The sequence below is a fragment of the Homo sapiens genome, chromosome 21 (assembly GCF_000001405.40).
Source record: "Homo sapiens chromosome 21, GRCh38.p14 Primary Assembly".
In the NCBI taxonomy this organism is placed as follows: domain Eukaryota; kingdom Metazoa; phylum Chordata; class Mammalia; order Primates; family Hominidae; genus Homo; species Homo sapiens.
Genome location: NC_000021.9, coordinates 13,791,874 through 13,863,563, shown reverse-complemented (window position 1 = coordinate 13,863,563; position 71,690 = coordinate 13,791,874). Strand labels below are relative to the sequence as shown.

The 71,690-nt window shown below is 43.7% G+C and overlaps 6 pseudogenes across 1 annotated transcript, besides 1 other annotated feature; 3 read left to right on the top strand and 3 right to left on the bottom strand.

The window, feature by feature from the left end:
• Positions 8,669-8,869: a silencer, noted in NCBI's record as "peak4343 fragment used in MPRA reporter construct". NCBI's record gives its function as "represses an SCP1 promoter by STARR-seq MPRAs in K562 erythroleukemia cells {active_cell/tissue: K562}" and the evidence as "EXISTENCE:reporter gene assay evidence [ECO:0000049][PMID:32103011]".
• On the top strand, positions 15,200-20,431 carry CYP4F29P (cytochrome P450 family 4 subfamily F member 29, pseudogene; annotated as a pseudogene). The gene is made up of 6 exons (NR_026755.1): positions 15,200-15,474; positions 16,615-16,805; positions 17,423-17,551; positions 18,290-18,559; positions 19,429-19,542; positions 20,132-20,431. The product of NR_026755.1 is annotated as a cytochrome P450 family 4 subfamily F member 29, pseudogene (transcript).
• On the bottom strand, positions 23,769-24,834 carry ZNF114P1 (zinc finger protein 114 pseudogene 1; annotated as a pseudogene).
• CNN2P7 (calponin 2 pseudogene 7) lies at positions 35,740-36,913 on the bottom strand (annotated as a pseudogene).
• On the top strand, positions 37,864-40,093 carry GXYLT1P2 (GXYLT1 pseudogene 2; annotated as a pseudogene).
• LOC654338 (brain cytoplasmic RNA 1 (non-protein coding) pseudogene) lies at positions 53,805-54,007 on the top strand (annotated as a pseudogene).
• FAM207CP (family with sequence similarity 207 member C, pseudogene) lies at positions 70,236-70,931 on the bottom strand (annotated as a pseudogene).

The following is a 71,690-nucleotide window of genomic DNA, read 5'->3' as shown; positions in this document are numbered from 1 at the left end:
ATCAGTGGGAAAGTTCAAGAAGGCTTCAGAAATGTTTATAAAATGGAGTTCAGTGCTAATAGCCAATACAATGTTAAAAAGGCCTTGAAGGCATTTCAGAGACTTTTTCAGCAGCCCTTGCTATCACAGGCCCTGAGGCCTGGGAGAAAAGAATGGTTTCCTTCTCCAGCCCCATGACCCCGCTGCTATGTCCATCCTCAGGACACTGCTGGCTGGATTCCTGAAGCTCCAGCTCCAGCCATGGTTGAAAGATGCACAGGTACAGCCTGGGTCACTGCTTCCGAGGGTGCAAACTGCAAGCCTTGGTGGCTTCCACATAGTGTTAAGCCAGCAGGTGCTCAGAGCACAAAACTGGAGGCTGGGGATCCTTTGTCTGGACTCCAGAGTATGTATGGAAAAAGTTGGGTGTCCAGGTCGAAATTTTTCCAAGAGGCAGAGCCTCCTTTACTAGGGCAGTACAGAAGGAAAATATAGGGTTGGAACCCCAATACAGGGAGGCACCATTCTGCAAACACCAGATTCATAGACTTACTAGCAGCTTGCACCCTCATTGTGGAAAACCTATAGGTATTCAACATCAGCCCAGCCCATGAGGACAACTGTGGAGGTTAGACCCTGCAACTTCACAGGTGCAGAGCTGCCCAAGGCCTTGGGAGCCCAGGCCTCATACCCTTGTGCTCTGAATGTGGGATCTGGATTCAAAAAAATGGTTTGGAACTGTAGGATTCAATGACTGGCTGTTGGATTTTTGACTCCTATGGGGTTTGTAAGTCCCATCTGTGTTTTGTTCTTCTTTCTGGCTAATTTCTTCCTTTTGGCTGGGAATACTTACCCAATGTGTGTACAATCACTGTACTTTGGTAGTAGTTAACTTACTTTGTATTTCAGAGGCTCAGGGGCAGAAGAGACCCCAGCCTTGTCTCAGAAGAGACTTTGGGCTTTGGACATTTCAGTAAATGCTGGAATGAGTTAAGAGATTGGGAAACTGTAGAGAAGGCATCATGGTATTTTGCAGTGTGAGAAGAACATGAGATACGGGGGCCAGGGTCAGAATAATATGATTTGGCTCTGCATCCCTACCAAAATCATGTGGAATTATAATGGGGAATGTTAAAAATGGGGCCTGGTGGGAGGCGATTTAATCATGGAGAAGCATGGGGGTTGGAGGTAAGGGAGTGGGGAGAATAGAAGAGATTTTTTTGTGGGTGGGAGTGAAAGATGAGGGTGGGGGGCGGATGTTTCACAAATGGATAAACACGCTCTCCTTAATGCTGTTCACATGATAGTGAGTTCTCTTGATGATTTTGGAGCTGAGAGACTGAGTGAATACTGTCCCGCTGGGTTTTGGACTTGCATTGGGCCTGTAGGCCCATTTGTATTATTTTTCTGGGAAATTTCTTCCCTTTGGACTGAGAAAGCTTACACAATGTCTCTACCATCATTGTACCTTGAAAGAAAAGAACTCCGTTTTAAATTCAGGGACTCATAGACAGAAGGGACTGTGGCCTTGTCTCAGATGAGACTGAATTTTTTACATTTGGAATGAGTTAAGACTTTTGCAAACTTTTGAGAGGTCATGATGGTATTTTGCTCTGTGATAAGGACATGAGATTCTGGAATATCAGGGTCAGAATTATATGGTTTTCCTGTGTGTCCCTATGAAACTCATGTGGAATTGTAATCCCTAATGTTGAAGCAAGTGACTTAATTATGGACAGGAAGTTGGTGGCGGTGGAAGGTAAAAGGGATGGGTAGGATTGGGAGGAGTGGGTTGGCAGTAGGGTGGTGGGAGGGTGGGGGGTAGTAGGAAGGGGGAGTAGCCTGCTGCAGAGGCAAAGCCTCGTGGAAAACCTCTACTAGGGCAGTGCACCTGTGGCTTTGCAGGTTTTAGCCCCTCAGCTGTTCTCGTGGGGTGGGCTGGTATTGAGGGCCTGTAGCTTTACCACACTAAGTGCGTGAGTTGCTAGTGGGTCTATGAATCCGGGATCTGGAGTTTGGTGGCCACCTGTGTGGGGACTCCAAACCCATATTTTCTTTCTGCACTTCCATAATAGAGGTTTTCCAAGAGGCTCTGCATCTGTAGGAGGCTTCTGCCTAGAAACAGTGAGAGTTGGGTGTGTGGGGCGGATCCTTCACCAATGTTTAAGCACCATCTTCTTGATGCTGACCTTGTGATAGTGAGTTCTCATGAGATCTGCTTGTATAATGGGACATGACACCTGTTTCCTTTCTCTGTCATGCTCCTACTCTTCCCATATGAGACATCTCCTTGCCCCTTGACATTCTGGTATGATTGGGAAGCTTCCTGAGTCCTGTCAGGTGCAGAAGCCACTATGCTTCCTTACAGCCTGCAGAATCATTAACCTATTAAACCTCTTTTCTTTATGATTATGGAGAAAATTATTACTGCAAAGTGGATCTATTAAATGTCTTCAAGGCCTTCTCCCTAATGTCTTGGCAATCAGCACTCAGCTTCTTTTCATTCAAGTATCTGAAGCCCCTTGAATTTTTCCCAAGAAAATGGGCTTGTCTTCCTTTACCACACTGCCAGACTGTGACAAAGATAGCTGAAAATGTAGAAGCAGGTTCAGAAGGGGGTAGCAGATGGAGTTCTGGAGAGTTTGGAGGACTTCAAAGACAGGGAGATGAGGGAAAGTTTGGATCTTTGTAAAAAGTTGTTAAATACTTGTGATCAGAAGACTCATAGGAAAATAGACAGTAAGGATCAGATTGAGAAGCTCTCAGATGAAAATGAGGAACTTACTGCAAACAGGAGCCAAGGTGCCTTTTGTTTTGCTGTAGCAAAGAACGTGGATGCACAGTGACACTGCCCTGGAGATCTGTGAAACTTTGAACTTGTGGGTGATGACTTACTGCGTATCTGTTGGAATGAACTTCTGGACAGCAAAGCTCAAGGGGTGTCCTGTCTGTATCAAACAGCCTGTGCCCTTATGTGTGACCGAGAAAATGACATCTGGATGGATCTTACATTAAATGAGTCCCAACTCTTATATTAAATGAGAAACAGAACTCAAAAATTTGCAGCCTGGCCAAATGGTCAAAAAGAAAAGCTGATTTTCAGGGGAAAACTGAGGAAGGCTTTAGAAATTTGCATGAAAAGGAGCCCAGTGCTAATAGCCAAGACAATAGGGAAAAGGCCTTGAAGCCATTTCAGAAACCTTTGCAGCAGCCCTTGCTATCATAGGCCCTGGGGCCTCGGAGAGAAGAATGGTTTCCTAGGCCAGTTCCATGACCCCCCTCTATGTGCAGTCTCAAGACACTGCTGCCTGCATCCCTGCAGCTCTAGTTCCAGCCATGGCTGAAAGATGCACAGGTACAGCTTGCATCACGCTTCAGGGGTGTAAGCTTCAAGCCTTGGTGGCTTCCACATAGTGTTAAGCCAGCAGGTGCACAGAGAACAAAACTAGAGGCTTGGGAGCCTTTGTCTAGACTCCAGAGTATCTACGGAAAAACCTGGGTTTTCAGGTAGAAGCTTTTCCAAGAGGCAGAGCCTCATGGGAAACCTTTACTAGGGCAGTACAGAAGGATAATATAGGGCTGGGGTCCCTAAATATGGAGGCACCATTCTCCAGACCCCAGATTCATAGACCCACCAACAGCTGGCTTTTCCAACCTTAGTTTGGAAAAGCTACAGGCACTCAACACCAGCCCAGCCCATGAGGGCAGCTGTGGGGGATAGACCGTGCACAGCCACAGGTGCAGAGCTGCCCAAGGCCTTGGGAGCCCAGCCATGACACTCCTGTGATCGGATGAGAGATGTCCATTCAGAAAAGATGATTTGGAGCTGTAGGATTCAATGACTGGCCTGCTGGGTTTTGGACTTGCATGGGGTCTGTAAGTCCTTGTACATTTTAGTAAATGCTGGAATGAGTTAAGTCTTTGGGGGACAGTAAAGAAGTCATCAATGTATTTTGCAGTGTGACAAGGATACAAGATTTGGGGAGCAAGAGCCAGAATGATATGATTTGAATTTGTGTCTCTACCAATATTCATGTGGAATTTTAGGGGGGAATGTTAAAGGTGGGAACTGGTGGGAGGTGATTTAATCATGGAGAAGAGTGGGTGTTGGAGGTAGGGGTGTGGGGAGAACGGGAGAGATTATTTTGTGGATGGGAGTGAAAGATGAGGGCGGGGGAACAGATTCTTCACAAATGGGTAAACACTGTCTCCTTAATGCTTTCCGCATGACGATGAGTTCTCTTAATGATTTTTGAGCTGTGAGATTGAGTGAATACTGTCCTGCTGGGTTTTGGACTTGCACTGGGCCTGTGGGCCCATTTGTGTTATTTTTCTGGGAAATTTCTTCCCTTTGGATTGAGAAAGCTTACACAATACCTCTACCATCATTGTACCTTGAAAGAAAAGAAATCTCTTTTAAATTCAGGGACTCATAGGCAGAAGGGGCAGTAGCCTTGTCTCAGATGAGACTTTGAACTTTTTACACTTGGAATTAGTTAAGGCTATTGGAACTTTTGAAAAGGCATGATTGTATTTTGCTCTGTGATAAGGACATGAGATTCTGGGATATCAGGGTAAGAATAATATGGTTTGGCTGTGAGTCCCTAAAAAAATTCAGGTGGAATTGTAATTCCGAATGTTGAAAGTGGGGCCTGGGGGCGATGATTTAATCATGGATTGGAGGTGGGTTGGGGGGTGGAAGGAAAAGGGTTGTAACCGAGTGAGTTGTAGAGAAACGCCAAACCATGAGACGACTTCAGGAGTCCTTTATTGCCAGCGACTGAGAGAGCGCTAGTGCTCAAAATTCTCTCGGCCCGGAAGAAGGGGCTAGATTTTCTTTTATACTTTGGTTTAGAAAGGGGAGGGGAGGCCTCGTTGAAGCAATCTTACAGAAGCAAAACAGGCAAAAAAGTTAAAAAGGTAAATGGCTACAGGAAAACAAACAGTTCCAGGTGCAGGGACTTTAAATCCATCAAAAGGTGATAGATGTGGGGGCTTTGGGTGCTATCAACTGGACAGAAATGCGGGGGTTTTAGGTACCATCAACGGGGTGAATTCCTGGGAACTGTGGATATAGCTTGCCACAGTATCTTGTCAGTAATTGCATTCGTTGATGTGCTGGGAGTCAGCTTGCACAAGTTATGTCCTTGAGGAAGGGATGTGTGTAAGGGGCTGCAAGTGAAACAGCCAAGATGGAGTCTGCCTGGCTCCCTCAGCTAAGGGAGAGTCGATCAGGTTAAAACAAGGTAGGGTATCACAAAATGGTTGGTTGGGGTGGGGAGGAGTAGGCTGGCAGTAGAATGGTGGGAGGGTTGGGGGTAGTAGGAAGGGGGAGTAGCCTGCTGCTGAGGCAAAGCCTCATGGAAAACCTCTACTAGGGCAATCCACCTGTGGCTTTGCAGGGTTGAGCCCCTGCAGATGCTTTCATGGGCTGGGTTGGTGTTGAGGTTTGGAAAAACCTGTAGCTTTTCCACAGAGGGTGTGAGCTGCTGATGGGTCTGTGAATCTGGGGTCTGGAGGGTGGTGGCCATCTCTGTGGGGGCTCCAAGCTCATATTTTCCTTCCACACTGCCCTAGTACAGGTTTTCCAAGAGGCTCTGCCTGTGCAGCAGGCTTCTGTTTGGAAACAGTGGGAGTTGGGTGTGGGTGGTTGTTCCTTCATCAATGTTTAAGCACCATCTTCATGATGCTGACCTTGTAATAGTGAGTTCACATAAGATTTGGTTGTATAATAGGGTGTGGCCCTCTTTCCTCTCTGTCTTGTGCCTACTCCTGCCACATGAATCATCTCATTGCCCCTGGACATTCTGGTATGATTGGGAGGCATCCTGAGTCCTCCCAGATTCAGAAGCCACTGTGTTTCCTTACAGCCTGCAGAATCATGAGCCAATTAAACCTCTTTTCTTTATGATCATAGAGAAAATTAGTAGTGCAAAGTGGAACTATTAAATGTCATTGTCGTGGCAATCAGCACTCAGCTTCTTTTCATTCAAGTATGTGAAGGCTTCATGAATTTTCCCCCTGAAAATGGACTTGTTTTCCTTTACCACATTGTCAGGCTGTGGCAAAGATAGTGATAATGTAGAAGCAGGTTCAGAAGGGAGTAGCAGACAGAGGTCGGAAGAGTTTGGAGGGCTTCGAAGACAAGAAGATGAATGAAAGTTTGGATCTTTGTAAAGAATTGTTAAACATTTGTGATCAGAAGGCTCACAGGAAAATGGTCAGTGAAAGCCCGACTTAGAAGGTCTGAGATGAAAATGAAGCACTTACTGGGAACAGAAGTCAAAGTTACTTTTGTTTCCTTAGCAAAGAACGTGGCTGCACGGTGACCTCGCCCTGGAGATCTGTGAAACTTTGAACTTGAGGGTGATGATTTACTGAGTATCTGGTGGAATGAACTGAGCAGCAAAGCTCAAGAGTTGTCCTGTTTCCATTGAACAGCCTGTGCTCTTATGTGGGATGGAGGAAATGACCTCTGGATGAGACTTACATTAAATGAGTCCCAACTCTTACATTACATGAGAAACAGAACTCAAAAGTTTGGAAAATTTGCGGCCTGGTCATGTGGTCCAAAAGAAAAGCTGATTTTCAGGGGGAAAATTGAGGAAGGCTTCGGAAACTTGCATGAAAAGGAGCCCAGTGCTAATAGACAAGACAATAGGGAAAAGGCCTTGAAGGCATTTCAGAGACCTTTGCAGCAGCCCTTGTTGTTACAGGCCCTGGGGCCTAGGAGAGAAGAACAGTTTCCTGGGCCAGTTCCATGACCCCCTCTGTGTGGAGCCTCAGGACACTGCTGCCTGCATCCCTGCAGCTCCATCTCCAGCTCCATCTCCAGCTCCAGCTCCAGCTCCAGCCATGATTGAAAGATGCACAGCTACAGCTTGGGTCACTGCTACAGAGGGTGCTGGCTAGAAGCCTTGGTAAATTCCTCATAGTGTTAAGCCACTGGCGGACGGAGCATGAGACTAGAGGCTTCGGAACCTCTCTATAGATTTTGGAAGATGTATGGAAATGCCTGGGTGTCCAGGCAAAAGCACCCCAAAAAGGCAGAGCCTTATATGAAACTTCTACTAGGGCAGTGCAGAAGGAAAACATGGGGTTGGAGCCCCCACACTGGAGGCCACCATCATGCAGACCCCAGATTCATAGACCCCCCAACAACTTGTATTCTCAGTGAGGAAAAGTCACAGGCACTCAACACCAGCCGAGCCCATGAGGCCAGCTGTGGGGCATAAACCCTGCAAAGCCACAGGTGCCAAGCTGCCCAAGGCCTTGGAAGCCCAGCCCTCACACCCCTGTGCCCTGGATGTGGGACAAGGTTTCAAAAAGGGTGATTTTGGAACTGTAGGATGGAATGACTGGCCTTCTGGGTTTGTAGTTTCATGGGGCCGGTAAGTCCTATCTGTGTTTTGTTTTTTTCCGGCAACGTTCTTCCTTTTGGCTGGGAATGCTTACCCAATGCCTGTACAAGCATTGTACCTTGGAAGTAGTTAACTTGCGTTATATTTCAGAGGCTCATGGGCCTAAGAAACTGTAGCCTTGTGTCTGATGAGACTTTAAGCTTTCAACATTTGTATAAATGCTGTAATGATATAAGATTTTGGGGGACTGTAGGGAAGGCATCATTGTATTTTGCAATGTGAGAAGGACATGAGATTTGGGGAGCCAGGGACAGAATAATAAAATTCAGCTCTGTGTCTCTACCAAAACTCATGTGGAATTGTCATCGGAATGTTAAAGGTGGGGCCTGGAGGAAGGTGATTTAATCACGGTGGAGGGTGGGGGTTGGAAGATGGGGCTTAGGGAGACTGGGGGATTTATGGTGCGGGTGAGCAGTGAAAATTGGGGGTGGGGGACGGATGCTTCACAAATGATTAAACACTCTCCTTATTGCTGTCCTTGTGATAGTGAGTTCTCTTCATGATTTTGGAGCTGTAAGATTGAATGGATACTGGCCTTCTGGGTTTTGGACTTGTATTGGGCCTGTGGTCCCATTTGTGTTTTCTTCCTGGGAAATTTCTTCCCTTTGGATTGAAAAATCTTACCCAAAGCCTGTACCATTATTGTACCTTGAAAGAAAAGAACATCCTTTTAAATTCAGGGACTCATAGGCAAAAGGTACTGTAGACTTGTCTCAGATGAGATGTTGATTTTTTTACATTTGAGTTAATGTTGGAATGAGTTAAGACTTCTGGAAACTTTTGAAAAGGCATGAATATATTTTTCTCTGTGAGAAGGACATGAGACTGTGGGGATCAGGGTCAGAATAATATGATTTGGCTGTGTTTCTTTACCAAAACTCATGTGAATTGTAATCCTTAATATTGGAGGTGGGGCCTGGCTGGAGGTGATTTAATCATGGATGTTCGGGGGCCGGGGGTGGAAGGAAAAGGGGTTGGTAGGGTGAGGAGTACGTTGTTAGTAGGGTGGTGATAGGGTGGTGGGTAGTAGGAGGGGGAAGTAGCCTGCTGCAGAGGCAGAGGCTCATGGAAAGTCTCTACTAGGGCAGTGCACCTGTGGCTTTGCAGGGTGTAGCCCCCATGGCTGCTCTCATGGGCTGGGCTGGTGTTGAGTGCCTGTAGCTTTTCCACGCAGAGAGTGCAAGCTGTTGGTGGGTTTATCAATCTCCTGTCTGGAGGATGGTGGCCTCCTGTGTGGGGGCTACAAGCTCATATTTTCCTTCTGCACTGCGCTGGTAGAGGTTCTCCAAGAGGTTCTGCCTCTGCAGGAGGCTTCCGCCTGGAAACAGCGAGGGGTGGTGCGGGCGGATCCTTCACCATTGGTTAATCTTCCTGAGGCTGATCTTCTGATAGTGAGTTCTCATGAGATCTGGTTGTATAACCGGGTGTGGCACCTCTTTCTTCTCTGTATCTTCTTCTTACTCCTGCCATATGGAACATCTCATTGTCACTTGGCCTTTTGGTATGATTGGGAGGCTTCCTGAGTCCTCCCAGAAGCAGAAGCCACTTGCTGCCTTTACAGCCTGCAGAAACATGAGCCAGTTAAACCTCTTTTAAAAATAATACTACAGAAAATTTGTACTGTAGAGTGGAGCTATGAAATGCCCTCAAGGTTTCTTCATCTTTTTTTTTTTTACTATTAGCATTTGGCTTCTTCTATATGCAAATATCTGAAGGCTTCTTGAATTTTCCCCCTGAAAATGGACTTTTCTTCTTTTACCACATTGCCAGGCTGCCACAACGGTAGCTGAAAATGTAGAAGCAGGTTCAGACGTGGGTAACGACCAGATGCTGCACAGTTTGGGGGGCTTGGAAGAAGACAGAAAGATGAGGGAAAATTTGGACTATTGTAGAGATGTGTTAAATTAAAACGGTGACCATAGAGACTTGTTACATAGCTATAATTAAAAGAGTGACTGAAGGATGGACAGTGAAGGCCAGACTTAGAAGGTCTCAGATGAAAATGAGCAACTTACTGGGAACAGGAGTTAAGGTTACTTTTGTTTTGCCTTAGCAAAGAACTTGGCTGGATGGTGTTCCTGCCCTGGAGACCTCTGAAACTTTGAACTTGAGAGTGATAATTTAGGGTATATCTGGTGAAATGAAGTAGGCAGCAAAGCGCAAGAGGTGTCTTGTCTGTTTTGAACAGCCTGTGGTCTTCTCTGTGACTGAATAAATGACCTCAAGTTGAAAGTTATATTTAAATGAGAAGCAGGACTTAAAAGTTTGGAAAATTTGCAGCCTGGCCAAGTGGTCAAAAAGCAAAGCTGATTTTCAGTGGGAAAATTCAAGAAGGCTTCAGAAATTTGCATAAAATGGAGCCCAGTGCTAATAGCTAAGACAAGGTTAAAAGGTCTTGAAGCCATTTCAGAGACCTTTGCAGCAGAGCTTGCTGTCACAGGCCCCGAGTTCTAGGACCCAAGAATGCTTTCCTGGGTGAGTCCCATGGTCGCGTTGCTGTGTTCATCCTCAGGACACTGCTGCCTGCATCCCTGCAGCTCCAGCTCCAGCTCCAGCTCCAGTCACGGCTGAAAGATGCACAGGTACAGCTTGCATCACTGCTTCAGGGGTGCAAGCTTCAAACCTTGGTGGCTTCCACATAGTACTAAGCCAGCAGGTGCACAGAGCACAAAACTAGAGGCTTGGGAGCCTTTGTCTAGACTCCAGAGTATGTATGGGAAAACCTGGGTGTTGAGGCAGCAGCTTTTCCAAGAGGCAGAGCCTCATGGGAAACATTTACTAGGGCAGTACAGAAGGAACATATAGGGTTGTAGCGCCCACACAGGAATGCACCATTTTCCAGACCCCAGATTCATAGACCCGCCAACTGCTGGCACCCTCAGTGTGGAAAAGCCACAGGCACTCAACACCAGCCCAGCCCATGAGGTCACCTGTGGGGGATAGACCCTGCACAGTCACAGATGCTGAGCTGCCCAAGGCCTTGGGAGCCCAGCTATCCACCCCTGTGCTCCAGATGTGGGATACAGATTCAGAAAATATGATTTGGGAGCTGTAGGATTCAATGACTGGCCTGCTGGGTTTTTGACTTGCATGGGGTCTGTAAGCCCCATCTGTTTTTTGTGCTTCTTTCTGGCAATTTTTTTCCTTTTGGCTGGGAATGCTTACCCAACGCCTGTACAATCATTGCACCTTGGAAGTAGTAAACTTGCTTTATATGTAATTCAGTGGCTCATGAGCAGAAGGGACTGTAGACTTGCCTCAGATGAGACTCTGGGCTTTGGGCATTTCAGTAAATGCTGGAATGAGTTAAGAATTTGGGGGACTGTACAGAAGGCATCATTGTATTTTGTAGTGTGACAAGGATATGAGATTGGGGGGGACCCATGTCAGAATAATATGATTTGACTTTTTGTCCCTACCAATACTCTCATGGAATTGTGATGGTGAAAGTTAAAGGTGGGGCCTGGTGGGAGGTGATTTAATCATGGCGAAGAGTGGGTGTTGGAGGTAGGGGTGTGGGGAGAATGGTGGAGATTATTTTGTGGATGGGTGTGAAAGATGAGGGTGGGGATTGGATTCTTCATAAATTGTTTAACACTGTCTCCTTAATGCTGTCTGCATGATAGTGAGTTCTCTTGATGATTACAGAGCTGTGAGATACTGTATTGAATGAATACTGTCCTGCTGGGGTTTGGACTTGCATTTGTGTTATTTTTCTGGGGAATTTCTTCCCTTTGGATTGAGAAAACTTACCCAATGCCTATTGTACCTTGAAGGAAAAGAAATCCCTTTTAAATTCAGGGACTCATTGGCAGAAGGGATTGTAACCTTGTCTCAGATGAGACTTTGAAATTTTTACATTTGGAATGAGTTAAGACTTTTGGAAACTTTTGAAAAGGCATGATTGTGTTTTGCTCTGTGAGAAGGACATGAGGTTCTGGGGTATCAGGGTCAGAATAATATGGGTTGGCTGTGTGTCCCTGTAAAACTCACGTGTCATCCTTAATGTCGGAGGTGTGCCAGGTGGGAGGTGATTTAATCTTGGATGGGAGGGGGTTGGGGTGGAAGGAAAAGGAGGAGTAGTGTGGGGAGGAGTAGGTCGTCAGTAGGGTGGTGGGAGGGTGGGAGTAACTTGCTGCAGAGGCAGAGGCTCATGGGAAACCTCTACTAGGACAGTGCATCTCTGGCTTTGCAGGGTGTTGCCCCCATGGCTGCTCTCATGGGCTGGGTTGGTGTCGAGTGCCTGTAGCTTTTCCATACTGAGGGTGTGAGCTGTTGGTGGGCTTATGAACCTGGAGTCTGGAGGAAGGTGGCCTCCTGTGTGGGGGCTCAAAGCCTATATTTTCCTTCTGCACTGCCATAGTGGATGTTTCCTAAGAGGTTCTGCTTCTGCAGGAGGCTTCTGCCTGGAAACAGTGGGCGGTGGTGTGGGTGGAGAATCCTTCACCATTGGTTAGTTTTCTTGATGCCGATGTCCTGATGGTGAGTTCTTATGTGATCTGGTTGTCTAACAGGATGTCACACCTCTTTCCTCTCTCTGTCTTGCTCCTACTCCTGCCATATGAAACATCTCATTGCCGCTTGGCCTTCTGATATGGTTAGGAGGGGCCTGATCAGTGTAGGCCTGCTCAGTGGACCTAGTCAGTTGGGACTTTGTCAGTGAGGCCTATTTAGTGGGGGGTGGTCAGCAGGTGTCTGCCTAGAGAGGGTCTCATTAGAGGGATCTAGTAGTGCAGCTCTTGGTGAGTGGGTTCCTAGTGGCAGACAAATGTTTGGTGTCTGGTCAATGCCAACCTGGGCTGTGGGACTTGGTCAGTGGAGACCTTGTCAGCTGGGGCTTAGTTGTGGCCTTGTCTGATTGGGCTGGGTTACTGGTGACCAGGTCAAGGGGTGCTATTCAGTGGAGGCCTGGTCACATGGGACCTAGTCAGCAGAGGCGCTTGTCAGTGGGGCCCTGGTCAGGGCAGGCTGGTCAATGGAACCTAATCAGTGGGGGCCTGGTCAGAAAGGACTTGATCAGTGGTGGCTTTTGTAGCACTGGTCTACGGGGTGACCAGGTCAGCGGGGATCTGAGCAGTGCGTGCCTGTTCAGTGGGGCATACTCATTAGAGTCCCAGTCAGGGGCATCTGGTCACCTCAGGCGTGGTTAGTAGGAGCCTGGTCACTGGCAGCCTATTCCCTGGAGGCCTGCTCAGTGGGGCTTCATCTGTGGGACCAGGCAATGGGGTCATTATCGGTGGAACCTGATCAGCGAGGCCTTGTCAGTAAGGACCTGGTCAGTGAGGCCTTACAAGTGAGGACTTATCAGTAAGGTCCTCATCAGTGGAGTCCTGGTCATTGTGGGCCTGTCAGCGGGAATCTAGTTAGTGAGGCCTGGTGATGGGGGTCTAGTCAGTGAGGGTGTGGTCAGGGAGGATCTGATATGCTGGATCTGGTCAGCAGGGACCTGTTCAGTGGGGGCTGCTGAGCACTGCAGGGAGATGTCAGGAGAAATGCATGTTATCGAGGACCCTGTGGACAGCTGGGATGGCCCAGTGGTGTTCAATGGCCCAGTCAAAAGTGGACAAAGCAGGTGTTTGGATGGACCTGGGAGATCTTGCTCAGGGATTCTGACAGGACAAAAGTAAAGGAAGTACCAGAGTGGCCAGAGAGATGGTCACAGTCTATGGGCTGCACAGGATGGAGGAGGCCAGGGAACAGGCAGGGTGGGCAGCTGAGTTTCAGGGAGAGACATGTGCATGCTGGGAGGTCAGACCCAGTGAGGGCTGTTGGGGCATCAGGTGGACTGGGCTCCAGGTGCACCGTCAGTGCACTGGGCAGGTCTTGGCCCAGGCTCCCTGGACCCTGGCTGGGTGATGTGGTCATTTGCTGGGGGACTATTGTCAGGCTCTGGCTACCCAACCTGGGTAGCACTGTCCCATCTCAGGACTGCACTTCCTCAGATCCTGCAGAGGGCACAGCCTCCAGCCCAGGAGGGGCAGCCCCATGGTGCAGACTGAGCTCTCCATGGGCCTGGAGAATCCCCTGCCAGCCCTGCACTCCCTCTTCTCCCAGGTCCCGCTTTTCCAGGGTCAGCCAGTGGGGAGGCCCCATCCTCCCTTCCCTATGTGTCTCCTGGGCTGAAACTTGCAGTGCACTGGGACAGGGATGAGGCTTCCCTAAGGCCTATTTAGGGAGGGGACTGGCTTCCAGCCTGGCACAGGTCCTCAGCTCTGCCTTGGTTGCCTTAGAGTGAGATGGATCAGTCAGTGCCCTGAAGGTAAAGGTAGGAGACTGTCCCTGCTGTTGGGAGGCTGGTCTAGGGATGGAGGACTTAAGAGGTCTTCCCAGTCTGTCAGGCCTGGGCAGTGTTTTCCTGTCTGAGGACTCAGAAAATCCAGTCCTGGGATGGGACAGTGCTGCCCAGGGTGCGTGGCCAGGGTCTGACAGTAGTCCCCCAGGGAGTGACCACATCACCCAGCCGGGGTCCAGGAAGCCTGGCCTGAGACCTGCCCATTGCACTGAGGGTGTACCTGAAGCCCACTCCACCTGATGCCCCCACAGCCCTCACAGGGCCTGACCTCCCAGCATGCACCTGCCTCTCCCTGCACCCTAGCTGTCCACGCTGCCTGTTCCCTCACTTCCTCCATCCTGTCCAGCAGGATGGGATGGGCAGGAGGACAGCCTTTGTGCACATTTCATGGCAAGTAGGAGTGACACACCATCCCTGGGAGGTGCCTTGGTTCCTCCCAAACCCGGCCCCAGAACTCTGTCCCTGGGGTGGTTTTACCATACCCCAAACCCAGAACTGTGGTTGTGGCTCAGGGGTCAGCACCCACTAGTGCCGGGACACTACTGGGAGGCTGGGATCTGACCAAAGCCCGTGGTGCCTGTGGCCTGAGGACAGGGTGTCTTGGGGCCATAAGGACAGGCCACAAGTTCCCATTGGGTCATAGGGGCTCAGCCCCAGTGTTTGTTCTTCCCTGGCTCCCTCCCATCAGTGCCCTGGAGCCCAAGACCAAGCATCCAAGGTTCCCTCCAGGAATCCTGGTGGCTCAGCTTACTTTGTCGTGTTTCATCTGAGAGCAAAAATGTCAGATCGGATGCACAGAAAAATGGCTCAACATGCTTAATGACTAGAAGAAGTCTAGAAGCAGCAAGAAGGTAATGTGGAGAGGGGAGGACCTCCATGGGACTTCCATGACCGGTATCTGCAGAGCCAGGGGTACAGGCACCCAGTGCTGTGGACTGGCACCACCTCTCAGAGGGTGGGTAGCACACTGTCCTTACCTGGGGGACAGCAGGCCTGGTCACCAGCTTTTGTACCTGTCTCTGCAAGCATTGCATTGCTGGAAGAGAATCTCATGCCAGAGCTTGACCATGCCTTGCTCAGGGGTTAGGGGTTGTCTCTTGGTGACCTAAATGAAAAAAATATCTCCAGATCATAGTTCCCACAGAGCCCAAGGCTGGAAACCTCCAGAATCCTCTGGCCCCAGATCCTCCCCAGGGACCCCTGTGGCTTATCTCACCAGAGCATTCTTCCATCTGTAGATTTCTTGGCTGCTCCACAAGGGAGTCCCACTTCAGGTGTGGTGCTGGGCATGGTCACTCCTGCTGGATGTTTAGAAGGTGGAAACCAAGGACCTAGGGAAATACCAGGTACAGCCTTTCCACCCTCATCCAGAGAAGGACAAAGAGGCCAGGCGGTGTCAGGAGCCCAGGTCTCCAGCTGGAGGTAACGTCAACCCCGCAGTGAGAGCAGGGGCCCATTGCACATCCTAGGCAGAGATGGTAACGTAGGCACCACAGGTATGCAGGGATTGGTACCCCTCCCTGGCGTCAGAAAGAAGCCAAACAAGGAGCTTTCTGCAGAATGAAACCTTTCCTTTCAGAAGCACTGCTGACAGTTTGGTGGTTGCCATTGGGGCAGTGAGCCTTTTGTCCATTCTGAGGTTGGGCTGGTTTCTCCTCTTGGCCGTGCCCTACAGACCATAAAGGAAATCAGCTAGAAGTCCCCAGAAACATCCACAGATGGCCCTGGACATCAGCCACATTCTGAGAAACATGTCATGTTCTGGGAGGTCTAAGGCATCAAGTAAGTCTTATGGGGCTGGAGGATCCCAGGGCAGGTGGGGCAATCCAGAGCCATGGGGGCTTCCCATGGGAATTGGGAGGTCCCAAGGCAGATGCAGGGGTTCCACAGGAGGAGTCCCAGAGCCACCAAGCGCTCTCCTGTCCCAGGGAGCAGTCAACACCATGGACTGAACAGTTACTGGGCTTCAAGCTCTGGGCCAGGCTGGGGCATGTGGGGCCATGAGGGAGCTCAGAGTGGGAGACAGAGAGACAATTGTGCTCAGAGGGCACCCATTTCTGGGTGTAATGTGGTCCTGAGATTTTGGCTGAGAAGGGTTTCCAGGGTTTCATATGTGTTATGGAGCTGCTTCCTCTCCCCAGCCTCACCTTGCAGGAATCCCAGTGAATATATTGCCACCCTATTTGAGCTCAGTGCCCTCATAGTGTAATGGCACCAGCAGATCTGCCTGTGCATGGACTTCCTGTACTACCCATTCCTGAGGGGTGATGCTTCTGCAGGGCCTGTGACCTTGTGCACAACTTTAGACACCATCATCCTGGAGCAGCCCTGCACCCTCACTAGCCAGGGTGTTCATGACTTCCTCAAGACCAAGGCCACGTTCAAGACTTGGGACTTCAGTGATGCACTTGTGCTGGGCAAGGTGGCTTCTCCAGTATCTTAATTTGGGAGGTAGAATGCAGCTTGAGATCAAATGTCTGATCAAAGAACTTGAACTTGAGCTGGAGGGCTCTGGGGAGCCATAGAAGGTGCTGGATAAAGGAGGGACAGTCAGATATATTTTAGAGATGACTGTAGAAGGCTGCCTGGAAGGAGTGAACAAGAGCCAGGAGACCCGGGAGGGAGCTTGTGGGGCAGGTCTGGAGATGGCAAGGGAGGGATCCTGCTTGGATGAAAAGTCTTCAGGGACTGTCTCAGGTTACACTCAGGTGCCCTCAGAGCTAATGTGTTCAGAGGTCTTGTCTCCAGGATGAAAATGGGAAGGAGTTGTCAGATGAGGACATATAAATGGAGGCTGGCATCTTCATGAGTACCAGCGGTGGTCCCGGTGTGGGTCTCTCCATCCAGGGACATGGTGGATGGACACTACATCACTCCATTCTGCCCTTCCTTTCCCTCCTCCCATTCTCCCGAGGGCCTCAGTGCATGGGCGCTGTCCAACCTCTGGTGCTGAAGCAGCCAAGAGACGCAAGCCTGCGTGGCTGCCTCTTAGGATATGACAGCACAGCCACTGGCCTCTACTGAATCCTATGCAACCTCAGAAGACACCCAGGAGTGATGCCATCATGTGGTGCAAGAGTTCTGAGGGACCACAATCCTGAAGACATTGAATGGTGGGTGCAGGGCCTCATGGCCTGTTCCCCAGCTCCTCTCATTGGCTCTGCTCCAGGTGGTGAAGGGGGATAACATTTCTGTCAATTCTGCCACGATTGCCTAGCAGGAAAAGGAGCAGAGCCCAGAAGCAGGGCCTGGTATGCAGCCTGCCTAACAAGGAAGAATTTATAGGCTCTGTGGACAGAAAGATCTGGGAGTCCATATCTATCACCCACTAGCTTGCTGAGACATTAGTAAAGTCAGTTTTCTGGACTACATTTCTGTCATCTGTAAATTAAGAGGAATTTCTTCTACCCCACAAGGCTTCTTGGATAATTAGTGACAGTGTGTGTAGAGTAGGTGCCACCCAGCCAGCATTTGGTGTCCAGAACACTCCTCTTCCCCCTTGATTTTCTGCCTAAATTTGCATTTTCTTCTTAAGATTTTCACTCCCCTTAATTCTGCTCTTCCCTCTGATTTCTGCCTTACTGTATATCCCATGGAGTCACCAGGATCAAAGTGGGTAACAGTCATGTATGCATGTATGTGTGTGTACATATACACATTGTTGGGGCTGGAGTGTGGTGTGTGGGTAAGTGTATGAGTTGGAATCACTGACTGAAACTCTCCACACCAGGCTGTGTTCCTGCTCATTGCTGGAGGTACTGTCAGGGTCCCTGTCCTCAACCCCTGGTCTGACACTTGCAGATCAGGCAGGACATTCTGGAGGAATCATGCCCTTGGAAGGATCCCTGAGGAGTGACTGGTGGGTATTGGTGGATAAATACCCCAGCTCCCTTGCTTTGGGTGGGTGACTCTGAGGCACATGTTCTGTGCTGTCTCTGCAGATGTACCTGGCAGGGCTGAGTCCTGGCTGCCACAGGGGAAACTTTCTTGATGAAGGTCCCTTTAACTGCTGCATTCCTTTCCTGTCTCAGTTCCCCACTCCTCTACTGGTGTTTCCTGGGATACGCACCCTAAGGAAGAACTGGCAGTCGAATTACTATCCTAGAGTTATCTCCAAATAGAATTTTTGTATTTGAATATTTGCCTCAGGATCTACTTCCAGGAAAATTATACTAAGGCACACATTTTTCTGTCAGCTCCTTCAATCCCCATAGGCCTGCCATTGTGCTGTTTTTATCAAAAGGGAATATGAGGATCAGAGAGGGGAAGTCACTTGCCCAAAGTCACCCAGCTGAACAGTGGTGGAGTTCAACTTTGACCATGGGAAGTCTGGCCCCAAGGTGGATGCTTGTTTGTATCCCATGAGACTCCTCCCTTACCAGGGTCAAATGAATGAATGGAGGATGTTAAAAGTAGAGTCTCTGATGCCTCTCCAGAGAAACCCAGGCTCATGGCTGGCACCTGTGTTCTCACTCTTACCTCTTTAAGAGTATAATGAAAAACATGCTCAGTGCTGACTGTGTGCCTGGGGGTGTTGTAGGCACTCTGCTTACTTTAATTCATTTAATTTTTACAATAACCTTGTTTTTACTTCTAGTTGTTAGATTAAAAAACAGTGGCAAAGAGCAATACAGAGAGTTGCCAAAATTCACACCGCTGGTCCAGGTTTGAAGCAAGCAGTCTGTACCTGCAGTCCTTGTCTGTAACCATGGCACCCTGGCTTCTCACACATCTCATCGTGGAGTTCCACCATGTGTCAGGCATGGCACTGAGCACCTTCTTTTAAGAATATAATTTGTAATTATGTAGATTATTAATTCTACTTCAAAATGCCACACAGCCTTCATGTGATAAAATGAAACAATTGGTGAGTCTAAGCATTGAGAAAAAACGTTCTTTTTTCCACTCCCGACTCCATTCCAACAGTTGGGACAGTGTTTTCTCTGTGCCTGTAGAAACCTCAGCTCCTGGGCTGAGGAGCCTGTTCCCTTTGGGGAATGTGGCAGTCAGGTACTGGCAGGGACCTCGAAGCGGCTGAAGGGTCATTAAGAAAAAGCTGTTTACATAGGTGTGGGCAGGGCCAAGGGGAACCAGGGGTGATGGCGCAGGGCCCTGGGGTTAGCGTCATCTGGGAGCTGTCACCACCCTCCAGGCTGGTGGGGCCATGGAGAAGCTGTTCCAGTAACTCGGAGAATCTGCAGCTGAAAGAGGAGGCCAGAGGAGACATCACTCACTGTGCCCTTTGACTGCATCTGGATGCCCCCACTGACCACACTACCATCCCCTTATTAGACTGGAGAGGCTGCAGGGAGGGGTTCTAAGCCTCCTATAGTGGCTCACCTCCAACAGTGAGTCAGCACCAGCCCCCCTAGTCCCACAGCACAGGGTCCACTTAGACACTGTATCCTGCGTGGTCCCCTTTCCTGCTGGGAAGCAGATATCCAAATGAGCAGCAGAATCCTGTCTCTCCCTTCAGGCCCCTCTGCTCCTTATGAGTGGTGTTTTCCCTTGGTTTTGGATGAGAAACACCCTTTCCCCTTCCAGAGGGATTGTTTCTGTGGACCCCACCCTGAGTTTTCCCCTGGTTAGGCAACGGGCAGGTGGGGGTGGTGGAACCAACTCTTTAGAACCAGCAATGACAAACAGATCCCACTTGGGGGAAGTTGATGTTAAGTGTCATGGGTCCTCTGGAATTTTCTGAAGCTTTCCTGTTTTTTTTTTTCTCCCCCTAACCAGCTCAACTGATCTCCTGGGATCTCTACTAAGATGTTGGCAGCCCGGCCAGCTGGTCTGGCCCTGGACGTGCCTTCATGGTCTGGTTATGCTTCATGACCTGCACTGTGGTCAGTGGTAAGCAGCACCTGCTTCTAGCTTTACTGTTGGGTCAGATTTTATCCCCACTCCAGCTCTGCAGTGCGGCTGCTTCTTGTTTCATCCATGGACCCTGCACGAAATTGCCCCATGTTTCTGTTTGTGCATCACTGAGAAAGGAAGCATGAAGGACGCACAGGTCAGGCCATTCCATTGCCCTCCTGGTGCCGGGTTTGCCCTCCCAATCCTGGGGTTGCTTCAGGGGCTTGTCATTCTCCATAGTCCCCTCCACATTTCTCAGGTTTCTGCTCAAAAGTCACCTTTTGGAGGGGTCTCCACCTGTCACTGTGTTTGTAAGAGCTCCTTCAGTTTCTTTCTAGCTCATCTCACTCTGGTAATGTCTTTGATTACCACCACCATCTGACCTGGTCTTATGACCTGTTAGCTTTCTTCATCAGACGTGAGCACCAGGATGGCAGGGGCCTCATCTGTCCTGTTCCTCCTGTGGCCTGGGTCCTAGCACCATGTCTGGTACAGTGTAGATGCTCAAGGGAAGTTTACTTTGTAGAACCACTTACCTGGGAGATGTTACTGTTAGTCTAACCTGTACCATTTTGTAAACCTCCAGCCATTTTGCAGACTCTGATCACAGTGAAACGTTCCATGGGAACTTGGGCCATGAGAAACATCCTTCCTAACCACGTGACTGCAGAAACATCCTTATCGCGTCCTCCTGGGCAAAGGCCCAACAGCCTGACTGCAGGGACATCCTTGCCATATCCTGCTGGGCAGCAAGCTCTACCACCCAGATCCCTCCCTCCCAGTCCCATGATTACCCCAGCCTGTGAGTGGCAGTTGGTGCTGGCACTAAGCTGGTTTCCTCCTCCCCAGGGTTTTGCTGGCAATAAAGATGTTGCTGTTGAAGCCACCAACTGTCTCTCTGTCTTTCTTTAACCCTCGCCTTGCCTTCCAAACCTAACAATAACTCTACCTCTCCATTTTACCAATGAGGATATGGGACTCAAGGAGAGCAAGAGATTTACCCAGTGAGTCACAGAGCCTGAACTTAAACTCAGTTCAGCTGAATCCAGAACTTGTTTCTCCCGAGAGTCCAGGGAAGGAAAAGTGGAACTGCAGCCAGTAGGTGCCCACATGCTTGTTCTAGAAGACCCCAGGCGGGCTCCTGGGAATTGCATCTTCATGCACACAAAAGAAGAACTGCTCACTGTCGCATCAGCTAAGGGTCCCCATTGTCCTAAATTGTTACTTCCTTTCAAAGTTTTGTTTTAATAATTACAGTTGTCACAGCTCAGTGTTGAATACAAAGCACAGAGGCATGTAGAAAGTCGTGTGTGGGTTTTTCTCAATTTTTTTCCCCAGTGACTATATCAATAAGTTTACAAAAGAACACAAATATGCTCATACTTTTTATATAGAGATGAGGCCCTCCCTCCCATATTTCTCTGCCACTATTCTTCCATTTTTTTTTCATGTGAGGACCACTCTTTCAATACTAGTCCATGTGATTGGGGTGAGGCTGGCCACCCTGGGCAATCAGCAGGGTAATTAATTCAGGGACAGGCATGTGAACCAAGCTGGGCTGATGGAAGTCATCCCTGCACTTTTGATGAAACTGCTGGGAATGAGGTGCTTTCTTTTTATTGGCACAGTTACTTGCAAGGAAGTAAATTATATGGAATTTATGGGGCCATTTTTGCTGTTCTCTCAAAATAGCTTGCATGAAAAGCAGAGCTGACACAGGAAATGAAGGGACAGAATGAGTCTTGGTTGATATTATTTGACCCCTGATCTCACTGAGCCAGAAGCCCATCTACTTAAGGATATTTTTAGTAATTAGAGTCAAGTAATTCAATGTTCTCCTGGATCGAGTAGGTTTCAGTCACTTGCAGTTAAGAGAGTCCTGCGTAATAGCAATTTCTCTTATGGTTAGGTCCCACCTGCCAGAGCTTTAGAGCTGTAGAAGGTATAAAGTAAACCCAGGCAGTGCTGAGCTAGCCAGGCTCCTGGATAAGTGTGCAAAGGAACCCTGGAATCACTACCACCTTGGTCTGACAAGTAGCCTTGCCTGCTGCTTACCATACAGCCATAGGGGTACTGTTTCCCTGAGCCCTTAGACATTATACCACTTTTTAAAAATGATTTTTATCTAAGAAAATGTTTTGTAGAGATGGTGTCTTGCTATGTTGCCCAGGCTTGTCTTGAACTCCTGGCCTAAAGTGCTGAGATTACAGGCATGAGCCACTGTGCTTAGCCAGCACTATACTTCTATTAGTTGTCAATGTTTTCTTCTGTAGTTTCTAGTGTGTGCTTGAGCATGTGTGTGTATGTGTGAGTGTGTGTGTGTGAGTGTGTATGAGTTTTTAGTTTGATCTTGCAGGGTTATTTCAAGCATCAAGTGGGATCCTTTAGGCACAGCACTCAGCCCAGTGACTGGCACATATGGTAAGCTCTCTCTGTTCTCCTCTTTTCTCCTCCTGATTCAGAGAATGACTTAAGGATCTGTGATGTGTGCCAATTTTCAATGCCCTGGATAAATAATGGGGAGATGAAGTACTGTTGCCAGAAATTTGCACTAGTTTTAATTCATTTTATCTGTTTAGCAATGAGATATCTCAAAGTAACTGAATGAATTTATGTCATATATATATACATACACATAAGTATGTTTCTTGAGAGCTGACAGGCTTAGTTTTTGTTCCCTGATGCTGTGGTAGAGGCCACTGTGTTCTGATTTCTTGAGTGATGGCTGCCAGCTCTCCAAGTGTCACAGTTGGTGAGGCATCCATGGGGGTGAGCACCAAGGATGTGTGGCCAGTCAGCATCTGCAAGCCCATTTTGTCTATTCTCCTTATTTTTATAATATGTTTTATTCATTTTTAGGTTTATCATTTAATTTATTATAAGTATCTCTCCTAAAATTGTTTCTTAGTTCTACTAGGGGTTAGTTTTATGAAACAAGTCCAGAAATAGTCCAGGGCAGCCATGGATACCCAACATGCCATTGGGGAGTGAGAAATCTTGTATATTGAAGATTGTGTTGTTGGGAGCATCATTCCAATGGTCTTCAAGGTGCTAAACTGGACTCAGGGCATTTCATCCTATTTCCAGAGAGCAGCAAGCAGAGAGAGCAAAGGGAATATGATTAAGGGAAAAAAGGAACAATAACTCTTCCCTTTCCAAACAGATTTTCAGAAATCCAAACCAGTGAATTCTGCATTTCACATTGGCCAAGACTATAAGCTCTGCTCACTGCAGTTATGAGAAAAACTGGGAAACTCATTTAAAGACATTAATCAGGGCCAGGCATGGTGGCTCATGCCTGTAATTCTGGCAATTTTGGAGGCCAAGGTGGGAGAATCACCTGAGCACAGGAACTTGAAACCAGTCCAGGCAGCATAATGAAACCCAGTCTCTACAAAAACAAAACAAAACAAAATCTGACTGTGGTGGTGCACACCTGTTATGCCTGAAGTGCTACCTACTCAGGAGTCTGAGCTGGGAGGTCACAGGAACCCAGGAGGCTGCAGTGAGCTATGTTCATGCCACTGCACTCCAGCCTGGGAGACAGACCATTTTTCAAAAACAAATTATAAATTAAATAATAAAATAAGGATAAATAAATAAAGACATATAAACTGTGCTCCTTGTAAAAGATAAATCTATGCTCCCTTAGTGAAGAAGATGAGAATAATGGATATAGCAGGGAAATGGACAGAAATGGCCATATTAGACCATAATGAAAGTCATAATAGGCACCCCAAATCAGTACCATTAAAGCCACATAATGTGACCATAATGCAGGCAAATTGTGACCAATTAAAACAAACTGACAAAAAAAAAGGGTATCCTGGAGCATACAAATTCTAAATCTAAATTGAATGGAACTCAAAGAGGGCTTCACATTGAAAATAAAACCATGGGTATGTAAGTGAATTGTAACAAAGCTACTACATAGCAACATTAAGGTGGCAGAGCAGAAAGGGGGCTAAGACAGCTATCTGTCATTTTATACCATTTTTTTAAGAAAAGAAAAACTATAAAATTATGAATTTGGGTTCTAATTGAGATATAAGACAATGATAATTGCAGTAACTGTTAACATTTACAGTGCTTCAGTCCTGCTATTGCTCATTCATGCCTAATAAGTGAAGAGCTGGAACTGAAAGCTTTCTTATATTTATTCCCATTGCAGTCTCCCTCCAGAGTGTGGATTCATGTGTAACAGGAGGGATAAGTGTTTAAAGAGGTCTTTTCTACATTTTTTACTTCCATAAGCAGTCTCTGCAGTGTGAGTTCTTGTATGAACTATGAGTCTGAGGCAACACTGAGGCTTTTTTCATGTTCCTTACTTTCATAGCTTCTCTCCAGTGTGAGAACAAATAGCTACTCAAGATGAATGAAGATGAATGAAAGGCTTTCCATAGAGTTTACCTTCACAGGGTTTCTTTTCACACTTCTGTAAGATATGAGAGTTCAGGAAAGATGTTCTCATGCATGTTAACTCATTGAGCTCCCTTCCAGTATGTCCTCCTCACATGTTCAGTATGGTGAAAAATTAATGATGATTTTCCACCTTTCACTCACAGGGCTTCTCACTATTGTATCTCTTAAGGTGGCTTTTAATTCTGATGACTTTGCAAAGTCTTTTCCACATTTGTCACATTTATAGGGTTTCTTTCCAGCATGACTCCTTATATGTGCATGTTTTGAGGCTTGCTGAAGGTTTTCCCACATTCCTTGCATTCATAGGGCTTGTCCAGAATGTTCTTTCTTAAATGTTTATTAAGGTGTAGGGAATATCTAAAGCCTTTGCCACTTTTGTCATATTCATAAGATTTCTTTCTAGTGTGAATTTTCATATGTCTCACAAGAAATGACAGATAAATAAAGGCTTTCCCACATTTGGGACATGTATGGCTTTTCTCTCCAGTAGTACTACTGCCGTGTGAACCAGAATTTGGAGCAGGGGCAGAGGTTATTCCACTTTGATGATTCTTATTCTTTGTCTCTACAGTACAGGACTGCATCTGCACAGCATGGACTGAGTTATTTCTGAAGACATTTTCATATTGAATAAAGTTATACATTTTCTCCCAAACATGAGTTATGTGGGCCCTAAGGCATACATCTTCACTGCAGGCTATTCCAAATGGACTCCACTCATGCATGTTTGCAGTTGTATTAATTTTACTATGTATATGATGGACATTGTTCTGACTGTCTATCCATGTGTTTGATTTTAGCTGTTTTTCTCCCATATGAAACCCAGTGAATGTTGTACCTCAAGACTATCATATTCATTGTTTTCATACATATCACTTTATTTCAATAGTTTTTGGGAAACAAGTGGTTTCTGGTTACATGGAAAAGTTATTTGGTGGTGATTTTCTGAGATTTTGGTGTATGCACTACTCGAGTCGTGTACACTGTACCCAATGTGTAGTCTTTCATCCCTCAACCCCCCAACCTTCCCTCCGAGTGCCCAGAGTCCCTTATATCATTCTTCTGTCTTTACACCCTCATAGCTTAGCTCCCACTTATAAGTGAGAACATACAATATTTGTTTTTTTATTCCTGAGTTACTTCACTTAGAATAATCATCTCTAACTCCATCCAGATTGCTGCAAATGGCATTATTTCATTCCTTTTTAGGGCTGAGCAGTTCCATGGTGTATCTATAACACATTTTCTTTGTCCACTCATTGGCTGATAGACATTTAACCTGGTTCCACATTTTAGCAACTGCAAATTGTGCTGCTATAAATGTGTGTACAAATGTCTTTTCATATGACTTATTTTCCTCTAGGTAGATACCCAGGAGTGGGCTAATACAAATTTAAATAGAAATAATTATAAAATAAAGTAATCACCAAGTGAAAATTACTATTTCTAGTAGTAAAACAAAATACATTTATTGAGTAAAATTTGAACATATTTCTGCTCACATAAAGGATATGTAACTTCTGTATTTTGTATAAATGATATGCTTTATCTCACTAGACTCATCCTGTGGTTAATTTGTGGGGAAGGGCAGGAGAAAATAACATATCTTTAAATTTAGCTTCTTGATTCACATTTTTCTTCAAGTTTCAATAGCTCTATTTTAGGAAAATGCCTCCAAGAAGATATTCAGATGCTTTGGGCTTTCTGTGGCCTCAAGGCAAAGTGAAAGTGAGTCTCAAGTCTCCTATTGTCTTCATGCTGTTCTCTGGATCTCTGCTTTCTCTGTGGCAGAGGGTCTCTCTGGTCTGATCGCTGAGGCCATTGCATTGCTTTTCTCTGAGATGAAGCTTGTACTCTTGAATCAGAGTACAGTGGAATTCCCTGCCTCCTGTTGGCTTGGATAAGATCTTCAGATCTCTCTGAGTTTCAGCATCCTTCTTCTTCCACAGTGTGGCTGGCATTGTCACATGTGGCCTTTTTGGCCAGCTCATTTTGCCCCTTGGTGCAGTGGCCCCATGTTGTGTATGTTAGTTTTCAACTCAGTTAAGTTGCTTCCTATTTACCTCTATGACACTTCCACATTGCATAGATTCATAGGTCTAGCAAGAGGTTTTTTTATATAAACCAAGCTGCCAGAAACAGAAGAATGCTCACACAGTAAGTCAGATAAACCAAATTTATCACTCACAGAGGAGCAGGAAGAATCAGCAAAAGCCTAAGTTCTATGGCAAGCCTGACCCTTGAGGTCAGAAAAGTTGCCCAGGGTTGATGGAGTCTCCTCTGCACATGCTCCACTGTGTACTGCAGCTGAGGAACCCCTGAGTGCTCTGCCCTAGGTTTCACTCCCCATGTGCTACTTGGCTCTCTGAGTTTAAGAGTTGCAGGAATATCCTGTTCTAGGAACAACAAGGGCAGAGCCCAGACTGTCCCAGACAGTTTCTCCTTATCTCAGGATATTGTCTTCTCGGAACATTCTAAAATTATTCTGAGAACCAGGAGGTACAGAAAGCTGAGTTGGCCAAGGCCATTCAGGTCTTGTCCTCCTGACCACATAAACAAAGTAGGCTATAAAACAACAAGCATTAGCAGAAATAATCATATTGCATTATCATAGCCCTTCTTTATTATGATAAAAAGAATTTATCCACCAAAAAGTTTTCTGAACTCTAAATCTGAATGAACCCAACAAAACAGAGATTTGGGCCTGTTGTTACAATTTAATAAAGGATTTACTAAACCAAAAAATTTACTTAAATACATAAACTCTGGAAGGAGTATAAAAATCATAAAGATTCATTTCAATAAAGGCTGGCATGCAAGGTTATCAGACATGTGACAGAGTAGTAGAAAATGTTGACAGTGCTTAGGGCACAGTGAATATGATTGATTTTCAAATGAACAAAGAAGATAGTCAACTCAATAGAAAGATGGGCCGAAAAATTCCAATACATTATTAACAATATGACAGATGCAAATGTGCACAATAAAATGAGATCTGTATTTTCACCACTCGCTTAGAAAATATAAGAATCCTACGTAACATTGTGTGATGAGGATATGAGGAAAACAACCTTTATGGGCAATGGATGGGAAATTCAATGGTTTTAAACATTTCAGAAAATAACATGACAGGACCCATCTGAAAGTATGCATACTCTACAACCTGTCTCAATGACGGGCACATATACCTGATATAGTTTGTATGTGTGTCCCCTCCAAATCTCATGCTGAAATGTGATCCCCCATGTTGGAGGTGGGGCCCAGTGAGAGGTATTGGATCATGGGGTGGATCCCTTATGAATAGTTTAGCACAGGAATGTCCAACTTTTGGCTTCCCTGGACCACAACGGAAGAATAATTTTCTTGGGCCACACATAAAATACACTAAAAATAGCTGCTGAGCTAAACACACACACACACACACACACACACACACACACACACACACGCACACACACACAAAATCTCTTATGTTTTAACAAAGTTGACAAATTTGTTTTGGGCCACATTCAAAGCTGTTTGACCTGCATTCAGCCTGCAAACTGCAGGTTAGACAAGCTTGGTTTAGCACTATCCCCTTGTGAGTGAGTTCTTATCAGTGAGGTCATGAGAGATCTGATTGTTAAAAACAGCCTGGGACTGCCCCCTTCTCTCTCTTACTCCCTCTCTGACCATGTGACACACTGGCTTCCCTTCACCTTCTGCCATGATTGTAAGCTTCTTGAGGCCTCACCCAGAGCAGACGCCATTGCTTCCTGTGCAGCCTGCAGAACCCTGAACCAAGATAAACCTCTTTTTTTAAAAAATAAATGAATAAATTACCCAGCATCGCGTGTGTCTTCATAGCAATAGTAACAGACTAACGTAGACCCTGCCAAATTGTGACACATGACCAAAAAGTGTTTTCATAAGAATACCACAAGGAAGTGAATATTTCAGTAGCAGGATATCAGTGTGAATTCTACTGCAAGACTGGATAGGGAAAATGCGGTTGATTCATTTTGTCCAAAACTATGCAGCAGCTGCAGGGGAATAAACAACCAAAAATAACCTACAGCAGTGTGGGAATATATGAAGGATGTGATGCTCTGTGACAAAAATAGAAATAAAATCAGATTTATGGCACGATACTCTTTAAGAAAAATGTATACACTTTTGTATATACACATACACACACTCAGAAAACAACCTTCTTATCTTGTAAGAATTCTTTAAGAGTAAAGAACTTATATCAAACACATTAGCATGCCTGTCTGTGACAAGGGATAAAGAATAAAAAAATTGAATAAGTAAAACCAGAAAGAAACTTTTAGGAAACAATAATAATAATGTCTCATGTAGTAAAGAATATGATTAATTTTTTGCAACTGTGGTATAAAAACAGAAACTGTCAAAATCACATGTAATGAGCTTTAGTATAGAGCTTATTGTAGGGCAAAAATCAAATTTTAAAGACTTAGTTTGCATAGTTGGATGGAGGAATGGTCTCCTATGTGAAGTAGTAAGATACACGAAACAATCCCATGGGTGTATGGGAAGAAAATACTCAAAATGCTACTTATATTTATCTTTTACTCATTTTTCCAACAGTTTAGTATCTAAATGCTAGGGGAGGCCAGATGTGGTGACTCACACCTGTAATAGCAGTGCTTGAGGGTGGGGGGCAAGGCAGGAAGAACACTTGAGGCCAAGAGTTCTAGGCCAGCCTGGGCAACATAGTGGGTTTTTGTGTCCACACACAAAAAATAAAAATTAGCTAGGCATGATGCTATGCACCTGTAGTTCTATCTACTGGAGAGGCTGAGGCAGGAGGATCACCTGAGGGAGGAGTTTGAGGCTGCAGTGAGCCATGATCACTCTACTGCACCATAGCCTGGGTGACAGAATGAGACCCTGTCTCTTAAGTGAAAATAAGTAAGAGCTAGGAGACCACATGATTTTCTAGTTTTCAGCCCCTATTGAAGTTCCCTGTAGATTATTTTGCTTATTCCCAATGTTCCAGGTGTTTCTCCACATTGTAGGCTTGTCCTTCTACCTACTCAAGGCCCCAGATCCAGCAAATGTCCTCAGAGATGGACTCCGCTGCTAATCTGTGATCACCTAGGAAAGGCTTATTTTTCTCTGAAATTTAGTTCATTGTAACTTTAGGCCCATAGTGTTTTGATGGCTTTAAACAAAAAAAAAATTTTAAGTTCATCCAATGTCTTCTCGTTATGGCAGGAGCAATTGCCCTTGGTAACTTTATTTTAATTGGAAGAAGAATCTCTAATGTAGGCATTGTAATGAGGTTTTTGGTCTTTGACCTTACTGGAGCAGTTAAATTCAAGTCTATTTCCTATATTATTCATGTATTGAAGGATCAAATGAGAAAATATATGTAGAGTGTATAAAGTGTCTAATGTACACTACTGATATACAGTTGTATTATGACTACACACTGAAAACACATAATCAACCAGATTGCTTCCTGAGACCTAGAGCCAGGCTTTTCCAATGATTCTTAACTGTCAAATAATTCTATTCAATTTTTCATGGGACTTAGGGTTTGGTCCATGAAGTGTTGCCATGGTATGCAAATCAATTATGTCAATAAGCATGTTAGTTTATTCAGCAAATATATTCTTGTAGCAATAGTTACTCAATGAAAGAACTAATATATTTAATTTCTAGTAGAAGCTACTTCTGTCATTGTGAACTGGTTACAAACCTTGAATGCTCTAGCTATTTTGAGGAGCATTAATAGGCATTACCCAAAGAAGATGATATATTCCCTAGACAGCAAGAACTCTTATTCCTGTTAATCTTCTTTTTGATAAACTCTACAGTCTCTTTGTAGTAAATCCAGGTTCTGTGGGATGTACAAAACAATCCCCCATAAATTTAAATTTATACCTATGATCATGTGTAATGAAATTAGCCCTCAAGAGCCAACTTGAGACCATGTTCAGAATGGAAGCTTCAGAAACCTATGGCACATGAATATAAGACCATTTTAGACACAGTCCCCAAATTACCTCTGAATTCAGTGGGAAAAAAGTGACAAGGAACAATATTTAGGGCATCTAGGATAGTGCTACCTTCTCGTGCCTAACATAAGCAAATTAAAACCTCATACTAATGCTCTGAAGCCTAATAATAACTAGTAAGGTTCATGTCTGTCAAAAAGCCACTGCAGGCTACTGTTAAAACCAGCTACACAACCATCTGAAAGCCATTTGCCTCCCTCTAGTTAAAAACAGTCCCATGTCTACTGATGATGTAGTTAAGGCTGTATCAAGATCTATCTCTCAGCAGGGACATGTTCCCCAAATGCTAATGTTTGACCAACAAAAGTTTTGCAGCCAGAGCTTGTGCAAGTATTGGTAGATAGAAAATACAAAATCAAACCATTTCTCATGAATGATTAAACAATTAAAAAAATAAATGCAAGAAGCTTGTGTGCATGTGCATGGGTGTATGCATGTGTGTGTATATTCAGCTTTGTTATATTTATTTAACTTTATTAACTTTGTTTAAAATTTAATTTGAAAATTAGATTGGGGAGCAAAATATCATTCTTTCTCTCTCATCATAAAAGTTTTGGCTCATGGGATTCTGACATTCTGTCATGCTTGGAAAAGTTGGATTTATGAAACCAGTAGCTGGACTGAGCCTGCCTATGCAGCTCTTACACAAGTGCTTCCTATTTTGTGCACAAGCAGCCTCAAGAACCCAAAGATAGTGATTGAGAGAGACAGGCTCTGAAGCCTTTTTATTTCAACTTCTTGGAATCACCACCTTGCTAATAAACATCAAAATCTTCTGTGTCATTTATCAGATTAATTACTTTTTCCATAAAAAGAGTGAGTTGAGAAACTAACCAGCAAGAAACTCCCTGTCCCTTCTTCATCCTGAAAACAGGAGAATCAATATCTTAACCCTGTTTTTGAGAGATGAATGGGTAGGTCAATATTGCTTGGCTATTTGTCCTTCCACTTGGGAGAGATTACTGCTGCATTTTCCCCTCAATCTCTAGAATCATGGCTTATAGAAAACAATTATGTACTGAATTACTAATTGCACCAAAATTTTATTAGACTTCTTATCAAAGAGCATGCTCAGATTTATTTATTATTAATAGTAACAAAAATATAAAAATTTGAAAACAATATTATAAATAACAGAGAAAAGCTATGCACTGTTATGAAAGCCTTTCATATTTAGGGATATCAGGTAAGGCTTCTCTTGGTGGGGAAGATGAAGAGCAAACTAAAATAAAAGTAAGAGCTAATTATGTAAATCTGGGATGGTAGTGGGAAAAGCATATGAATAAGAAGACCAAAGTCCAGAAGGCAAGAAAAAATATATCTGAATCATTTAGCTCAATAATGTTCATGCCACAAGATGGGGGAGAGAGAAAAGAAACAAATTTTGTACTGCTTGAACCCATTTTTTGACTCTTGATTGGACTCCTAGTACCAATGTGAAGTCTTTGGGAATTTTTAAGCCAAGCAATTTACAATGTAAATTGTATTTACATTTCAAGTAAGTCATTTTGGATATAGCACAGAAACATTTTTGGAGAGAGAATCAGGGAGAGCACTTTAGAGGTGCTCACTGTAGCCCAGGTGAGAGAGTGATGGGGTGGAATTCATGATGGCAATGAAGACAGAAAGAGAAAAATTCATTCAAGAAAAAGAGAGAAGGTAAAATCTGACAACACTTGGTGACTGAAAATGGAAATGTGAAGAAGAAAATGTCAAGAATTACACTGAGATGTCAGGTGTAGGTAGAGGTCGACATCACTTGCTGGAAAGAAAAAACACAGGAAGAATACCACTTTCAGTGAAAGAGACATCTGGGTTGCTTAAAGTATCATGAAATGGGACTTTTCCAGTTCCACGCAGGTAAGTTAGGACGGCTCAACCTTGAGGCACAAAAGATGGTGATGGTGGTAACAGTGGCCTTGAGACCAGGACCTATACCAGACTCTAGAAAGATTAGTGTGATTTGGAGTAGCTACAGACCGGAATATTTCAGTGAAAAACAAAACAAAACATTCACACTTATTCTTGGAATCTTGCTTTATTTGAAGGAGTAAATAATTGGGCCTTACAGCTGTAAGTTTTGGTAAGCCCTAAAATGAACAGAAAATTGTATAAAATGGAAGCAATTCACCAATTCTATTCACTAAGCATTTAATGATTTTCTTCCAGGTTTAAGTATTATGATAGACATTGTACAGTAATTAATTTATTGACCATCTTCTCTGGTGTTTGTATTAATACACAAAGAGATATAACTTTAAAAGTATAGTATTGCTTTCAGCTTACACCAATCATTACCCATTATCCCAATTCATTAAATCAGATTGTTTCAGCGATAAGTTACATTTTGAAGTTAATGAAATACTTAAAAGGCTGTGATGTTGTAACTTCATATGTAGTATGCAAAACATGTTTGATTCATGTTGTTCAACACAATTTCATCATAAAATCTTATCTATAAAACAATATTTTTACACACCTAGTATTATTCTCTTGCTTTATGTAAACTTTATGTCTATCATTTATCTCTATCAAATAAAGTTATATTTCTAGTTTTTTATTCCCAAACATAAATGACACCATTAATTTTTACAAACATTAATGATGAACTATACTCACTCATAACTCTTTATGTCTAAGTTTTCTTAGAGTTATTGAACAATTTCTGAGTAACTAATGGCTAGCCTTTTATTATTCTATGATGATAAATATTTTTCAGTATCCAGGCTTCAGATATATTTTTGAAAACTTATTTCTCTATGGGTCAAAATTTAAATCAGTTGTAATATGTGATCCACTCACAAATATATTCTCCAGGCTGAGCTATTAAAATGAAATACCAAAGTGGCTCCCCAAGACACCCATTTATAGTCTATACGTGCAGTGCAGGGTTACTGAACCAAGGCACAGTGTAATCAGGGAAATTTTATTTTTTGTTTTCTTTTTCCTAAGATGTTTTTTATTTCCAGTTATATAAAAATGTATATTACAGGCAAAGAAAAATTAACATGAATGGAAGTAAATATAAAGTATATTCACATTAATATCAGCTTTGCTTTATCTATTAAAGTATATAACAAGCTTGTGGTTTTCAGGACCTTGTAACTCCTGGTTCATTGGAAAGCACAGAAATTCTTCAGAGCCTCAAGAGTTGTGTTTAATGCACTATTTAAATAGTCTCCAACCACTAGTTAGATAGCTTAGCACTCAAATAGCCTTTGAAATCTCTGTAGACTCACCTCAGTTGAGCAGTCCTGATAATTTACAGAAGTGTGTAGTGCATTAAGAGATCCCTGATGTATGATGTCTTTGCCTGTAGAGTGTTTTCTGTGTTTATCCACTGAAGTGTGTGTGTGGGTGTGTTTCTGTGTGTAGGTGGGTGAGTATGGGTGTGTGTGTGTGTCTGCATGTAGGTGGGTGAGTATGAGTGTGCACGGGTGTGTGTGTATGTGTTTATATTGTGGTGTGTGTCTGTTGGGGTGCTGCCATCAGGGATTTGGAAGACTGAGAACCATAAACTTGTAAACACTCCTACATGCCTGCTTCATAAGAAGTGTATTGAACATGGCCAAAAGTAACTAAACCAAGTAAGCAAATTAGACATTAATTAAGTTTAATGCTGGGCAGGAAAGAAGTATTAAAGACCAGGTAAAATGAAGAAATATAACCAAATGAATGAAAATTTTAAATTGATTAGTAGAATGAGACAGGAATATTTTTTAAAGTTTATAATTTCTAATGAATATCAGTATACAAAACTAAGAATTATATGGCTGTCAATTGACTAAAAACTGTACTTAAGATTTGAGCTAGTGAAACAACCATATATGATCTTCTAATTCCACTTTTCTGTCTCAAGAAGGACTTGTTAAAATGATTTTTTTTTTTGAAATTTTACATTCTCATCTTGAAAGAGCTTCACAAAACTTACTTGAGAATCTGGATTGTCATAAGAGGTCTGATTTTTTAATGGTATGTTTGTATTTCTATTATGTACATCAATGTCAAGCATTCATTTCCTGAGCTGTTCTCCAGAACACAATTTAACTTGTAATGGACACTCAATAAATGGTCGGTTGGATAATCAAATCAACACCTTAGTTCCATCAGTTTTCATTTCATATAAAAATCACTGATCTTCTATACTCATCAATGAAACAGAGAGATGAAGGAGGGAGAGGAGCTGAGACTGAGAGGATGACAAGCAGACCTCATTCTGCACTTCTGAATGCTTGGAAACACTTGCCATGCTCAAAAAAATTGGTATTTCCTAGGCAGCAAAAGGGAGTTAAAGAAAGTCCATATTTCTGTATTACAATAACTTACACTATAATACACAGATGACATACATTTCTAAGCTATTCAATTCATAGAAAATGTAGATAAATTTAGGTGAGCAAGATGTAGGAGAAGGGTTAGTAATCCAGCTGAGTGTGATTGTGAGATTAAATCTAATATTATCTTATACAATTGTTGTATAATTGTATCAGTTGACATATCTGTTGTAACAAAAGGTGGGAGAGTTTTGCATGAGCTTCTGAAATTTACAGGATGATGTTAGGAGAGAGGTTGATCAATGTGGCTAGGCCAGATGTATTTACTAATTGAGGCTTAAGAAAGTTAAGTTCCTAACCTCTCCCAGAGACTGGGAGATAAAGGCGCTAAATTGTATAACATTTATATTTAATATATATTTAATAATATATATAAAGTCCTAAAATGCCAATTTTAAGTCTTTTCATTTTCTTCTTAAAAACAGAGGTTTTATTGTGTTTGGTCCACAGTCGGTATTTCACATTATCTCATGATCCGGGGTCCCTGGGTGGGGGGCCCTGTGCAGTACTTGGCAGGGCGTGTGGTTGGGGGAGATACAGCAGTAGACCTGGTCAGGCCCAGAAGGGGAGAAGGAGGGCTGGGGCTCCTTAAAACCTACTGAGGGGCTGGGCGTGGTGGCTCACACCTGCCATCCCAACACTTTGGGAGGACGAGACAGGCAGATCACATGAGGTCAAGAGTTCCAGATCAACCTGGCCAACATGGTGAAATCCTGTCTCTACTAAAAATACAAAAAATTAGCCAGGTGTGGTGGCACAGGCCTGTAGTCCTAGCTACTCTGGAGGCTGAGGCAGGAGGATCGCTTGAGCATGGGAGGCTGGTGCAGTGAGGCGAGATTACTCCACTGTGCTTCAGCCTGAGAGACAAAGTGAGACTCCATCTCAAAAAAACAAAAACAAAAACAAACAAAAAAACCCTACTGAGGGCCACGGGGGTAAGGGGACTAGTATGGAGAGGGGTCAGGCTTAACACTAACAACGGAGAATTCCACTACCTTGTAGGGGCCTGTTTCCTCACCGGGCCCCAGCGTAGGTCTGAGGGTCTGAGGTCTGTTGGTCTGAGGGTCCTAGGGAAATCCAGCCACTCAGGAGCCTGAGATATTTTAGCATCCTGGCCTGGCCCCCTGTCCCAAGGGACTGATTTCCCAGCACCCACTGTCCCTGCCCCATTCCTGGGGGAAAAAAAATTTTTTTCTTTTGTTAATACTTCTTGAAACTTTTGCGGGTACAGAAACCACAAACTGATCGGCTGACAAAAGGGGGAAGAGGCGAGGCAACGGGAAACCTTCGGGGACCGGTTCCCTCCATGCCCAGGTCTCGTCTCCCCAGCACAGCTAGGCCCACAGCCTGGACGCGCCAGCGGGGACCCTCACCCGACACGCATCGGGATATGGCCTTGATCCCTTCCCCCACAGCCCGGTGGCTCAGTCCTGCAAAGGAACGAAAGCAACGGGGAAAAAAAACCCTGCTGCCTGATCCCACGCTGCTACTCACAGACGCTCCGTTGACTGGCAGCACTGAACAGGTTAAAAAAAAAAAAGATGAAAACACAGAAAAACCCAAACACCCAGACAGGGAGACCATGTGGGGAGAGAGCGTGCTGGGAGCCTCAGTAGCTGGTCTCCTCTTGGTAGTAAGGGAGATATTCAGGGGCCTCCACTGGCCCCGGGCAGTCGCCTGCACCTGAGGGAGCCCCGTGGGCCACTGTGCTCCCAGGCAGTACTTGGGGTCGTATATCTGTCGGCCCAGGCTGAAGACCTGGCTGCTCTGGTTGGTGCCCAGCGTGTAGCCCATCTTCAGGGTCGTGGAAGAGTTGTCATACTTGTGATTCCCAGCTTCGTGTCGTAGATGTGCCACCGGGTCCCAGGAGCCGCCATGCCCACCTGGCTGGCACACTTGCTTGTACCCATCTGGAGGCTGATGGTCGAGTGGTCCATGGGGGGCAGGATGTTGTTCTTGGGGTCGTAGAGATGCCTCCTCGTGCTCTGCCGTACACAGTCGTGCCTGACTGGCTGGCGCGTTTATTGGTAATCTGCAGCCGGATGATGCACTGGCCAGCCTTCATGGTGGCATCGTCGAAGTTCCCCTCCTGCTTCTCTGAGTACTCCTCACCGATGTCCACCTCGCTCTGCAGCCCCTTAGTCTTGGCCTTCCTTGCCAGGGCGAGAAGAGACACCTGCACCTGCCTCACGTTCCCACTCTCAAACAGGTCGTTGGTCTCAAATAGGTCCACGGGGTTCATGCTGTAGCTGACCATGGCCTTGAGGAGGTTGGAGAGGCTTTCTAGCTGGTACCAGTTCTACACTGAAGCGGTTGATTTTTGGGTACTGAGCCCGGCTGCAGTTTGTTCATGAGTGTGCATAAGATAATCCCGTCCTTCAGGCCCTTCTGGAAGTCGGGCCGATGGAGAGGCCAGTGAGTCCCTAGATCCAGCTGCGGAGCTCTACCTCCTTCTGGGAGTCATATTTGGACAGGAACCGGTTCTGGACGTCCGCCAAGAGCCTGTAGGAGGGGCCTTTGTTGAACTGCGTGGAGCTTACAGCTGGCTGGCCCCGTGGCGGGACGGGACCACACGGGACCGGGGACTGTCTTTTTTCTAGTTTGCAAGATTTTGTTTTCGCCACACCATTGTTTTTACTACATATCTTTTGTGTATTTAAAAAATGTGTGAAAAATGTTAGACCATCTCCCTTTTTTCCACCTTCCCTTTACCCTTTACTGTGATTTACATCCACACATCCACACACACACACACACATCCACACACACACATGCACACACACATACTGAGCGAAATTAATTTAGATGTACGAATGGGTTATTTGAAGCAAAAAGTCAACCTATATTAGTAAAAGTGTCATGCCAGTGGGAATTACATTTATAATCCTTTTAAGAAGAAAGAACTTCCGGCCGGGCGCGGCGGCTCACGCCTATAATCCCAGCACTTTTGAAGGCTGAGGTGGGCTGATCACGAGGTCAGGAGCTCAAGACCAGCCTGGCCAAGGTGGTGAAACTTCGTCTCTACTAAAAATACAAAAAAAATTAGCTGGGCTTGGTGGCATGCGCCTGTAATCCCAGCTATTCAGGAGGCTGAAGCAGAGAATTCCTTAAACCCGGGAGGCTGAGGTTGCAGTGAGCCGAGATCGCGCCACTGCACTACAGCCTGGGCGACAGAGCGAGACTCCATCTCAAAAATAAAATAAAATGTTGAATTTTTACAAGTCATTGTTCCTATTCCAATTTTTGAATGCAACCACAGCCTCTAACAAAACAGCCTCCTTAAACTAATTCGCTGATAATGAATTCTTAAGTAAAAGGGGAATTCCACAGAAATATATATGGCTCTTTTATATTTAATAAAAGAGCCTGAAAAACAGTTGTGTTCTGTAAAACTGAATTACTTTCTATCCGGTTCCACTGGTTCGCAGTGTTTTACCTTTATATTAAAATATACATAAATGATTGATGAATTTTTTTCTTTTAGACACTGCTGCTGAATCCATGGAGAGAAAAAGGATAAATTTCCAGAACTATGGTCCCTGTGCTCCAGTTCACCAGGCGGGCGCGGCGGAGACGGAGACCAAGGAACACGGCTGGGGCGATGCGGCGCTACCCGCACGTGGTGGCGCTGTGTCTGGCCTGCGGCTTCTGCTCGCTCCTTTACGCCTTCAGCCAGCTCCCCATGTCCCTGGAGGAAGCAGCAGGCGGTGGTGGCGGGAAGCAGCAGGCCTCAGTGGCTTCCTGGCTGGCAGGAGGCGGATGCGGTGCCGTGAGAGGCGCGGGCAGCGCTGGTCCTGCTGTGCATCCTGGTGGGTGGGACAGGTGTCGTCTGAAAATACAGCCTGTTGAGAAAATGCATCTAGCTGTAGTTGCCTGTGATGAAAGACTGGAAGAAACTATGACCACGTTGAAGTCAGCTATCATTTTTCAGGATCAAAGCTCTTCAATTCCAGGTTTTTGCTGAAGATCAGCTACATTATAGCTTTAAAGGAAGACGTGACAGGGGTCATTTCTGCAAATATTTAATTATACAATATACCCCATAACCTTTCCAAGTGAGAATGCAGCAGCATGGAAAAACTCTTTAAACCATGTGGTCCGCAGAGATTGTTCTTGCCGTTATTCCTGAAAGAAGTTGACTCCCACACTAATAGCCTTTTTTACGACCAGTTGATCATATTTGTTCTTTACTAAAGAAATTTAATTCCACATAAATTGCTCCAGTGGCCTCAGAACACAAGGAACCTCAAATAAGATGGTATAGTCGCTTTGCTAGGCAACCATACTGTGGAAAAACTGGAGTAAACCCTGGAATTATGTTGATGAATATGACTCGAATGAGAAGGAAGTATTTCAAGAATGATATGACAAACTGTGTGACTACAATGAAGAGATATACTTATGACATGGCTTAAAGAATACAAACTAAACATTACATAGGCAATCAAGATTTACATGGGCAATCAAGATTTGTTGGATATCATGTTTTTTCATAATCCAGAAAGTCTTTTTGCCTTTCCGTGTCAATGGAATTATCATCCAGATCATTGTCTATATGGAAGCAGTTGCCAAGAAGCAGAAGAAGGAATCTTGATTCTTCAGGGAACAGAGGTGTTTACCATGATGATAAGCAACCAGCATTTAGAGCTGTTTATGAAGCACTGAGAAATTGTTCTTTTAAGATGACAACATTCATTCCCTAATAAAACCTTTAGAACTGGAACTACAAAAAACAGTGCATACATACCGTGGAAAAATTTACAAAATATTTGTCAAACAACTAGCAAAAACCATAAGAGATCATTATGCCAGATGACCAAAGGAAAGGTGATTCTTGGTGCCTGCTACATCAAAGGATGAAAACAGCAAAGCATTGGAGGATAAGTGTGAAGGAATCATCTTGGGTGAAGCATTAATGAAGGAATTATTCATCTCTGGAATATTTTTTTTCCCAAAGAGGTTAAATGAGCAGTATTTTCAGGTAATGAAGAATAAATTAAAATCTTGGGCTCCAACAAAGAAACATTTTTGGCCTCTGATGTTTTGTAATGTTACTTACTACCATTCCAGTATTGGTGAAAATATTATTGAATGGTTTTAGCCTGCAAACTTCTGTTGACTCATACTCTCAAGTAAGAGTGCTGGGGCTGTGAAGATGAAGAAAATGTATCTCAAGCACAGTGCAAACTTTAACTTTCTTAAAGTAAGGCTCTAGACAAGGCTGTGAGTAGAGCGATAATTTTATGTCAGCACTGACCTCGCTTTAAATGTGTGAAAAAAAAAGTTTGTTTACAGGAGAAGAAACAGTTCTGTTTCTAAAGAAATGTAACAGATGTAACCATGGATGATCTATGTCTGCCTTTATACATTTCATGTCTGTTTTAAAATATTTTTATGACAATCATGTTTAAAATTGTTTTTAGATTATAAGTAAGCTGCATGTTAAAAATTGAACTGTATAAGAAAGAGGAAATATAGTGAAAACTTTGGGGTTTTAATCTGTGCATGTGTGAGAGAGAGTGAGAAATGTAGTGTTTTCATTGTGTATGCATTAAACTGTCTTGCCAAAACTCAGATCTAAGATTGTTAAGTAGATATTTGGGGAATTTTTTTTATCACTTTAAATGAAAAAATTTCAGCTTTACTGGGTATTCTGGAAGCAAAATATATTATGCTGATGATAAAGTGAGAACCTTAAGGGTATACTCATTTGATGGTGGAAAATGTGATGGACCAAAATTCAGAAGCTATACACATCCTGTGAGTAGTAATTTTAGTTACGATGGAGTAGAAAAATGTGGTGCATTTAAACTTTTCTTCTACCTCATAATGGCTTTGCAAGATACTTGTAAAGAAGCAAATGTCTAGAGCCTTACTTTAAGAAAGTTAACAATGAACTCAAACAAATTTACAAGAAAAAAACAAACAACCCCATCAAAAAGTGGGCAAAGGATATGAACAGACACTTCTCAAAAGAAGACATTTATGCAGACAAAAGACACATGAAAAAATGCTCATCATCACTGGCCATCACAGAAACGCAAATCAAAACCACAATGAGATACCATCTCACACCAGTTAGAATGGCAATCATTAAAAAGTCAGGAAACAACAGGTGCAGGAGAGGATGTGGAGAAATAGGAACACTTTTACACTGTTGGTGGGACTGTAAACTAGTTCAACCATTGTGGAAGTCAGTGTGGCGATTCCTCAGGGATCTAGAACTAGAAATACCATTTGACCCAGCCATCCCATTACTGGGTATATACCCAAGGGACTATAAATCATGCTGTTATAAAGACACATGCACACGTATGTTTATTGTGACACTATTCACAGTAGCAAAGACTTGGAACCAACCCAAATGTCCAACAATGATAGACTGGATTAAGAAAATGTGGCCCATATACACCATGGAATACCATGCAGCCATAAAAAATGATAAGTTCATGTCCTTTGTAGGGACATGGATGAAATTGGAAATCATCATTCTCAGTAAACTATCACAAGGACAAAAAACCAAACACCGCATGTTCTCACTCACAGATGGGAATTGAACAATGAGAACACATGGACACAGGAAGGGGAACATCACACTCTGGGGACTGTTGTGGGGTGGGGGGAGCAGGGAGGGATAGCATTAGGAGATATACCTAATGCTAAATGACGAGTTAATGGGTGCAGCACACCAGCATGGCACATGTATACATATGTAACTAACCTGCACATTGTGCACATGTACCCTAAAACTTAAAGTATAATTTAAAAAAAAAAGAATGTTAAACAACTTTTGTGAATGATTTGGATTAAGATTGTTACATCCAGCTATAGAAAATGTGGTTTTAATTGGGTTGATGTGAGTGAGTATCTTCCTTTTTTGAATATCACTTAAAAGTTAATTTTTTAGTTCTTGAAGATGAGAAAATATTACTTATCTAATATAACTATGTTAATAGTTATCTAATTTGTAGTTATCTAATATAACTGTAAATTCTGAATACTTAGTATGGGCTGTGCTGGGGCAGATATCTTATTTTACCAACTGCTATATGGTTATATCTTCTTTTTCTTCCTGATATTTTAATGCTCAAGTAGAAAATGGAAAATCATGAAGGGAAAATATCACCTGCGAAAATCGTTGCAGTTAGCTTTGTGAAGACACCGTGGCCTCTGTGGAGACATGGGATATGCAGAAAGAGATGGCTAGTACAGTTGTTCTGTCTTCTGCAGTTCAGTCAGGGACACATCGAGAGAGGAAAGTTTAAGCAAGGTACATTAGAAGTTGATAAGCAGCCCAGCATTCTTAGAACAGTTGGGTTTAGAGAATACAAGTTGTAGTTCCTTGGCAGAATGCCATGGTGGATATGAGAAACTGTGAACTGCATTGAAATTGAGCTTACTGAGCAGAAAACGAGAATATTAAAAATTTGAAGTTCAGAGTATATGCATTCGATTATTTCTAATGGTCCCCAAATATGATCATTGCCTGCCTGGCTATATAAGACTCCTGTTGGGAGCTTCAGAATAGATTCTTGAGCTTAGCCCTTTGGAGACTCTGGTATGCTGTGTCTAGGATGGAGTCTGCAAAAAAAAAATTTAAAGAAGAGACTTAAAAATTATACAAAACTAGAATAGTGCTTTGGTACTATCAGAGTACTTTGGAGGCTATTCCCACTTAGATTCTTCATATAGAAGATGTGGATAGAGAGACATGCAGATAAATCAGTCAATGCCAACTGTTGGGGGAAACGTCCATAGTCTGCAGATTCCCACAGAGAACATAGTACTTCCACTCCTCTCCCATGAGGGAAAATAAAGGAGAAAAGCTTTCAGCCTCTCACCATAAACTCATTCAATCCTCCCCTTGGGAAGAGAAATGACTTACCTGAGGAATGTGCTTGGAAGTAGTTGTGCTGGTGAAACTCAGCCTCTGTGGGTTTCTCTCTCTTTCAGAGTCAGCTCTCTTCAGGATGCACATTTATTTCTCCCTTTGGAGGAGGCCTCAGTCCAGCTCAGCCAAGGACTGAAAGGCACATCTGGCTAATTCAGGACTGGGGTATTGGGAAGTCCCCTTGGCCCCAGATCTATGACATGTTCTCGAGTCCTGAGACCTGCTGACTCTGGTGCCTCATTTCCCAGTTGGGTCATATCTTGGGGTTATTTGTGTTCCCCAGCTCTAACAGGAAGGTTCCCAAGCACTCATTTCTTCTTAACCAATTTCTGAAGGTAAGATGTTGGTTGAAGAGAGCTCTTTTCTTGCTGCTACCATTAATTGGGTGTTTATTTTGTGTCAGACACTGTTGAGTATTTTACATTTCTTAGCTGGTTTTATATTTACAGCAACTTTATATGACAGACATTGTTCCTCCATTTTTCAGGCTAGAAATCTGAAGGGGTGGGTTGCCCCTCCACACCTGTGGGTGTTTCTCGTTAGGTGGAATGAGAGACTTGGAAAAGAAAAAGACACAGAGACAAAGTATAGAGAAAGAAATAAGGGGGCCCAGGGGACCAGCGTTCAGCATGCGGAGGATCCTGCCAGCCTCTGAGTTCTCTTAGTATTTATTGATCATTCTTGGGTGTTTCTCAGAGAGAGGGTTGTGGCAGGGTCACAGGATAATAGTGGAGAGAAGGTCAGCAGATAAACACGTGAACAAAGGTCTCTGCATCATAGCCAAGGTAAAGAATTAAGTGCTGTGCTTTAGATATGCATACACATAAACATCTCAATGCCTTACAGAGCAGTATTGTTGCCCGTATGTCCTACCTCCAGCCCTAAGGCAGTTTTCCCCTATCTCAGTAGATGGAACATACAATCAGGTTTTATACCGAGACATTCCATTGCCCAGGGATGGGCAGGAGACAGATGCCTTCCTCTTGTCTCAACTGCAAAGAGGCATTCCTTCCTCTTTTGCTAATCCTCCTCAGCACAGACCCTTTATGGGTGTCGAGCTGGGGGACGGTCAGGGCCTTTCCCTCCCCACAAGGCCATATTTCAGACTATCACACGGGGAGAAACCTTGGACAATATCTGGCTTTCCTAGGCAGAGGTCCCTGCAGCCTTCCGCAGTGTTTGTGTCCCTGGGTACTTGAGATTAGGGAGTGGTGATGACTCTTAACGAGCATGCTGCCTTCAAGCATCTGTTTAACAAAGCCCATCTTGCACAGCCCTTAATCCATTTAACCCTGAGTGGACACAGCACATGTTTCAGAGAGCACGGGGTTGGGGGTAGGGTGTCAGATTAACAGCATCTCAAGGCAGAAGAATTTTTCTTAGTACAGAACAAAATGGAGTCTCCTATGTCTACTTCTTTCTACACAGACACAGTAACAATCTGACCTCTCTTTCTTTTCCCCACAGAAATCTGAGGCCCAGTGTCCCACAATGGCCATGTGGTGACACTAGGCTTTGAGCACAGATGGTTGACTTCCAAACTCTATGTTCCTAACCATTATGCCAGTCTGTGTTGTGTCAGCACCAAACATACTTTCATTCATATGTATTTTTTAACTGATCATGTTCTTGTGTGATTTCTTTCAGAAAGGCTTTTACATCAAATATTGATAATGATACTAATAATGAACACATGTTGAGCACTTACCATGTCTCAAGCACTGCTCTAGAGCTTTCCATGAAAAAACCCCTCTAATCTTCAGAACAATCCTGTGAGGTAGGTGCTACTATTACTCTGTTTTCACAAGTAAAGAAACTAAGCACAGCAGATCCATAGTCATGCTGTAGGATGCTGTGTAGAATGGCTCCCGGGACACTGGGAAAGCTCTTCTGCACCCCAGCATCCTCTTTACTGGTTCATTAATGTCTGATATTCCTGCATGAGAAAACACAGCATAGAGAGAAAGCTTAATATGTCTATACACACACTGAGAGATGAGGCATTGACATAACATCTCATTATAGGTATTAGAAATGCAGTCTCAAGAGCAGGTTGTTGTGGGGTGACAGGCAGGGTATTCTAGGGGAAAGAATACCCCAAGAAAGGCAGCATTACAAAGGAAGAGGAGAAAGAAAGATGTAAATGAGGAGACACTGATTTTCTTCCACTGCAATTTTTCCCAAGGCTGGCCCCTTTTCTATTACATTGTTACCCAGTAACTCATACTTTCCCTAGAGCTCTTGCAAGCAAGAACTATTGAGAAAGTAGCCCATGTGAAAGTATATTTCCTGCTATTTATCTGCTTCCAGAACTGGCTGAAGTTTACTTTTTGGTACTCCAGAGAACTAGCTGCTTCTTGCCTTCTTCCAGTGTGGTCTATTTAACCTCCTGTCATGTGGGAAATTATATTCAAAATTTCTGTGATCCTCTGTCCATAGTAAGTTACGCATGTAGTGACAAATGCATGCCACAAGGTCTTGAGATTGTATCTGCAATGTGTTGCTGCTGGCTGTTGATCAAGATAGGCTGGAAGAGAAACATTTATCAAATAATTCTTCTTGCATTTTTCCCAAGACGTTGTAGCGTATTTAAACTTGGGAAGTGAAGTTTGTAGCATTCATTATGACTGAAAATTTAGTTCACACAATCATGATGCTCTATTAGGTGTTACCATTAAACAATATTAAAATACACACAATGTGGCTGGTCTTTCGTAAGCTACATGGCATGTTTACTTCTTTGCCTGGTTTCTTAATTGCATTTCTTCTTCTTTCTGAATACCCATGTCACTGTCACCCACAATATTTTCTGTTTTGAGTACGTGGTTTACATTTTACTTTGCCCAGTGATAGAATATGATGGGGACATCTTATCTGAGTGTTTCATAGTATGCTGTAGTTTGAATTCTTGGCCGTTGGTTTCCCAGAGTCCCAGCTCCTGCCACTGCATTCTGCCTTTGCAAATGGAGAATAATGGCTCTAAAAAAAATTCACATAAGAATCTCATGATAGTGGAGAAGGAGGACCATGGAAATGCTAAAGCCTCCCACTCAGCTTCTGTAAATCATGCAGAGGATCAGGAAAATGATTGAAAGTAACGTATCCCAAACAAAGAAGCCAGCTGTATAATTAAAGACCTGTGTCTGGCTGTTAAGAAAAGAAAAAAAAAAAACAATGGAAAGAATAACCTTGCTATTCATCTTGTTCAAAAAACTGGAGCAGATTGAGTCATCTAGACCCAGTTTCAGATGAAATGTTAAATACCGATAGGGGCATATTCAAGATCTTTAGGATTTTTTGGGGGGAGGAAGGGGGAACATAAAAAAGCAATAATAAAGATAAATTTGAATGCAGGAAAAATACACATAATCCATGAATCAAACACCTGTTTTTGCATGTTTATCACCTTTGTCCCTATGTAGATCTATGTTTTCTTTCATAGTTGCAGTCATAGAATATATTCTATTCTCTAAGCTTTTATCCTTTAACGTTATAGGAGAACATTGTTCCATGTTACCACATAGCCAAGTGTTTCAAAACTTGTTTAATAAATTCTGTGTTGTTGTTTTCACAGGGAGAAACATACGCATGTATATTACTTGTTTTTTTTTTCTGTTGAAATATACTCTTGGAATAATTTTTTTCAGTGAGGTTTTTGGTTCCAAAAAGTATAAACATTTTGGTGATCTTTAGTAAGTTGTATTGCTTTCCAAAGAAGTGATAGAAATTATACTTGCCACCCCAACAGTGAAAGAGTAGTCATTTAATTTCAGTGTAACAGGGGATGCTACTGTTGCTATTATATTTTCTATTATAATGAAAAGATTTCAACCAAGCTGGATTGTCCTTCAGGAACCGCTGCTAAATCAACACCTTGATATCTTTGTTCTGGGAGAAAAATGAGCTAAGGAGGAAGACCGTCTAAAAAAAGCCATTAGACAATTTGTGCTCACTGGAGTGGTCTCTACTGGGCAAAAGGCTTTTAGAATGGCTTGTGGATCTTCTGGCAAGTGGCAAACCATACAAGTGCTACATCAGGCCTGGAAGACAGGTGCAGCCCTGTCGGGGTCAAAGAGGAACACCAGTGGCAGAAGAGCTAAGAGTGAATGAAAATTGAATTATCTCTACTTCTAGGACTTGTCTATTGAGAAACAGCAGCTACCCACTCCAGCTTGGGCAACAGAAAGCCTGTCTTGGAAAAATTGCAAATCAAAAACAGAACCCCAACAGCATCCAAGTCTGCTGATAAGCACACTCTGAAAATGCATGACCAAGATCAGCAGCAACTTCAATGCTGCTTTTCTCAAACAGTAGCACTCTAAAAGGATGCACACAGCTTACTGATAATGAACACAAAAATTACCAAGAGATTGGTGGAGTAAATCTCTTAAATTTCTTTTTTTTACTTCTTCTCCAAATTTTGATGTGACATAGCTAATTTGAATATATATCTATTTCTAGATTATACAGATAGCCTTAGGGCCCCACAAGGCATTTTGGGAAGTTGAAATAACAGCAGTTTCTACCTTACAGGAACCTCTAAAAATTATTATCATAATCATGACTTATTTTATTGAATCCATGAGGCCTATGAGGTTTTAAGAAACTCAGGTTGGGCCGGGTATGGTGGCTCACACCTGTAATCCCAGTCCTTTGGGAAGCTGAGGTGGGCGGAACACTTGAGGTCAGGAATTCAAGATCAGCCTGGCCAACATGGTGAAACTCTGTCTCTACAACAAATACAAAAATTAGCCAGGCGTGGTGGTGGGCCCCTGTAATCCTATCTACTCAGGAGGCTGAGGCAGGAGAATCACTTGAACCTGTGAGGTGGAGGTTGCAGTGAGCCGAGATTGCACCAGCGTGCATGATGGCCTGGGCAACAGACAGAGAGAAAAAAAAAAGAAACTCAAGTTGTACCCACTAGTTGCAGAGTGATTTTATTTGTATTTATTTATTTTGAGATGGAGTCTTGCTCTGTCACCCAGGCTGGAGTGGAGTGGCAGGATCTTGGCTCACTGCAACCTCTGCCTCCCAGGTTCAAGCGATTCTCCTGCCTCAGCCTCCTGAGTACCTGGGATTACAGGCACCCACCACCATGCCCAGCTAATTTTTTGTGTTTTTAGTAGAGACGGGGTTTCATCATGTTGGCCAGGCTGGTCTCAAATTCTTGACCTCAGGTGATCCACTCGCCTCAGCCTCCTAAAGTGCTGGGATTACAGGCGTGAGCCACCATGCCCAGCAGTGATTTTATATTTAAATGTGTGCTTTATAGGTTGCCTCATTTTCTGGTCATAGTGTCTCCATGAAGGAAGTAGTTTATTGCTGTTTTTCAATAGGAAAGCAGCAATACAGGAGGACAAATGACTTACCTTTTGTCATTCAGTCTGTAAGTGGGAATTGAGAGCAGGATCTCAGGTCCTCTGACCTTCAGCCCTGTGTTCTCTCTTTCACTTAGCTTTCCAGTTTCTTTATGCCAAGTAATGGAAGTGATTTGAAAGCTGCATTCTCAGCCTATTGGAAAGTGGTTCACCAGAGGTGTTTCTTCACCACTCTCATTCTTTAATGTCACCTGACACCAAAGACCTCATGATGGGAAATACTGAATGTGGATTTGGCCAGTCTGCTGACATCATCCTGTCATGCATCCCAAAATTACCCAAGCTCATCCCTCTGATCAGAAGTATTTGTGAGGTGGAAGGTGGGGCCTTAATGGATAACCCTACTACCCCCCATGCACTGAGGTATGGTTGGCCAATGATCCTCATTGACATTTGGGGATTGTGTGTAGGATTATGAGCATCCATTGTGAGTGCTGAGACCTGAGACAACGCACCAAGTCAGGCAGAAGTGCGGTTCATCAGCATCTTGACAACATAGTCTATTCTCACGTGTTCAAGGCCTGAGCCACCACTGCCATCAAGCTGACTCCAAGTGGCTGCGTTTTCAGCAAGAGGGGAATAGCAGTCACCTATCTGCTTCTTGACTGTGTTCTGCTGGGCTTCCTGATAAAAGATGTTTATTCAGAGAGAAAGAGACAGGAAAGTGAGGTGGTACACAACCTGCTATCCCCAGACTTTGCACAGGTTTCAGAGTTAAGATCTTCTTTGAAGGCTCTGAAACCTGGGACAGTCCTTACCATGACTGAAACCTGGAGAGGAGATGTGGACAGAGGATCATTTTTGTGTTGAGTCACTAGGTGACCCTCTTCTCTTCTTTATAACAATGTGTGTTGTGCCTGGGCCCTTGTTAGGCTGTCTTTGTGTTATCTCTGGCTGTGACTAGAACAACATGTGTTCTCCTCCCACTTTCAGCCTGGAAGATCCAACGTCTGAGCCCTGAGTGACAAATCAGCTTCGTAATGGGAAGCTGACACCATCCTATCTTCAAAGGCTATAACTGGGCAGTTGCAGAGAGCCCTGGTCTCAGAAGCATTGTGCACATGGTTTACAATGATCTGCTGTTGCATCTTGAAATGCTTAATTTTTGAACAAGAAGCCTTGTACTTTCATTTTTCACTGGGTCCTACAAACTATGTAGCTCATCCTGCCAACATCATTGGCATCCCTGAGTATGAGAGCTCAGAAGAAACTTAGAGGCTGTTGTCTGATTCAGCCCTTGCAGCTTACAAAAAGAAATGTGGGAGCAGGCACTGCATGACTAGTCTGAGGTTACTCAGGAAGTCAGAGGCAGAGCTGCAGTCAAGGTCACCTCTCTTTACTGCTAGCTGTGTGCTCTTTCTACTGCACCCTCAGCACAAAACATCTCCCAATCCAGGAACAAGGTCTACCTCATAGGTGGGCACAGCAGCGTGATCACTCTCTCAGTCATCTGTACTCCTCCTTTGCTTTGACCAAAGAGACAGGAAGGGACCTTTTGCCCCACATAAAACACTTCTCAAAGGCTTGGCAACAATAGATAATAGAGAGCATTTGCCTAAGACCAATGTTTTGACCATGATGTCAAAACAATATTTTGTTTCAGCAAAGAAAAGCTATGTCACAAGTGGATTGTTATTACTAATAATCAGAGTAGTGGTACTTGCGAATAACTTGGTTTCATACTCACACTTGGACAACTATGCACACTGAGTATAACTGACCTTATGAGAACATCATTGTCACTAAGATTATGATGTGTTTCTCGTGTGGGAACTGTACATAATATTGTGTGTACCCTTGGGAGGATGTCCTGCCTGTGATGTTGTCTCTCAGAGAAGAAGAGTGGTTGAGAACTGAGGATATATTCAACATTTACTCCCAGATTTTTCAAGATTTCTGTTAAGCCAGATCAGAAGAAAGCCATCTATTTGGATTGCATCACTCTAACTCCTTAAGTTGAATTGTCTACACAGAATTATAATTTCACAGTATGTCCAGATTACTTACCGAGAACCAATTTGAGACACCAACAGGACTAGTAAAACATCTTTGCACTGTGGGGCGCATTGCTATCAAAGACCTTGTACATTATGTCATTCAAGAACCTTTATATTAAGATTCTTATGAAAAATCCTTCCCAAAGTTTAACCCTATGATACTGGGGTTTTTTTCTCCAGGTAACATAGTGGAAAATTGGGAACTGTTTAACTCAATGCATTGATTTCATTGATTGTTTTGGTTGCCAAGAAGTACGGATGCTCAGAATAGGTTTTCTTGTTTTCAACTGCTAATTCCTTTATTTAAATTGTAATAAATGTTTCCCTTTGTTTCTTTGCTTTTTCTTTTTAAGAAATTGAATGTATTTAATAATAAATTATAAATTATCAATAGATCAATTAGCATAGAATAGTTTGGAATAATGCTTAAAGATCTCCCATTGAAAAAGACCCCAGTACCTTAGGGTTCACAGCTGAGTGTTAACTGAACTTTAACAAATTCTGATTTTATTTAAAACAATCAAAGCCTAGAAAAAAAACTCCTGCACATCATATGGGGCACATAATAACCATAAAAAGAAAAGAAAGAAACAGGGGTGGCTTTCTTCAATTAATTTTGTAGTGTAATATCAAAGCTTAATGCTTAATGTATTTCATCTAATGTAGGATGTCAATGTTTAGAAATCAGACATTATTTCATGTACCATTATAGACATACTGCCAAATAACTGTGACTTCCTTAACAAAAGCAAAAAAAGGAATTGTAAAGATATTAAAACATGTAAAGAAGAATATAAGCACTATACTCAATTAACATGTTAATATTTTATTGTATTGGTTTTCAGTAATTATTTTCAATAACATAAAGCATTATTAACTAATATTCCACCCCTACCACCCCAATCTCATTCTCCTTCTAGGTCCCCAGGGCCAATTGCTAAAATGAATTTGTTGTATATTTTAAAGTCAATTTTTTATACTTTTGCACATAAATATGTGCATTCATAAAAAGTATTTTTGTGCTGAGAAGGTAGAATAAGCCCTTCAAAGCTGTTGATGTTCAGATTCCAGTTAGCAAAAGTCTTACACATATGGCATTAAATATTTTCAGTATAAATATGCACATTCCACAAGTTCAGCAGTTCTGTAATATACATCCAGAGTCTGCCCTGAGGGTTGCTTACAATCTTAGCATAAACTCTCACTCACCCCTTTTAGAGAATAAAACTTACACCCATGTAAGGACCAGTCCAGGTACAAGGGTGTCCTCTAAGAACACTCATTCATATATTCAACACATCTTTATTGAGCACCTTTTCATGTTAGGGAGGTGACCTGTGTTCTCCCTACACAACAGGAGAAAGTGTGGTGGCACTGGCAGGAAAGTGCAGTGGAAAGGAGGAGCTGACTTTGGCAGGAAAAAGAACGATATTACTTTGAATTTATCAACTCTGATGTGGCATCCTGATAAAAAGTGCCATATCCAAACCACATTGTAGATTCTCAAAAGACAGCATGAAAGTTGAATAAAAACTATGTGCCCCAAATAGAAAATGGTATAGAAAGGCCTGAGGCTGGGGTATGGAGGCACATGGTGTGCAGAGAACAAGGGAAGAGAAGAGTGAACAACTGCTCGGGGTGGGGTTGCATTGATGGTGAGAGATGGGTGTAACATGCATTTATGAGGACAGACATGATCAGGTTTAAAGAAAAAGAATTTTTTTTTCCAGCACTCCCACTATGGGGCATTTATCTACAGGAAAGGAAATCAGCATATTTAGGAGATACCAGCACCCTCATGTTTATAGCAGCACTATTCACGGTAGCCAAGATTAGAATCAACCTAAATGTCCAAAAACAGATAAATAGATTTAAAATGTAGTATATATTTACAATGGAGTACTATTTAGCCATAAAAATAATGAAATCCTGTTCTTGGCTGAAACATGGGTAAGCCTGGAAGACTATGTTAAGTGAAATAAGCTAGGTACAGAATTGTAAATCTTGCACGTTCTCACTCATATGTGGGAGCTAAAAAAAAACAAACTGAGCTCATGGAAGTGGAGAGTAGAACTGTGGTTATTACAGGCTGGGGCAAGCAACAGGGAGGAGACGACAGGGAGAGGTTGGTTAACAAATACGAACTTACAGCTAGATAGGAGGAATGAGTTCTAGTGTCTACAGCACTGTAGGGTAAATATGGTTAGCAGTAATTTATTGGATATTTTAAAAAAGCTAAGAAAGAGTATTTTGAATGTTTACAACTCAAAGAAATGATAAGTGTTTGATGTGATGGATATGTTAGTTACCCTGATTTGATCATTACATATATAGAAATACATATATTGTATACATATATTGAAATGTCACTCTGTATCCCATAAATATGTACAATTACATTTCAACTAAAAATGAAAAAAGCAGTAAGACTGAAATGATAGGCTTAGTATCAACTTATAGATGAGTCTTGATTTAGGGAAAAGAGATAGGTAGAGGAGAGAGATTTATGTCTGAGTGTGAAGAGAAATTTTTATTGGTTTTTGGTGAATACTGCCCAGTGAATTTCCTAGTTTAGAAGAATCACAAGGAGCTGCCAATGTAGTGTGGGCAAGTAGCTGGAGTGACATCAGAGGTCAGCTCTGTGACTCCAGCACCAGATTATTCTTTTATCAGTACCTGAAGCTCACAGTCAGATGCCCATGGCAGTAGCATCAACATATTGACGCCACCACCATGGCTCCATCACCCTTCAAAACCATGATAGAAAGACCAAGACATGGATGTCCAGCTAATGGTTCTCAGATACGAAGGGCAAGAGACCTGGAGTGATATCCAAAACAAGCAAGAATAAGACCACATTGCAAGTTGTTTTCATCCATTGGAAAGCCTAAGAAGGGAACCAAGGTGGCTCTCCAAAAGCTTTGTAACTTCAAACACTTCCCAGGATCCCCACTGCCATCTTAATGTTATTATTCAAGTTCTTTTTCCTGAACTAGCTGAGTTTATAAGCCATTTTTGAAGGTAACTGTAGCTATAGAAAACCACAGTTATAAGAAAATGCAATCTGTTGATCTCTTCATGGTAGAGTCTTTATATCATTTACACTTCACTTCTCTGTGGGTGGAAAAGCTTTTTTCATGGTTTATTTAGTGGGAAGTCATTTTGATCAGCAAGATGAGTAATACTTTACAGCTGTTTGCAATTACTGCCTCTGCTCTGCCAGGAGTTTTAACTATTACACAAACTGAAATACCAAATAAGTTGATGCAAGTTGGGAAGAGAAATACATATTTCATAGGCCCATTCATTTCACCAGAAATTATCCATCACTTTTTCTTTCAATTCTATCTTTCTAAATTCAAAGTTACATCTCAAGGTAATTTTGAATTACCTAATTCCAAAGGATTTTTATCAATGAAGGGAAGTGCACCTGCTAACACCAAATTTCCTATTGTTGCCATTGGAAGGGCACCATTGCCTAAATTCCACACAGGTCTGAAGCCAGTTTGGCGAGGAGAAAGAACACAGGCCTTGATCGGCATATTTGTCTCTTTAAAACACCCATTCTTCATGATTTTAAGGAAAAGATCATGCTCATTATTTTCTTCCCTCCCAATCTTTCTAACATGGGCCCACATAAAACGTGTCCCCCTCTGCCAACATCCCTTCACACACACACACACACACACACACACACACACACACACACACACACACACTCTCTCTCTCTCTCTCTCTCTATCTCTCTCTCTCTTTCTCTCTCTCTCTCTCCCTCTCTCCCCCTCTCTCCATCTCTGTCTCTCAGATGAGGAACAAGCTCAGGGGGAGGTCTTGGGATTAGTTCTGATTGGTTCTGATTGGGTCACATGCCCATCACTGAACCAGTGGAATGCTGCATGCTAATTGGCTAGTTCTGGGTCAAATGCCCACCTCTGAGGACAGAGGAAGAATCAACTTGTTTAATTGATCCACATGGATGGGCTGAGCTCGGCAGAACTTCCAGCAAAACTTGAGTGCTGTTTTTAGAAAAAATAAATGGAATATATTTGAAATGAAGAAAAACATTATATCTCCACTCAGGCATTTCTCTTTCCTGGGCAATTGACTGGAGGGTGCATGGGGTAAACTCATCCAGGCTGCAATGATTTATTGAAAAATGCCATTCTTATTCAAATGGACAATTCATAAAACTTGACTAGATCCAAAAGCCTGGCCGGGCACGGTGGCTCACGCCTGTAATCCCAGCTCTCAGGGAGGCAAGAGGCGGGAGGACAGCTTGAGCCCAGGAGTTCGAGACCTGCCTGGGCAATATAGCGAGACCTCGTTCTCCAGAAAAAGGAAAAAAAAAAAAAAAAAAAGGACAAAAAAAAAAGCGTAACTCCCCTTAAAGCAACAACTCCCCTGCCCCCACTTTTAAACACTCCAATGAAAGGGTAATGCAATGTATTAATACATATTAATAATTAACACCCTGGCCGGGTGCGGTGGCTCATGCCAGTAATCCCAGCACTTTGGGAGGCCAAGGCGGGAGGATCACAAGGTCAGGAGATCGAGACCATCCTGGCTAACATGGTGAAACCCCGTCTCTACTAAAAATACAAAAAATTAGCCGGGCATGGTGGCAGGCGCCTGTAGTCCTAGCTACTCGGGAGGCTGAGGCAGGAGAATGGCGTGAACCTGGGAGTCGGAGCTTGTAGTGAGCCGAGATCGCGCCACTGCACTCCAGCCTGGGCGACAGAGCCAGACTCTGTCTCAAAAAAAAAAATAATAATAATAATAATTAACACCTACTCTTAGGGATACCCTGCTCTTCACTTAGCAGAAGATGTTAGATAATAGGCGAGCAATTGATCAAAAGGTCAGAGGATCACAGGCATTTCTGTGATGTAGCAAGCACTGAGAATAGCTGTGAATATCCCAGGAATTTTCTGTAGGTATCAATAAAGCAAGATTTTGGTTCCTGAACACTGACCGGAGTTCTAGTTTGGCAAACTTTCTATTTTTTATTCATATTTAGCTTCCAGTATTTTGAAACAGAGGTTAATTGAAAGAGAAGACCCAAAGGATAAGGAAGGGAAACATTTTTTTTTCCACATACTTTGTGATATGCATGTAATACAGATGTAGGGGTGAAAAGAATGCTGATAAATGTAACATTTTATTAACTAATGAAGCCTAAGGAAGAACATGTAAAGAGATCAGGATCTGATTTCAGATTTTACTTGCTCCTACATAGATATCTCAGGGATATTCAAATAAATTAAGACTCAAACACAGCCCACAAGAACATCGGCAGATGACATGCCAGGCACTGTGCCCAGAGCCTTCTCAAGCAGGAGCTTCTTGAATCCTCCCAAGGATTCTGGAAGAAGGGTGATATTCTCCCCTTCCACAGATGAGGAAACTGAAGTCAGAAAGATCAAGATCACAAAAATACTCAATGTTGGATCTGGTAAATGAATGAAAGTCTTCTAACACCAACTCTACCCTCTCTTTTCAGGACAAAATGTACCTTCAGTTTAGCTGGTTCATCCAACTACCATAGATAGAATTTTGTTTTGTTTTTCAGTTTCTAAAAGACACAACCATGGCTTTACTTAATTGGAATAAAAATTCTGAGAACTAAACCTTCCCTTTCCCAGGAAGGCAGTCTGCAAAGGCACAGAGACTGCAGAATCCGGAAGATGACAACTTCTGAGAATCAGGGTTAATGACCAGGGCTCGTCATTCAGAATTGTGTTTTGACTTCTCTGCAGTGCTCCAGGAGAACAAATTAGAGGTTGAGCTAGGAGGGACTAATAAACCAGTGGGCTTTGAGTCACAAGGACCTAGATTTGAAGATTGGCATAAATAATTATAACTGGAATAACTTTGGATAATTTACCCAACCTCATTGACCCTCATTTGTGAAATAAAAATAATAAAAATAATACCTACCACATTGGATTATTGTGAGAATTAACCATGGTAATACATATAAAGCATTTAGCCCAAGCCTGGCCCATGGTAAGTACATCATAAGTGATAGAGATTTTATTAGTATTACTAATAGTGTTAAGATTAGTAGTGTTTCTTAAGATTGATTAGAAGTAAACCTCTTTTGTGGGAGGAGGGAAATGTATTAATTTGTTTTATAGAAACATGATATGCTAAGTTAGTGAATTTAGGTGAGGCAGTGGGTGCGACAGACAAAGCAATGAGTGGGAGACACGAGTGTGTTTGCCATTTTGGGACCTCAAGAGTGAGGTGAGCCAAGGGCAAAGCTGAGCCAAGGGCAAAGCTGATCCAAAAGGAAGCTGTGCCAGATACATGGAGTGGTGGAGGTAGTGAAACTCCTTATGTCAGTGAAATTACAGCAAAGAATGCCTTTTGTAAATGCAGCAAACAAAAACTAAGGGTGGAAAAACACATGGTTTTTAATGTACAATTTAGAGGATGGTTAGGTCCAATTTAGGGGAGGATGAAAAGAAGAATTTAGTTCATGCAGCAGGTAAAGAATAGAATTATGGAATAATAGCCTTGAATTATTTAGATCAATTTACTGAGCCCATAATCTCAGGAATTTCTGACATTGTAGTAAAAGTAAATGAGGTGTCTGTAGATCCATATGGCTTAACCTGTGTGGCCACTGCTTGTGATCACCTCTGTATGAAAGAACCGTGATTTGAGGTGGCTGTAATGCATTAACCACGCCAATTGCTTCCCGCTCCTTGTTGTCACCAAAGTGGGCCACACTCACCTAGAAATTAGGGCAGGCAGAAGGGGGAGCCCCTAACCATTTGCATTAGTTTCTGGGCTCCCTTGTCAGTTTTGACCCCTGCAATAGTAATCTTTTGGCAAAGGAACACTCAACCCTGCCATTGCCGGGGGTAAGGATCCCAAGGGTTTGGGGAGAAGTTTTGCTGTCTTATCTGAGAATGGAGTCATGTTGCTTTTGGATCACAGTGTCTCAGGGAGATAGGGAGCTCCAAGTCCTGAGAAGGAGGAATGGTACCTGGTACCTTGAATATGAGGCACACGCTAAAAGGTAAGGAAGAGAAAGAAAGAGAGAGAGAGAGAGAGAGAGAGAAGAAAGAAGAAATAAAGAAAGGTGTTTGGCTTTAGACCTGATTATTTCAGCTGTAGAAACACTAATTTCGCTGACTGGTGACGGTGGGGGTGGGGGAATGTAGCTGTTTCCTGATAATGTCTTCTGTGCTGAAAGTGCCCTGGATAGCAAGGAGGGGCACTGGGCAAGGACAAACCACCAGGAAGAGGGCAGCCCTCCAGTGCAAGAGGGTGAAGCAGCCTGTTCTTGCGTAGTGTGGACAGAACTGAAGGCATCTTTGTCATGGACTCGAGTGCCCCCTGTGGATGCTGAGGGACCCTGGAGCCCCGTGGGATTTTACTTAACGGGGCTTCCTGCCCTGCTGCAAACACATCGTTCCATAGTTCTTTCTTGTGACTGCAGGAGACTCTGCTCCAGCATCAAAAAGAGAAGCAAAACATCATGGATCCAGGCCAGGGTTTCCCACTAATTAGCCATGCCCCCTCCACAAATTACTTGGTTTTCTAGGCCTCAGTTTCCTCATCTAGTAAATGAAAGTTAAATAAGATTATTTCATATATCAACTAAATCCCAAACATGATTTTTCAATATCTTTTGTCTACTGTCTTCCCCTATCAATTCTTTCCATAAAAAGCCCCTGCTGAGAGGTCTGAGACCTTGAATCCCAAATGCCTAGTGTGGTGACTGGTGCACAGTAGGTGCTCAAGAAATACTTATTGAATGAATGTTTCTTGGAAAGTCTCTGTTGAATGGATGCTGCTTCTATTATCTCTTCCCAGAGAAAAGAGGCAAAAATCTATGGCAACAGAAGAGGGGAAAATCATTCTAATAGTTGATGGCACATAATACATTAAAGCAATGCTCACTCACCATACATTAAGTCTTTTTCATATGGCTTTTAAACAGCTTTTCTCATTAGCCACATGAAATACAGTAATCCTTTAGCTCTCCTTGTCAGATTATCAGCTATTTCAAGTAAGTGTTAACATTTCTGTCACTGGCAAAAATGAATTATGTTTTCCTTCCTAAGCTTGCATCAACATGCCCAACAAGTGGGCTGCATGCTACTCTCTAATGGGATGGCGTGAGATGCCACTGCTTGGTGATTATGAAGCAGCTCGACATCTGGAGGTGGGGGCATGTCAGCCTGAGCAGGGCCAGGCAACCTTTGCAGGATGAGTGAATGAACGAATTGGGATATCATCCTGGGTGAATAACAGAACTCCTATAACTGCTCTGGCTTTGGTATATAAATAGCCTGCACAGAAAATTCTGGATGTTGTTATTCCTTGTGAATTTCTGTGTCAGCGTTAATGACAATACAGAGGATACCAGCTACTTTATGCTCAAACACCCATTTTTTAGAAATCTGGAAAATCTGTCCACCAGGAAAATTCAGTTGGGTGATTCAGAGTTCTTATTTTGTGAACCAGTTGATCATGGTGTATCAGAGAAAGATCCTATTTAAGAGACAAACTGCAATAGAAATTCAAATTTCTTAACAGGTGAATGTGATCAGGCCCTGGTTGCTTTTCCACCTCCTCTTGGCTGTGCAGTGTGTCACGCTGCTGCTGCACCACATCACGTCTTTTCACTGCCCTTCCCATGATGGGAACAACTACCCATTTTGTCTACCTGGAGAAATCTCACCCATCCCCTAGAATGATGCTTTTCTATATTCCCCAGCATTTTGTAACTACCTCTATAGGCACTTCTAAATCTCATTCTATTTATATGTATATAATCTTGTCTATTCCATTGAATGGTGAATTTCTTGAGATCAGAAACTATATTTTATTTTGAATTTCAAATGGGCTCTTGTATATATCAGAAGCCAAATAAATGATTGTTGAGATTAATAACTGCTACTTAGAGTATTTCAGTTATTCACACTGCAACACTGGAAAGTAAATATTATTGCTTTCATTTTAAAGATAGAATACAGGATCACAGATTTTTAGATAACTTGCCCAAAGTAATAAACTAGCGATAGAATATCTTAGATTGAAAATCAACTGTGCAATCCCCATTTTAAATTAAATATTTAATTTAACACATTTAACATGTGTGCAGAATCACTAAAACTTCACAAATTGTATTTGTTAGTTCATGGATACATATGTATTTTGTTCTAACCAGAGGAGTGGAGACCTAGCACTGAATTATCTCCAATGTTTTGTCTTTTCACTTCTTGATATCAGCACATCCTATCAGTGCTTTCTGTCTTTGGCTTACAGATGATTAAGGAAGGGCTGAAAGGAAAATGGGTTGTCTCATCTTTTTCTGTCCTTCCATATCATTATTTCTGTGTAAGTGGCTGGCTAATACAGGGAAGTAAGAAAGGATCGGGAAAATTCCTGTGGTGAGAGAATTCACTTTTGAGGAAATGAAGACCTTAAGGGGGAAAATAGAATGAAGACAAAGGTCAGAAATATGTGTCTAAAAGCTCCTACAAATACCTTTCCATTAAGGAAATTTAACTGCAAAAATAAACACCAAATATAGGCAATCGATGACTTTTCTCACACTAAATTAGTAGTAATGCATGTACATTTATTTCCCTTGCCGTGTTTAGCTTAATTGAAACTTTTCAGGATCTCTCCTGAAAACTGGTGGCTGCCAATTTGTTTTACTCCAATATGCATGCTAATAAGCATGTGTAAAGGTAGAGATCAATATTCATTAAAGGTAACGTGCATGCTAACAAGAATTTTTATGTGTCTTTCTCATCCTCCAACCAAATGTTTCATGCTTTTCTGATTTTATGGCTGGAGCTCCTCTTCTTTGATGCCCCTCCAGTCTCTTCAGTGGAGTCAGAAGCAGAGACTTGGCTGCCTGAGATGGAAAAGGCATTGGAGACCCTCAGTTGTTCTCTGCTGAGGAAGTATTTAGTGCTCTTCTCTCCCAGAACGCTATTGGGATTAGATTGCTTAGGTCTGGGAGTGTTAACTTCTTGCTTAGGCTCCTGTTGCCTGGCCCTCCTTAACACTTTGTGGTTCCCTCCTCAGAGAAAGGCACAGTTCTAAGGCTGGAACGATTTCCCTTTGTCACGCATGTCCATGTGAAGAGACCACCAAACAGGCTTTGTGTGAGCAACAAGGCTGTTTATTTCACCTGGGTGCAGGCAGGCTGAGTCCAAAAAAGGAGTCAGCAAAGGGTGGTGGGATCATCATTAGTTCTTATAGGTTTTGGGATCAGTTAAGGTGGGGCAGAAACAAATCACAATGGTGGAATGTCATCAGTTAAGGCTATTTTCACTTCTTTTGTGGCTCTTCAGTTGCTTCAGGCCATCTGGATGTATAGTGCAAGTCACAGGGGATATGATGGCTTAGCTTGGGCTCAGAGGCCTGACAGTATGTAATCTGCATTTCCCAAAAGACTGTCACCAATGAGTTGAAATAATTGATTGACTGTCACCTACATTCTACTTGTTATTGCCCTCTCTCACCACCAATAAAAGACCTACCAGCATTTCTATTCAAACAAGCCATTGTTCATGCAAAATGGACTTAAGGCTGTCCACTCCAGCTGCGCTCACCCCACTGGCCCAACAAAGCCTGTGCCACAGCTGGGATCCCTTCTCTGCAAACATGAGGAAACTTGGGTTTTGTGAATTGGTAAGTTGCTCAAGGGTGCACACTTCGAAGAGACAGACCTGGATCATCAATTTATACTTCTGCCTCTAAGGGCACTACCTTCCTTCTGGGTTCGAGCTGATCAACTTCTCATCTCAATACAAAATCAACACAACACTTTATGCCACTTGTTTATATTACTTCATATTACTTCTTACTTTCACGGTCACACAGATTCGTTTCCTTTGGCAAACAAACTAAAATTGTGGCAATTAAGTGAGAAGGTTAGGGAAGAAGGTTAGGACAGGAGGGGTGTGGTCTGAAAGGCCTCACAAGACCAAAGGGCAGTGACTCCTAAGGACAGGGAGCTCAGGGATTCATTGTACAGGCCCGAGGTGGGAGCGGTGCGAAGAGCAGGCCTCATGGTTTGTCAGGGCGGAGCATAGTTTAGTCAACATTATGTACTCAAGGCTAGTAAATACACCACAGACTTCATTAGCTAAGCAGCAATCCATACAGATATTAACCAATTGCCCACTCTGTGCCAAGCACATATGCCATCGTTTGGTGATTTTCACTTATTCATACAATCTTCTCAACAAGTCTGTAAGGTCTTTTGGGACAGAGAAAGTCTCCTGCATCTTGTGCTCTCTTACCACTTTTTGCTTAATAGATTTTGTTGTTTCAAATTCTAAAAAGGAAGGAAATTAAACAATTCTTAACCAAATGATCATTCTCAAACAGGGTCAGTGCCCTCTCTTGGGATGCAAATCCTATGTATCTTATTCCAATGAATAACTCTATAGTTAGTCATTGATATGGCAAGTTCAGGCTTTTGCTCTTCCTCTTTGAACATCAATGGGTGCGTTTTATTTCTCTCTCTCTTTTTATTATTATTATTATTTTTGCAGAATTAAGGAAGCCAAACCCTCAGCCTCATGTAGAAAGAGCTCATTTATTGCAACTAAAATATCTCTTCTTGGAAGGCCATGACCTCAGAAAGGTGAGCACTTTAGTTTTTCTAAAGTAGTGAATATTTCATCTCTCTTACTTTGGACAAGTATTGAACCACATATTATTCCTGCTTGATCCCCTGGTCTGTTCACTCCTGGTTCCTTGTCCCTCTCTCATTTTCAAGTGAGAGCTTCAAATTGCACAGGAATTCCAACTGCACCATTCCTTTTACTCTTGACATTTCTATGAGCTTCAAGTACCCAATGAGAATTCTGTTTCTGGTGTTTACCAAGTGAATTGGCATGGACAGAAGGTTGCATGCCCCACACCATTTGCAGGAACTGTTTCTTATGATCAGTAATTTTAAAGCAATGCACCTCCTCGGGCTCTTAACTATGTCATCCCAGGAGCTGCTTCTCCTTTTTTCCCATCTCCTTCATCATACAGGTGTCAGACATGCCTCAGGCCTACTGGGCATCTGCTGTTTATCAGTGGGCCCCTCTCTGCCCCCAGCCCCCTGGGAAATCCCTCTGAGGAGTGAATTATTGGAAACACAAGGCAAGGCCACAGACTTACTGGGGGAGACAAATATATAAAAAGACAATTATGGCAGGTGTGAATAATGCAATAATAATGTTGTTTACCAATAGGAGTTCAGAGGAGGGTCCCTTAGCACAGCCTATAATGGAGTGTGGAAAGGAGAAACCAAAAATTCTCTAGAAAGAAATGGCATCAAAATTGAGGCTTAAAGATCCATCTTTAAGCTATCTTTGTTGCTATCTTTTTCAAAAGGAAGAGATTGGTAGAAAAGAGAAAAAACTTTATTTCTGTTGTCCTTCCACTAGTATTTATTATTAGCCCACCCTGGAAAATCTGTGTCTACTGCTTCTTCAGAATTCATTACACCTGGTGAGTCCCATGGGCCAAGGCCCCCGTATAATTTCTATGCCTTTGCTTAATTAAGACACTGTGATAGACTGGGCAGACATTTCCTGGCAATTTATGATCAGCTGGAGGAGCTTAAGTCTTAAAGCAAAGCTGTGAAAATATGCAGTTATGTTTATATAAAAAGTAGTGAAATTATAACTTTTCATGTCTTAGCTAAAAGTTGAAAAGGCACATTGCTGTGGTTGACAAGCTGCATTTATACTTTTTGTTCTTTTCCTATTCATTAAAAGCCATTCACAAATAAACAGGAAGAGAGAGACACACACTCTGAGTTTGACACTTGCTCTTTTTTATTAGGTATTTGGAATCCAGGTGAATGTGAAGAACTTCCCTAAGACTCATTGCTGGCTAACACTGGGATTAGTTACTCAAAGAGCTTTGTAGTGTGACCATCATTAGGACTTTTACAGATGTCTTTATTTAATCACATAGGTTTAGCAGAGTTCAGCCAATAGACTGTGGAATGGACAGAATGAGCCCAATGCTTGTCTGACAAAATATGTTGAATTTGTCAGTTCTAAGTGTAACACTTGGATCCTTCACAGCTATCACCATGTAGTACAGTGTTGTTCACCTATCCAAGTTCATAGAAGATTCCAGGCTCTGCACCAAGTATTTTCCATCTATAACAGGGATAAAGTTTTAGATATATTTTCTAAGTTTTCTTACGGTTGGGCTGATTTCTGTCCTTGCACCCTGCTAGGGTCTGACTGTTTCTGCCTTCTCAGAATTTGTATGTTGAAATTTTAACTCCTATGGTGATGGTATCAGAGGGTGAAGACTTAGGGAGGTGATTAGGTCATGGGGGCAGATCCACATGAATGGGATTAGTGCCCTTATGAGGTACTCAAGGAAAAGCCCTCGCCTCTTCCACCAATGTGAGGACACAGTGAGAAAGCACCGTCTATGAACCAGAAAACAGGCCTCAGCAGACATGGAATTTGCTGGTGCCTTCATCTTAGACTTCCCAGACTTGAGAAAGGTGAGAAATACATTTCTGTTTTTTATAAGCTACCCAGTCTATGGTAGTTTGTTGTAGTAGCCAGAATAAACCAAGATACAGCCAATTTCATCATTTGGACTGAACTTTGAGACTGCAATCTTAGAGGAATGAGTAGCAAATGATATAGGACAGTTGCATTCAGACAGGAAGGGAAAGTAACAGGAAAGCTTACCCCTTACCATCCTGTCAGATAATGGAGGCAGAAAAAAAAAAAGTAGAACAAAAAGGTCCTATTCCCACATAAGAATCATACATCAAATGCAAAAGTCTTTTAGGAACATAGAAGTATGGGGCAATACACTAATATCAGAGGAGTAGATTATTTTCCAAGGCAGAGTCTGCAGGCCCCTAGAACAATTTGTGCCTTCAGCTGGATGCCAGATCCATCATGGCTCCAGAGCAATTCTGTGGGAAGACTGCAGAATGGGTTCAGGTGGTGAGTCCACTATGGAGCCCTGGCTCTCCATTGTCTGCACTTGTTATGACAGGGATTTAAGATTTCCCAAATGCTCCAGAAGGGATGTGGAAGTGTTGAGAAAGGAGTGGGCAACTGTCAGAAGCTTGGGGTCAGAGTGGATAGGATAAAGTGGGGGTGGACCTGAATACACACAAATGCCTGAAACCTTGGACTCCAGGAAGCCAAAGCTTCACTCCAAAAGGATAGGCAGAGCTAGACAGAGCTCAGCAATCCTCAGACAAGGAGAGGTGGACCAGCCTGTCCACAGCTGGGCATAGAGGGCATCTAAGGATTCCACATGATCTGAATTTTTTTTCTCCCCACTATCACAAGGACACAGTAAACCCCTCATACAACTTGGTGTCATTCCAGGGAAGTTCAGGAGTAGGAGACAGAATCTGAAAGTCTGAAAAGCATCTAAAACAGATTGTGTTAACTAAATGACATGTCAATTACTAGATCAAACCAAGATCGCACGACTGCCTCCACTATCAATGGGAGTGCAAGTCTACAAAGACTAGTCTGCATATAGAACACTAAAAGGCCCCTGTTTTTCCCACATTTTGACTCCAACATCAGTACATTTGCAGCCCCACTGCATGTGTGTCATCTCATTGAATTCCCAGAACAAACCTGCAAGCTAAATATTGCTATTATTCCGATGAAAAAAACAGATCTACAAAGGTCATATACATACATTACTCCCAGTTTTACAGCTAGACATGTAATGTGGAATCAGTTCCACATATGAATATAGATCAGTCTGAATCTAAAAGTCATGGTGTTCCCATGATGACTCATGAGTTTGCTTCTTGAATGTGGAAACATACGATGCTTTGCATATGAGGGAAGATAAATGTAATTGATGTTGGGTATGCAATGTACCTTTTTTCTTCAGGGACTCTTATTGGGACTTGTAAGGACACATAAATGAAAAACAGTTACCTTCTAGTAGGTCTAAATGTCAGTGTAGCATAACAAGGGGATGGGCGCAGAGCCCCTGGAAGCAGCAGGGTTTATGTTAGAGTTGAATGTTCCATCTTTGGAGCTGTTTGTTGGATAAATGAAGAAACACAAAAGTAGTAATTGTTCAGGAGGTAGCAAGTGGCATGTGGTGTTGGTTTAATTAGAAGAGGTGAAAGCAGAGCTGAACTATTCAATGAAACAGACATTTATTTAGCTCTTACCTTCAATGAAACAGACATTTATTTAGCTCTTAATATATATATTACACAATGAGAGAATACAGTGATGCCTAAACCATGGCAGGGTACAATAGGATATAATATTATACGAGATGGTGCACTGAAAGTGGTTTTTTTTCTTGTTTTAAAAGCAGCTTCTTTCTTGCTCTAATCTTTGTAAAACTAAAAGCAAAATCTGCACCTGTGTGGAGGAGATATGGTGCAGAGCTCTCAGTAAGGACTGAGCCAGTTAATAAATTTGCAGCCCCTTTTCACCTTGTCACCATCTTGCTGTCTATATGGCAGCATCTGTGGCCTCTATCACACATTTTGCTTCTCTTACTTTCTTTATACTCTTATCCAGTTCAGCTTTGTTTGTCATCTCTTATGCAACCTACACAAGTGGAATTCTCCTTGGACTCTTTTGTCTCAAACATAAATTGAAAAACCACAACTTTGGCAATGGCCTGCTGGGTGCATTTCAGTATACTATATCTCAACCAACTGAGTCAAAAGGGGCAACTTGTTTTTACTGACAACCTAAAGACAAAGGCTCTTCAGGGCTATGAGGAAAGCTTACTTTGAAAGTGCAGTAAAGGGGATTTTAAAGAAGAAAACAAATGGCAATGGAATTTTACTGTTTCCAGGAAACAAAAAATTAGAATTTGTAGACTCTAAACTCAGACTGCTGGAAAAATAATTGGGCCTTTATTTGTTCCCTTTAGAAAAGAGAAAAAAAAATCTCTTAATTCTCCTGGGAGAATTAATTGCAGATGGAGAGTAGATTCTTAGGAATTTCTCACAAGGGAATCAATGGCACATCCTGCCTGCCCTGTCCCCAAGCTAGATCAGCTGCTTCCTGGCCAGGAGACCACAATTATCACGTGACTTCAGTGGCACTGGCAGCTCCCCTACATACCAGACCCAACCAATAGCTCATGTTGAGAATGGTGCCTGAGAGGCCCCAGTGAACTGGCAGGGGGCATGGGGCTTTCTTGCTGGAGAGAAACCTGTCCAATGACTTTGCAGTGTGCTCAAGGTTTACATGGGGTTTTCTGGAGAGATAGTGGTAGGGGTGAAAGGCATTTATCTGAGCTTTGCCATTGCCTTTTTCTAGGGCCTTATCCTAGCTCTCTTGCTCTTCATTCTTACCATGACAGAAAATACAGAGCAATCACAGGGACTCTTTTCTTGTATAAGCAGAGATATCATGCACAGATCTGGTGACTCTGAAAATGCAGTGGGAGGGGCTCAAGAGCTCTCATGCATTCAAGGTGGAAAAAGCCCCTCACTACTCACTGTACATCCATCCTCAAACTGACACACGTTGGCTCTTCTCTCATCCTCTAGAGCTAAAACATAAGCTGAAGGTGGCCCTACACTCCTTCTTCTTTATAGGAACACATTGCCCATGAACTGAGTCAGATAGCCCCATAGGAAAACATAGGTGAGAAAAGTTTGGGGAAAGAACTTGAAGTAGCATGAACTAGAGAACACTCTGGAAGAGTTAAGAAAAGGTGCACTTTTTTTCCCCTAGGAGGTCCAAGGACTGTGAGGAAGATTCAATAGAACTATTCAATAGCTAGTTATTCACAAGATTTATTTCTTTCCACACTGTAGGCAGTGTTTCCCAGTCTCCCTTGCAGTTAGGTGGCATGCAACTGCATTCAGCCTGTGGGAAGTGGGCAGAAGTGATTACTGACCTCAGCCACTTACCCTCCTGTGTACAATTCTTTCTCTTCACTTGCTACTGAATATTGACACTCAGGGAGATCCCAGAAGCTCCATGCTGAAAATGGTGGATCCTCTTTCAGCCTCAATCTCTGAAAGACTATGTAGACCCTTCTCTCCTCTTCTCCTTATAAGTAGAAGAAAGACCAGAGCATGCTCTCTCTCCCCCTGCCCAGCATTGAGAGCACAGAGGAAAGAAGATGTGAGGGCATAGTGAGAAGGAGGCCATCTATGAGCTAGATGTTGTGGGAAGTCAGGGACCCCGAATGGAGGGACCAGCTGCAGCCAAGGCAGAAGAACATAAATTGTGAAGATTTCATGGACATTTATCAGTTCCCCAAATTAATACTTTTATAATTTCTTACACCTGTCTTTACTGCAATCTCTGAACATAAATTGTGAAGATTTCATGGACTTTTATCACTTCCCCAATCAATACTCTTATAGTTTCTTATGCCTGTCTTTAATCTCTTAATCCTTTTATCTTTGTAAGCTGAGAATGTACATCACCTCAGGACCACTATTATATAAACTGATTGTAAAATTGCGTGTTTGAACAATACCAAATCAGTGGATTTCATCACCCGATTTGTGCATGATATCTCTGCTTATACTGAAAAAGAACAGAGTAACAGATTTTCAGGGAACAAGGGAAGACAACCATAAGATCTGACTGCCTGCAGGGTCGGGCAGAATACAGCCATATTTTTCTTCTTGCAGAGATCCTATAGACAGATGTGTGAGTAGGAGAAATATCGCTGAATTCTTTTTCGAAAGGAATATTAATAATTGATAACCCTGGGGAAGGAATGCATTCCTGGGGGTAGGTCTGTAGACGGCTGCTCTGGGAGTGTCTGTCTTATGTGGTTGAAGTAAGGACTGAAATACACCCTGGTCTCCTGCAGTACCCTTGGGCTTACTAGGATTCAAAAATTCCAGCCTGGTAAATTCTAGTCAGACCGATTGTCTGCTCTCGAACCCTGTTTCCTGCTAAGATGTTTATCAAGACAATGCATGCACAGTGGGACATAGACCTTCATCAGTAATTCTAATTTTGCCTTCACCTTGTGATATGTATTGCCCTTTGAAGCATGTGATCCCTGTGACCTACTCTCTGTTTGTACACCCCCTCCCCTTTTAAAATCTCTAATAAAAACTTGCTGGTTTTGTGGCTCATGGTTGCCATCACAGTCCTACCAATATGTGATGACACCCCCAGGGGCCCAGCTGTAAAATTTCTCTCTTTGTATTCTTTCTCTTTATTTCTCAGACCAGCCGACACTTAGGGAAAATAGAAAGAACCTATGTTGAAATATTGGGTGCTGGTTCCCCCGATAGCGAGGAAAAGAGCCCTCACTAGACATCAACCCTGACAGCATCTTAATCTTGAATTTCTAGCCTCCAGAACTGTGATTTAAAAATGCTTTGTTTTTTAAGCCAAACAGTCTATGGTATTTTGTTATGGCAGCCTAAGCAGACTAATACAACCATAGATCCCACTCTCACCCTAATCCTTGTTGCAGATTGAATTTTACATTATGAAAAATAAACATCTCTTTTTGTTAAGCCACTGAGATGTCAGGCTTTATCTCTTACAACAGCTGGTGTTTAATTTCTGATACAAAGACCACATAGAGCTAATCAAGTGTCTGATATCCCTTTTCTCAAAATGTACAGGCTGGATTTTTATAGGCAAACTCTACCTTAAGTGCAAAACATTCCTTAGGGTCAATACCCAAGCTTATTACCAAAAAAAAAAAAAAAAAAAAAAAAAGCTAACTAATACTTCATTAACAGATATTTAAAAAATAAGAATACTTATTTAAGCCAGCTAGTTTTTCAAACATTTTATGACTCTTAGCTCATTTCATTCTCATAGAAATCTATGAGGTATAATTCTTTTTTTTTTTTTTGCGTTTTTAAATTTTTATTTTTTAGAGACAGGATCACTCTGTCACCCAGGCTGGAGTGCTGTGGCACAGTCTTGGCTCACTATAGCCATGGCCTCCTACGCTCAAGCAATCCTCCCATCTCAGCCTCCCCAGTAGCTAGGAGTACAGGCACGCACCACCACGCCTGGCTAATTTTTGTATTTTTTTGTCAAGATGGGGTCTCACTATGTTGGCTGGTCTTGAACTCCTGGCCTCAAGTGATATGCCTGCCTTGGCCTCCCAAAGTGCTGGGATTACAGGTGTGCGCCACTGCGCCTGGCCAGGTTTTTCACAAGAAACCCAGACCGTGGGATTAGGATGCTGGAGAAAGTGGAAGCCGCCCCCATCCTCACCCCCACCACACTTCCCTGCGTGCATCCCACAGACCCACAGACGTTGTTCCCAACACTCGCTCTACCACAAAAATGGTTTTGTCGCAAGCATTGGTTTGTGACCAGCTCCTCTGAAGCCAGAAGCCCGTTCTCTAAGGAGCTGGGGCTGGGCAGCCAAGCCGGCCCCGGCTGAGAGAGCATGGGATCTGCTGCCTGTGGCTCCTGTACGCCTGTCTGTCCCATCGGCTGGGGCCTTGGAGGGTGTCCAGGCTGTCTCTGTGGATGCCGTGTCTGCTCGTGTCAGGGAAGGGCCAGGACACTGAACAGAAGGGACGCAGGCTCCAACTCGCCTCGGCCACCCACTCTCCAGGCAGCCTTGGCAGGGCTGCTGGGGCTATGAACCCTGAGCAGGCAGCAGGGCCAGGGGAGGTCGGACCATGGGGGCTCACAACAAGAGGGGCTGTGCACAGGGGCCACCCACATGCCCTGGAGCCAGGAGGCCCTGGAGTCCCTGGGACCACCCCCACCCCAGGCAGCCTGGGAAGGCTCAGGGTGCTGGGCCCCCACCTGGGAGCTGAGAGTGGTCCTGCTCTGCACTTCCCAGACACCCCCAGCAGGGTGCACCACCACACCCAGCCTGCCCAGCTCTGCTGCAGGACATGGGCCAGCGAGGCCCCACAGAGCACTGGGACGGGGGGAGCTCGGGCAGGGGGAGCCAAGCTGGGCGTCAGGGGCCTGGGGACGCACCACCCCCTTGGTTTCCACAACTTGAAAACAAGAACTGATCAGTCACTGATTCACAGTCCAAAAACCAACCCCCAAATCCCAGGGCTTCTAACAACAAAGGAGGACCTCTCTCACTTCTGGGTCAGCAAGAACTTCAGGGCTGGGCCCACTCCATGTCTCCTCCCTGCAGAAGGACCCTCTGCTCTCCGTCCCCAGAGCAAGGCAGTGGGCTGCCTGGGTTTGGAGCAGCTGGGTAGGGCGAGGGCAATGGGTGGGATAGGGGGGATGCAGCCCAGGGGGGTGCAGACAACAGGCAAGGAGCAGGCCGGGGGCCTTGCCAGGGCCATCTGTGTCCCTGGTCACTGAGGGTGGCAGGGGAGACTGGAAGGGAAACAGACACCCAGGTGGGGAGGGCCCCAAGCCAGTCCCCACGGCAGCCCCTGCAGGCCTCAGTGCTTCTGGATCCCACCAGGGTCGCAGCAGGAACCGAGGCTGAAGCAAATCAGGGCGGCTGGTGGCACAGCTGGGGCCACACCCAGGCACAATTCCTTTCCAACACAGCCAGGAGACTATCTTGGCGGCACCAGTGCCTGCTCAGGGACGGACTTGGGGCCTCCACAACTGCAGTCCCTATGAACCCTGTGCACGGTACACCCTGACTGCGTGGGGGCTGGGGCCCCCAGTGGAGGGATGTGGCTTGTTGTCCTGAGGAGAGCGGGGGCAGCTGTCCCAGGGTGGGCCCAGCCCTGTGAATCAGGGAGCAGCTCATGGGAATGGCCCTGGGGGTGCAGGGGAAGTTCACAGAGCCATTTATTGAGCCCCACAACCGACCAGAGGGAAGGGCGTCCACCAGGCTCAGGCCATGGTCCTTGAGGGGCTGGTGCTGTCTACTTGGCCCACACATGTGTCCCGAGGAGTTGTGGCATGCCCGCTGCCCTGGTCAGAGCTGGCCACCATCTTCCAGCTGCATCTGCCGGGCCAGCGTCTGCCCAATGGCTAACAGGGGGCTGGCTCTGTAGGCCGGACTGGCCAGCAGCTCCTGAAACCGGGTCCTTTCTTCCTCGAGAAACTGCTGTCTCTGGGCTGCACTCATCCGGCTGAGCTCTGAGGGCCAGGGCTTGTTGCTCTCCCTGCTGCAGGCCTGGCGCCGGCTGCCAGCCTCAAGCCCCAGTAGCTCAGGCAGGGCATCCCTGAGCGGGTGCAGGTCCCCCACCACCATCCTGGCCCTCTACCTCCGCTCCTCCCTGTGCTTCTGCTCAGCCAGTTTTATGGCTTCGATTTTCTGCAACCATTGCTCACGCCTCAGCTTCATTTTCTCCTTGGGCAAAACGGTCTTGGCCTCTGCACCTCTCCTGATGGAAGTGACGCTCCTTACGTCCAGCTCCAGCTTTTGCACCAAGGCACTGGGGTCTATCTTGGTCCTGGCAAAGATGTTGGTGTTGACGAACGGAGGTATAATTCTTATTAGTCCTGTTTTTATAGATGAAGACAATGAAACAGCTATTGCAAACTTATAACTGAGAAAGAGATCTGACCTAACCAACTGCATCTGCTTTTAACCTCCAAGCTGTCCTTGTTCATTCCTGGGTGTAGGGTGAACTAACTTTGGGAGGAACTTACTTTATAGTGTAAAACGAAGATGTTAACACCCCTTTCTCAAAACAAACCTCCTTCTTGCCTGGGGACTAGACTGCCTTTGTAAGACTAACAAATTAGTTACAAAATTAGAAATTGTGGTTTAGGAGTCATGCAGCTGGAGGCTACAAGATTCTAATCCTCCCTAAACTGCTCCTAAGATCAGTGCTTGAGGTATTTTGCAGACCCGGCACTTGATGGATCAGCTGGCACCCAGTTTATTGAAACACTCAGATCGATAAACTGGCTCATCTGATCTTGTGGCCCCCACCCAGGAACGGACTCAGTGAAAGAGGACAGCTTCAATTCCCTATGATTTTGTCTCTGACCTAACCAATCAGCACTCTGGACTCACTGGCCTTCCTCCATGCACCAAATTATCCTTAAAAACTCTGAAAGCTCTGGGAGATGGATTTGAGAAATAATGAATCTCCAGTCTCCTGTACAGCTGACTCTGTGTGAATTCACTCTTTCTCTATTGCAATTCCCATCTTGATTAATTGGCTCTGTCTAGGCAGTGGCCAAGGTAAACCCACTGGACGTTTACAACACTGAGGCACAGACAGGTTGAGT